Genomic DNA, 70909 nt, shown 5'->3' with positions numbered 1-70909 from the left:
TGATCAGACAGAAGGGAGTTTTCAGGGAATACTGTTAAGTCTTCAATTTCCATACCATAAGTCAGAACAAGATCTAAGATATGATTAAAGTGGTGGGTGGACTCATTTACATTTTGAGCAAAGCCAATTGAGTCTAATAATAGATTAAATGCAGTGTTGAGGCTGTCATTCTCAGCATCTGTGTGGATGTTAAAATCGCCCACTATAATTATCTTATCTGAGCTAAGCACTAAGTCAGACAAAAGGTCTGAAAATTCACAGAGAAACTCACAGTAACGACCAGGTGGACGATAGATAATAACAAATAAAACTGGTTTTTGGGACTTCCAATTTGGATGGGCAAGACAGAGTCAAGCTTTCAAATGAATTAAAGCTCTGTCTGGGTTTTTGATTAATTAATAAGCTGGAATGGAAGATTGCTGCTAATCCTCCGCCTCGGCCCATGCTACGAGCATTCTGGCAGATAGTGTGACTCGGGGGAGTTGACTCATTTAAACTAACATATTCATCCTGCTGTAACCAGGTTTCTGTAAGGCAGAATAAATCAATATGTTGATCAATTATTATATCATTTACTAACAGGGACTTAGAAGAGAGAGACCTAATGTTTAATAGACCATATTTAACTGTTTTAGCCTGTGGTGCAGTTGAAGGTGCTATGTTATTTTTTCTTTTTGAATTTTTATGCTTAAATAGATTTTTGCTGGTTATTGGTGGTCTGGGAGCAGGCACCGTCTCTACGGGGATGGGGTAATGAGGGGATGGCAGGGGGAGAGAAGCTGCAGAGAGGTGTGTAAGACTACAACTCTGCTTCCTGGTCCCAACCCTGGATAGTCACGGTTTGGAGGATTTAAGAAAATTGGCCAGATTTCTAGAAATGAGAGCTGCTCCATCCAAAGTGGGATGGATGCCGTCTCTCCTAACAAGACCAGGTTTTCCCCAGAAGCTTTGCCAATTATCTATGAAGCCCACCTCATTTTTTGGACACCACTCAGACAGCCAGCAATTCAAGGAGAACATGCGGCTAAACATGTCACTCCCGGTCCGATTGGGGAGGGGCCCAGAGAAAACTACAGAGTCCAACTTTGTTTTTGCAAAGTTACACACCGATTCAATGTTAATTTTAGTGACCTCCGATTGGCGTAACCGGGTGTCATTACTGCCGACGTGAATTACAATCTTACCAAATTTACGCTTAGCCTTAGCCAGCAGTTTCAAATTTCTTTCAATGTCGCCTGCTCTGGCCCCCGGAAGACAATTGACTATGGTTGCTGGTGTCGCTAACTTCACATTTCTCAAAACAGAGTCGCCAATAACCAGAGTTTGATCCTCGGCGGGTGTGTCGTCGAGTGGGGAAAAACAGTTAGAAATGTGAACGGGTTGGCGGTATACACGGGGCTTCTGTTTAGGACTACGCTTCCTCCTCACAGTCACCCAGTCGGCCTGCTTTCCCGGCTGCTCGGGATCTGCCAGAGGGAAACTAACGGCAGCTAAGCTACCTTGGTCCGAAACCGACTACAGGGGCCTGGCTAGCAGTTGGATTTTCCACTGTGCGGAGCCGAGTCTCCAATTCGCCCAGCCTGGCCTCCAAAGCTATGAATAAGCTACACTTATTACAAGTACCATTACTGCTAAAGGAGGCCGAGGAATAACTAAACATTTCACACCCAGAGCAGAAAAGTGCAGGAGAGACAGGAGAAGCCGCCGTGCTAAACCGGCTAAGAGCTAGTAGCTGCGCTAAGCTAGCGAATTCCTAAAAACACACAAAGTGAATAATGTGTAAATAATTTAGAGGTGATTCAGCAGAGGGAGTGCTTTAGTTAAGGCACGTGAAGATTACACTGTGAAACAAATCGTCATCTAGGTAACTAGATCAATCTAACTGCGCAGATTAAACAGCTAACAGATACAGCAAAACTCCGCTGTGCTCCAGAACAGGAAGTGATACAATACCGCAGTGAGAGCCAACCACCAGTAGAGGCAAGCAAGAGCTGTCAAAAGCTGTCAAAAAAAAGAAAAAAGAAAAAAAAGGGCTTGAAGGGCTCGGTCACAGGGCACATGACGATAGCTGAATGAAGGAAAAAAGTCACAAAGTCACAAATCATTGAGAAAAAGTGGACAAATGAGCCGGCACTTCTCCCATCACTGAAAAGCCTACGACTCCACAGCGCATAAAAGAATGAAACAAAATTGAAACTATCAAAAGAAAAATGAAGTGAACGGTGAACTTGTCACTTTAAACAAAATCAAAACGAAACATTCATGATGACGTGACTTGACAATGGGTATCAGACTGAGCGCCAGCCTGTGATCATTTCTGCAGCCAGCCTGTGCTGTCCACAGCACCTGCAACTGCGAGAACTGTCTTCACAACAACAACGTGTGCGCACATGCACATTCCAGCCACAAATGGTTGGAACGTGTGTAAATAGTTAAAATAGTTGATAAAACATTCTTGCCACTATTGTTTCTGTACGACAACATTGCTTTTCGTCCCACACATGGATGAGTCACATTCAGCTCGTCGGATCTTTAGTTATTGATCCTTTCAAATATCGTCAATGTTCGTGCAAGTTGTTGGACTTGGGAGGTTGGATGACATTGGACGACAGTCAAACAGAATTCTGATGGTACGGGAACTACGCAAACAATGAGGAACCATCAAGACAGAAAGCAAAACAAATTACAGACGAATCAAAGCCGTCGTTTGGATTCGTTCACATTTTTCAACAGTTTGAAATTTCTGACATAGCGCCAGCTGCAGGAACGAAGCTGGCTGACGGTTAAATGATGTCTCTGAAAGTCAATGTAAGTCCAGATTTCTTGTTTTGTTTTGGCTTTGGTGTCCTTTGTTAGTGCCGTGTGACCGAGGCTTTATTGATTTCAATTTTATTTAATGTGGAGATTTCACCATTCAGCTTCACCTCAAAATGTTACCCACCAGTGACCTCTCTTACAATAGGACAAACAAAAATGTCCCCAGGACAGGTTTTTTGAGCTGCTGCTGTTTTTTGTTTTGTTTTGTTTTTTTACTCCAATTCATTTAGTATTGATCCTCGTGTAGATTAGGCACCAGATTTGTATCAGATACCCTTTCCGATGCAAGTCTAGATGCACAAACTGGGGATCTTCTCATTTGGAGGCAAGTGTACGAGCGACTTGTACCACGGTGTTACGCAGGACAAGTGAAGCAAAACTGCCAATATTGAAGCCTGCTAGCAATTAGGCTATGAGCTTCTTTGGTGCTTTCAATAACTGTCTTCTTTTTGACAACTGCCTGAATAAAGGCAGCAACCTGAAGTTGTCACTTTGACTTTGCATTTGTTTTTCCCAAGATCTTTCATTTGATACACTAAAGACAAGTGAGTAATCAACAGATTCATTGACCACAAAGATAAATCATTTGGTGTAACCCAATTGGCTTATCCCCCCCCCCCCCCCCCCGCCACACACACACACACACACACACACACACACACACACACACACACACACACACACACACACACACACACACACACACACACACACACACACTTTAAGCAAACCATTAAAGCAGAACTGTATAAAGTAATAAGAGCTTTGATCAGAATTTTGTGAGAAACCCTCTTCAGCCAGACGTGATGCAGCGCCGTGTGGAACTGTGGGTAAATCTCTGCATCCGTCGCACCAAGAATCAAACCCACTCTGTGTATAAAGTGGGTTTGATTACAGCGAGTGAATTCACCACCACCTTTTATTTAAGCTCCAAAGTGCTGCACTTTGCCCGCTCCTTCCTGTCATCTATCAGGGAGACACCGGACTGAGATAATGTGGCAGATTAAATATGTATGGGTAAATTAGGGCTATCTCAAGTATTATATAATTTAAATTCAAATCGCTCCATCGCTCGGCACCGTCTCATTATGACGCTTGAGAAATTAGCAGATGAAAACACTGTCACACAGACCTGATTTTCAGGCTAATTTACCCCCCGCCACCTTTGACTTTGTCAGCAGTTTATTGCTGGAAATGAAAGAACAATTACCTATTGAGAGTTCTGTTCTGAGAATAAGATATCCACGGTTTGAAAGGTCACGTGTTCACTTTTCCAAAATGAAACAACTAAAAACAGTAACTGAGCTCCTTGTCTGAAGAACCTTGCTCTGTGAGGTAAGCACCAAAATGCACTACTTTAAATAACGTTAAAGTAGGAGAGCAGGTGGCTCTCAGGTGTAGCAGTTGGACCATCAACCCACAGGCCGAGGAGCAATTCCAGGTTTTGTGCTCGAGGTTTATGTCCTTGAACAAAACACGTCATCTGTATTATTAACTACCAGCAACATTTTCCTATGTAAAGAAGTTATTAACATAATGGCAGAGAATGAAGCAACGCTCCCTTTGTGTGTTTTCTTATCTGAGCTTTTCTGTCCCATATATATTCCTGGTCTGGCTACGCGTACATGTTTAACGCATAAGGCTCTGGACTGTGCATGCTGAGTGTGTCGGAGTCCCTCTCTGTGGAGTTTACTGCTCACCACCTAGCTGAATATTATCAAGATAGTGAAGAGCAGCAACTTTCCAGGAATTCCTGTAAAAACCACATTCAGACGCCAACAATGACACTGACCAAGTACACAGTCGAACTAAAACCAATATACTATATATGGTTTTTCCTCACATATAGAGCCTACTGGAGTCTGTTCTGGCATTTTCTGCTTGATGCAGAAGAGGTCTGGGGGGCTATTGAATATTTGCCTAAATCCTTAAAGGGGCACTACACATTTTACAAGATGGGAACACCTTAACAAAATGCTTCCCTCAAAAGGTCCAAACCCTCACCGTTCTTGCCAGTACACTGTACAGGAGGACGCAGGCAAGACGATGTGAAAAACTTGAGTATTTATATGGAAATCTATCTGATTGGCTAGTAAGAAGCACATGACAGATGCCATCTGTCAGAAACAGACTTGTTGCATATGTGAAGCAAAGCAGAGCATAAATATCAGTTTTAAAATAATCCCCCAGCAAGGAGCCATATGAAACCCAGACATTTGTTACTGAAACAATGTGATCAATCAAAAATGTGATCAGGCCAATTCCTATTGCTGCAATCAGATCGGGACATACCCAGCTGCAGCTCATTAAAAATAAATAAGTCAACAAAAATCATAAAAAGCTGCATAATGTAACTTGACTGGCTTCCTCTCTGTGACATCAGGATGGGACTTCCTGTCAGGTGGTTATTTGTTCATTGTGCAAAAGAATTTTCCCTCGATTATTATTTGAGTTACTCGAGGTGTCAGATTAACTGGTTTAACCATATTTCGCAACGAGGTTTTTGCTAAAGAGAAAAGAGTCATATTTTATCCAAAAGGTCACTTGATGTTACAGAAGTCTTTTAAGGCAGACCCCAGCGGCTTTCCTCGCTGAAGGTCAAACAGCCTCTGTAACAGCTTAATAATAATAATAAAGTCCACAAACAAATTACCGGCAAACAGGCCCGGTTCAGCTGGGTACAGCGCCGGCTCCTTAAGGTGAGGTATTAGCAAAGCTTATTTATTTTCATTTCCGTGGCTTTTATTTGCTCCTTTCCCCTGTGGTAAAGCAAAGGCTGATTTCTACCATGATTCCCCTCCTTAATTTTAATACCCTTTTTACTCATCATACAGACATGAGACACCCCCCCCACCCGCCGCCGCAATTCAAACCGCCTTCATCTCTGAAATAATGTAACTCTGGCTCACACAGGAACACGGGGCGACCACAGGGAGGACCGTAAACTAGCTTTCTTTTCCTTTTTTTATCCTCCTCTTGCAGTTAATTGGTGTACAGCCATGTGCATATATGATAACAGGATTTTTTTTCCTTCCTCCCTTCTGTACACATACATACACCTCCCCAACATGGAAAAAAGGGAGGTTAATTAATGTAAGGGGCTGCATGCTCACAGAGGCGCAGAGTTTACTACGCCGCCACCGCCACCCCTCCTCTTCTCCATCAACCCCCCCACATCCCCAGCCGCCTTAAGAGCCTTGATTCTTCACTAATGACCTAGTTCTTTTAATGAGCGGTATTAACCCCTGGCTACAGTCACCCAGGTCTTAATTGTCAAGCCAGGCTGAAACGCAAGGAGACGGGCCTTCGCCCATCAGCAGGTAGAGGAGGTACATTAGGAAGCCTCATCACCGGAGCCGCAGGAATAAATAATGAAAAATAAAGAGGTTGTCGAGGCAACTGGCGGCCACCATCATCAACCATCTTCCTCCCACCGACATCTTTCTTTTTACTGCTTCTGATCATGATAGCGATGATCACCTTCCACCTCGCGCTCCCCCCCTTCACCAGTTTCTCATTTTAGACTGCTTCTCCTGCTGTGACCAGAGTGGAAAGGACACACTGGGGAGAAAAAAATAAAATAAAATAATCAAAAAGTATCTGCTTAAGAAAAACCTGCAAACTCATTAGGACATGTTCTTGGAAGAGAGAGAGAAAAAAAAATGCAGGCCGAGTTCTTTCATTTACAGAAAATGTGATTAAAAATTCTCCTTTATGTTGCACCCAAGAGGTGTGTTTTAAAATTCAAACACTATTTACTATAAAGCACAATATAAAATAAATCTAATAACGAGATATAGAAATATAGACACCTAATTAGCATGAGGACGCTGGAAAGCCTCATGAAACACTAATGGTTTTAATGAAGAAAAATGGAGAAAAGTCCAAAATAGCACAAGCTTTGTTCAGATTCAGTCATAATACTGGAGACCACAGACACTGGTGCCAAAAATGGTGACACTTCAACTTAAGATATAAAACTACACCATTAACAAAACAAAACAAAAAAAACATTCTACATATTGGATGCATGAAAAATTTAATTCATGAAACTTTTATTAGTGGTGTAATAATTCAATCTGAACAAAAATGTTTCTCTGCGTGATGGATTATATTTTTCTATCACATTTTTTAAATTACAACCTTAAAAACTTAAAAGAAAAATTATCAATGAGTTCATTTGTGCTTTTGTCTAGTTTTCAAAGCCACACACCAAAGTTGTACCTTAAAAACAATTAAATCACCCAATTTCTCAGAATATAAATTCTTTAGAATTTTTGGCACAAGCTAAGGTGTTGTGGAAAAAATAGGTACTTCCAAAACAAACTTTTTTTTTTTAGAAAGATAAGTAACAGAAAGTGTGAATTCCATTAAGTTTATATTGTATGTTGTTTTACATTCAGTACCCATTTAAAACACAGTATACATACATGCACAAATATGTGTATGTCCTTGGTTCCACTCAAAGTATTTGTAGCTAAATCAAGCTACCAGGAGATGGTGCACCAACTATTAAAATGCTTTAAGTGCATTGGCCAATGCCATACTGAGTGCACATCTCTCGTTCCCTCCCTCTCATTCAGCCACTCATGATCTCTGATCCCTCGGATGGCACTGCATCAAGAACAGTCATTCATCCAGGGGCGTAGGTTTGCATATGGACCATAGGGACAAGTCACAACCATTATTTTGGGATGGCAAAATAGTCCCTACCAATATTTAGCATTTTTGTTTATATAACAAAATCATTCACTATTTTTTTTTGCGAACTCGATACTATAATTTTAGTCGTCACGTTTTGTGTTTTCGACGTGCCAGAGTGACAGGGTTACCCATGTTGCAATTTCATTGGCTCACGTTCTTCTCACATGGCCGTAAACAAAGTGCATCTCGTGGCAGGCAGTGCTTCATTTGTAAAGTGGGAGGTCCCGGAGCACAGAGGATGGGTGGCTCCAGTGCAGTGTTGCCAGATGTACGATAATTATCGTATTTGTACGATAGTTTTGCCCTCTGTACGATGTACGATCAATAATGGGAAAAAATCCAATATGTACGATAATTTCAGTTGGTTGCCCAAACACACATCTCTCTCTGACACCCAAGAATCATTTTGCAGGCGTTGCACTCAGGCGGCATCAAAGACACAACACACACAGCTTTGGCCGCCCGGGACAACGTCATTTGAAAGCCCGCCCCCTCTCATACAAAGTAATGAGTTCCATCCAATCTGTGCCGTGACAGGAAGATTCCCCAACCAACATCTTTTTTTTTTTTTTTAAACTTTATTTCAACAAATGCAACAACAAACGAACAAAACACAAGAGCAAAGAGATATACAAGAAAAATAAAAAAAGTTCAAGTTCCTTATGGAGGTGTCAACATTTTTTCTGTGTTCAACAAAATCTGCACAAGTGGCCATGGCATCGGATGACGACAGCGACCTCGAGGTTGAATTCGACTCTTTCTAGTCTGGTAATTAACACGTTTGTGTCCCTTCACAGAAAAAAAAAAATCTTTCTAGTAGTGCGTTCTAGTTTCCCCATTACTATAATTACTGTTTAAAAATGTGACATAAAATTCTTTGGAAATTAAAAAAAAAAAAAAAAACGCTAAAATAGCTACATTGTATGCGTTTTGTTTGTGTACGATCATTTCTCCCAAAATACGATAATTTTGAGGTTTTGGTACGATAGTTTCATATTTCATATCTGGCAACACTGCTCCGGTGCAGAAAAACAAGAAGGGCGGGGTGGAGGGCTTGCGAACAATGCTGTGCGCCACACTTAAAATAAACTGCACACCCACACACCTTCACAAATGACACTAACATCCTGCCTTTTCCTCAGAAATTACTACATTTATGTTTGCTGTCTGTCTCTGTACTTTTTTGTCACTTTTGCGCTCTTTTTCATACTTTTGCCTCGTTTCAAAAGTCACCGAACGCACTTTACCGTAATATATGCAACATATAGCATGCTGTTGGAAAGCACGGGTTTTTGGCTTGCTGTCAGTGTTAAATTTTTCAGAGTGAGGGCTTACATGAGAACTTACGGTAATGAGAATCAGCGGCGCATTAGTGTGAAACTTCCGTGTTTTTCCTCTGCGTTATGACATCACAGGCTTACGTTTACCGTAATACACCATATATATCATTGGAAATCCCTTTTTTTTTTTAAATTAGGTTGCCAGATACCTACAACTGCATTATTGATGAAGAGAATAAATTATACATCTTGGTTGCAAAAACTTTTTTTTTTTTTTTGTTAGCTCCACAAGTATTTTTTTGTTGTCTTGTTCTCTCAGGTGTAGGCCTATCGAATAGATTCGTGATTTTGGGTGCAATTTTGTTATTTAAGCTATTTGTTTGTTTGCCTACACGCTTAATATTGTAAATAAAGTGTTAAATTATTCAGCATTATGTCGTCATATGTTATGTATTATGCTGTACTTGTGCGTCTAATGGTATGAGTGGGTTAGGGGGTGGTGGGCAGGGGGGCCGGGGGGGTGGTATTGTCCCTACCAAAGCTGAGACCAAACCTACGCCCTTGCATTCATCAATAGCTGATATAACCACATGGGCAAGAATTACTTTGGCAGACCACTGGCAAGCACTATAGTACTGAGTTACATTCATAAATGTCACTTAAAACTTGACTGTGCAAAAAAGAAGCCTTATGTTAACCTTGTGCCCTCGTGCAGAAGTGGCATCGACTTCTCTGGGCTTACAGGCATCACACAGTGGCATCTTAGTTGGACCATTACACAGTGAAATGTTTATTGTGGTCAGATGAATCACTATTCAGTATTCCAGATCTTTTTTTTGTAAGAAATGAATGCCATGTGCTCCGGACGAAAGATGAAAAATACCATCCAGCCTGTTATCTACGATAACATGGGGTTGTGTCAGTGCCCTCAGCAAAAGGTATTTTACACTCTGGGCAGCATAGTGACTCAGTGGTTACCACTTTTGCCTCACATCAAGAAGGTCTGGGGTTTGATTTCACGCATGCCCTTTCTGTGTGAAGTTTGCATGTTCTCCCCCTGTCTGTGTGGGGGCACTCCGGTTTTCTTCCACTAACAAAATACATGACATGTCCCTGACCAAGGCAGTGTCTCTACATCTGGACTTGGTCCCTGGCATTGGACTGTGGCCACCCACTGTTCATCGTGGTTGGATTGTGCCCAACTATAATTAGGACATTTAAATGCAGAGGACAAATTTCGTTGTTTGTATTCATGCATGGACAACAACAATAAAGGTCTTCTTCTTCTTCTATGGCAGCATTAATGCACAAAAGTCCACTATGCTTTTACATGAACATGAGGTGCCTTCAGGATGACATTTCTCAGGGACGTTCATCCATTTTTCAACAAGACAATGCAAAACCACATTCTGCACACCTTACAAAGGCATGGCTGCTGAAGTAGAAGGTACGGGTACAAGACTGCAGTTCTTTCTGCAGTCCTGACGTGTCCCCAACAGAGAATGTGTAGAGAATATTGAAAAGATAAAGGCAGAAACACCGTACTTTGTAGACCTTAAGACAAAATAAGACCTGAAAAGCTTCATCACTTGGTGCCAAGCGACATGTTGTGAGAAGGACTACCAGCATTAAAAAGTGGTAAATGCTTCCATCACCCAACCTTTTTTGGAATGTGTTACAGGTCTGAAATGCAGGAATGTATGTGTGTTAACAAATGAAATGGAGATGGTCACACAAAGTATGAAATATACTGGGTTCATACTGTCTGAAATAAAACAGTGGGCAAAGTCAGGATCACTGCAGGTTTCCTATTTGCATTTTCCTATACTGTCTGAACTTTTTAGAATATGGAGCCTTCAAAAAAGGACTATGACCTTATGTGGTGCTGGGTTTCCATAGGTGGTGGCTTCTGTTATGTAAGATTTCTAGTACTGACTAAACACCGAACAAAAAGCTGCATCACTGAATGGAGGAGATTTAAGCAGTAAATAATTGGTGTGTCAAAAAAAGTTCAAGCATGTCATTTTTCTCCGATTTTGAGGCGTGGACGGCCCAATCCTGGAGTAATGGGGAGGAGATTAGCTAGAATATCTGCCCATGCTGACCAAATATGGGCGTTCGCTGCACCCTGGCACTCATCTTGTTAGGAAATGAGTCCATTTCCCATTAGGATGCTGCTGCTCTGCTGTTCCAGCTGGGAGTATTAGCAGCAATAAATCTCCCTGTCAATCTGCAGGAGGGTGGAGGCCCGTATGTGAGGACGAGCCTGCGGACTCGGCCAGCACTCTGGTTGCTGACGTGGCAGCCTGTCGGTCAGAGCAGAGGAAAGACCTTGACCTGAGCTGTCCAACCAGCAGCCAGCCCTGCAGCAATGGAACCAGTGTGACAAGGGCAGCGGGAAGGGCAGCTGGACCGACACACACAGCACACAGGGGAAGAAGAGTCACACGCACGCACACACATGCACAAGACCGAGAGACTAAAATGCCTGTCGGGCATCGTCGAAGAGGAAACAACATTTACACGCAAGAGGAAGAAAACATCAGCTTGGAGAAGTAAACTGGACCGAGCACCGTCCTGTCAGAAAATGTCTTCAAAAATCAGTCCTCGACTTTACAACAAAAACACACCATCCTCCTTCTTCGGTGAGTAGCGGTGCAAACATAAAGACAATTAGCGCACTCGTCCTCACCAGCTCATAAGAGGCATCTGAAATCTACTTCCCCGTCAGGTCTTTGTGATGTCCGGAAGGGAAGAAAGTTAAAAAAGAAAAAGCAAATGGACTAAAATATAGATATCAGGCCAGTTCATGATGGCATCACAAAAAGTGATTTAATCTATTAGTTCATGACATCATGAAAATTTAACATTACGTGACAGTATCACAAAATTATTTAATGACGGTATCACAACATTTGGGGGTTGTGGTTCGTGTTTTGGTTAAAAATAGTGAACTAAACCTGACTGTGCCACAAAAATGTGACTTATTTTGTGACATATCACAAAAATTTACTGAATGAACGATTTCCTGATCCAACAACCAGCCTCCACACAAGCTGGTAAAAATACAAACAAACAACCAATCAAGTGTTTTAAGGTCATTTATTTTTTTACACTCAAAGAAAACACCTGAAATTCAAATGTCAAATCTGTGCACAGTCATAAAAAAAGAAGGTCAAAGGTGCAGTTAAACATAAACACAGATGAATTACGCTGATAAATAATTTCATATTTTGCTCTTGTGTTGAGATTCTTAAAAGATAAAACATGTTAAACCTTTAAGAGACTCTCTGCTGCTTTCTGTATCATATTCTAAATAATAATTCAGCAAGGAAAAAAGAAAAAGAAAATCTTTGAGGGCTCAGCTCTTCAGAAGCAATGACACTGTACTTTTTGTGAGGTTTGTCTTCCAAAAGCAATAAACGAGAACATCCTGCCTGAATAGTGAGTCTAAGAACCTTCACGGTAAATTTAAGGAGGAAAGATCCGCGGATGCCTCAGGAGCCACCAAATGCCTTTCCTTAAGCCCTTGGCATTCGGCGGGGGAGTGAGGGGTGAGGCAACCGGGGGGGGGGGTCATTCCCCCCAGCACCCGTGCTTACTCCTCGCCACTCCCTTTTCATTTTTGTTTGAAGTAACGCAAGATAAAAATGCTGGAGCGCCGTCATTACTGCCATCACCACCGCTATCATCATCATCATCATCATCATGACCCCTCCAAGCCTCGCTGTAATATCGCCCGTCATTCCCCCTCCCACCCAATGTTGTCAGTGCAGGTTACAATCTGTAATCCTTGGCTGCCTCAGAATTAGAATGCCCTGTGAGTTTTATTTTTCGGCTCGTTTCTCCACTTTCTTCTTCTTCTGCTTTTCCCTTGTTGTTGCCCTGAAGGCTTTACCAATGCTCTACAGCACCAACGTTTATTCCTCCTAATCTCGGCCTCATCTCCAGGCTAGCAGTGACAGATGGTTATAGGAACACAATAGTATTAAGAGTTTGATTTTTTTCCCTTCCTCACCCTCTGCCTCCCCCCATTTTTTTCCATCCTTTGTAATACAAATAGCAATCCGACACAGAGGTCTGACTCCTGTGAAGGTAAACTGCGTTTGTCGGATAACCCCCCCCCCCCCGATGCTGTCGGCACTCTAAGGTAAGGTGCATTAACCTCACTGACTGTTATTAAAAAGATGTATTTCCCAGGTTTCCCGCGCTTCCTCCCTCAGTCTCTTCTTCTTCTCTGATAGATTCACAACACACACCGTGAACAAACAAACACACGGCCGCTGTCATAAATTCTCAACGCCCGCCACAGTCGCTCTAATTTCAATCCCACTGTCAGTGGTGTCAGACGAGCGCGGCGGGATGATGCATAGTGGTAAATAAACTGGGTGAAATTAGCTCCTCCTGTCATTCCCTACCTTTTACCCCCTCAAGGCATTCTGGGAAATTGACTGCACTCTAGATTTTGAGAATTAGCCCCTTAATGTTAGGCTGAAAAAAGGGGGTTGGGTTGGCCATGCCTTGGTGTCAGCAAGGCAGATTAATTACCAGTTCTTCACCTCATTTTGCATTTATATCATTTGCGGTGCATAATGGAGAAGAGAGTCGACTGAAGAGACGTGGGTCATATGTGAACTAATGACCTTTTTTCAGATACAAAAATCCTAATCAACAAATAAATTCCCTGATACAATCACATATAAAACTTGTACTTTAAAAAGTTCAAATTAGCAGTTCATTTTCATATAAACTGGTAGACCATGTGGATTTTTTTCTAACCATGTCCCAAACTGTTGTTGGCTCAGTACCACATGGGGAAAAAAGTCTATTTTTCCTTCATTTTAAAGAGGGAAATGTGTCCAAAGGCTGAGAAGTTCAGGGAGCCAATGTTTTGCTCCAGAACATTGGATAACCAGAATCTGTATCCTACTCTGGATCTGACTGGTCTTGAAGGAAGGCTGCCCCATGGTGACATTATTTTGTGTACAATTTCCAAGTCAGCCAAAGGAATTTCACCAGAGATGGAGGTCACAGTCAAAAGTAGCCACGGCTTTAAACAGTCAACAACTGTTGAAAGTAAATGAAATCTGGCTATGGATAAAGATCTTACTGATCTTGGAGGAAGTGAAAGTCAAAATCATCCCCTGTGTTTCGTAAAATTCTTCCAGTCATTTAGTGGCATTACATCAGAGTTTAAGACCAGTGTGTCACATTAACAAAAAAGAATGACTGAAAATAAATAAATTAATTAATAAATATAGAACCCAGATCCAGCTAATCTTGGAGGACAACTGAGCCAGGGTGACACCGAACCTTGTGTAAAACTTTCAAGCCCATCAAAGGCATTGACCGGAGGTAAAGGTCAGTATGTACAATGTGCCCCCCCCCCCCTCTCTATTAAAGTCAAAACTCATGAAAAATATCTCAAACCAAGATCTGCATCAAAATTTGGCTTATCTTGGAGGAAGCCTAAGACAAGGTGACCACTGTCCCAAATCCTCCAATCACTTTTTGCCATTACACCACAGACAAAAGTCAACATATCAAATGAAGAAAGAGTTTTTGAAAATGATTAAATTTAGTCCCACATCCACCTAATGTTGGAGGAGAACCAAGCCATGGTGACGTACAATCTCAGTTGCTGGCCAAGATTTATTTTTTTTTATTTTTATTTTTTTAAGGACCAGTGATACTCACTGACCCACCCAATCTCAAGGTGTGTTTGGCAGAAATGTGAGGCAGTCAGAAACAAGTGATGTGCTCATTATTTATGTAATCCTGCCACAGTTACTGCATTTGCAGTTAAAAAGCTTTTCACAGAACAATACACAAGTATTTTTCATATTAAAGAATACCAAAAGACTCGACTCACTCAATATATCTGGTTATAAGCAAAATGTACATATTCATTGTCAGAACTATTGTCAGAATCCCCCACGCCCCCCATCACCAGTGACAGAATTGCATCTGCACCCACTTTTGTCTTCAAAGTTTAAGTCCAGATACTCGGGGTGGAACGATACACCTCATGATTCGAGACATATCACAATACATAATTACATCAATGTTCCAACTAATTATTATAAAATTAATCTGTGTTAAACTTTAAAGAAACAAATATTCTAAAGTATAAATTGTTATTAATGGATGTCTCAGCTTCCCATTTGCATATTTCATAAATCATTTTGGATGCTTCTGCAAGTAACCTAATACTAACAAAAAATTAAATATGTTTTGATACAAGTTTTATGACAATTATAACTGTAATTATAACAATTCATTATTACACCTCTACCAGACATACAGATAAAGTATGACCTCACAAAGGAGACTGGGCCTTATGTGGCCTGAGGGGCATCAGTTAGTAACCCTTACTGATGCAGAACGGCAAGCTAACTGCCCTACAAACCATCACTCACATCATGTGAAACAAGTTAATTAGGAATTTTTAAGCAGCGCCAACAGTGAGTGAGCATTTCATGAAGGAGACAAAAGTCTGACTTTACTTTTTTACTCGTCAAAATTTGTGGAGCAGATGTCAGATTCTGACAAATGACTCCTTTTGTTGAAAACTGACTTGGGCTGCAGCAAGAGTCTTTAAGGTCATGCTGCTGTCAGGTGACCAACCCTAAGATTGAAAAAAAAAAAAAATAATTAGATGGTTAGCGCATTGTCAAATCAATATAATAACAACAACATTTACTCCACAGAAGATTGTTCATGACAGAGAATACCAGGATCAAAGGGCAGTGGAAGCACTGAAATGATTACTGCAGTCCAAATGAATGGTTATTTGGTCATATTTTTAATTGGCATTAATTTTTCTGGCCTGGCAGGGGTTGTAGTTAGCCTGGTGGACTTCCAGGTTTATAATACTGTAAGGGACACATCGAATCTTGTGAAAGACTTTCAGAATATTCAAAACAATGGCCAGAGATAGAGGATCGTATGTCAGTGACATTTCAATGGAGATCACGGTCACTGTGGAAAATCACAGCAATTTCTCAATGGAAACAAGTTTCTGTTTCTTGAAGAAACTACAGAATACAGATCGAGATCCAGAGAGGTACAAGCTGTGATAAAAACTTAACTTATGCAGAGTTAACCAAAGAACATACAGTGAGGAAAATACGTATTTGAACACACTGCGATTTTGCAAGTTCTCTCACTTAGAAATCATGGAGGGGTCTGGAATTTTCATCTTAGGTGCATGTCCACTGTGAGAGACAGAATCTTAAAAAAAAAAAAAAAAAAAAATCCAGAAATCACAATGTATGATTTTTTTAATAATTTATTTGTATGTTACTGCTGCAGTATTTGTATGTTCTGAGCTTTCTCAGAATCATCCTTACCCCACAAAGTGAGATCTTGCATGGAATCCCAGACCGAGGGAGATTGACAGTCACCTTGTGTTTCTTCCACTTTCTAATAAATAATCATAACAGTTGTTGTCTTCTACCAAGCTGCTTGCCTGTTGTCCTGTAGTCCATCCCAGCCTTGTGCAGGTCTACAGTTTTGTCCCTGGTGTCCTTAGACAGCTCTTTGGTCTTGGCTATGGTGGACAGGTTGGAGTGTGATTGAGTGTGTGAACAGGTGTCTTTTATACAGGAAACAAGTTCAAACAGGTGAATTAATACAGGTAAAGAGTGCAGAATAAGAGGGCTTCTTAAAGAAAAATTAACAGGTCTGTGTGATTAAAAAAAATCATACATTGTGATTTCCGGATTTCTTTTTTTTTTTTTAGATTATGTCTCTCACAGTGGACATGCACCTAAGATGAAAATTTCAGGCCCCTCCATGATTTCTAAGTGGGAGAACTTGAAAAATAGCAGGGTGTTCAAATACTTATTTTCCTCACTGTAAAATATATGTAGAAATCCAGTATCCACATATAATTTTGCATAACCCTCAAAACATTTTTTTAACCAGTTCTATAATCTGCAACAAAGAATTTCATAAAAATCCATTTATAACATTAGCATAAGTCGTGTTTGTCAGTGACGAACAAACTGAGGTGGAGAGGTCGCATCCAACATGAACTGCAACTGTAGTTTGTCTTTTTATGTAAATACTAGTTAATGTGTAAAACGTGACTAGAATATTGTGGGTCAAACTAATGTAACACATCTAAATCCAGTCACTAATTCAGTTTATTTTGTGTTCTCGGTCATCAGGCAGCCACAAACAGACTTCCTGACTCTGGCTTCATCGAGGTAAAAAGCTGACTCAGCTCGTAAACGAGGAAAGTTCGTTCCTTAACCACATCGTTACAGCTGAACAGCCTCCAGGTTTCACTTTGGGTGTCATTCAGGGTTCAACAGAGGCCGAGGCAGAGCTTTGTTTGGGCTCTGAGCACTGACAAATGAGCAAGCCGAGGATTCAAAACAGACTGAGTCCAGATTTAAATCAGAGTTCTGATCATGGTAAGTCACTCAAAATGCAAAAATCCTGTAAAGTGACGAGAAAAAGCTGCTCACAGCGTCGCAAACAAAGAGACAGAGACAGAAAGTCGTGCTTTTCAGACCGTGCAAATGCTTTTTCATGTTTTCGCACATTAAACACTCATTGATTTTCTACATTTTTAGTTCCAAACTGCTACACATCGTTATAAACATGCACCGATGGCTCAGAAACAAACAAATCTTATTTTTTTAATCTCCAGAATAAAAACCACATACACAAACCGCAGCATCGAGACTTGAGTCACCAAACAGGAAATGTCCTGCTGGCTGTAGCGGCTTCCTCACCGCCTCACCAGCAGCCTGTGACAGTCAACATGTTCACATGATGCATTTCATATGACAATACAAAACGTTTTGCGCTATATTTTGTGCATAGTTGCACAAATTTCCAAGTGCATGCACAAAGTTCGGTTTGCATGTTCAGAAATACGCCTTTGTATTTTTAGGTTTGGGTTAGGTTGAGGGATAGATTAACAAATTTTGCACAAGATATTTGTACAATTACGGTCCACACAAAGCGTGTTCCAACCTCTACACTGCAATTCATCACCTTCTGCAGGTCGGCAACATTTTCAACCAGCAACCACAAAAACCAGAGCACAATTTCAAGACTCTTTGACATCACTGATGCCTTTTAAAGGAATGCCAGGATGGTTTGCTGTGTTTTGTACTGTATTCAGACTCTGGTACAGATCAAACACACAGGAGAAGAGTAGACTTGGTCACCTTCCAAGTGTACCCTGATGCTGTTTGTGGTATGAAAGCAGCAAATCCAAAGCTTAGTTTTTGAGTAGATTCCACCAACACAGTTTTCTTTTTGTTGTTCCTTTGGGGTTTTCTGAGGCGGCGGCAGGGGGGGCATCTGGTCACCATTTTAATCATATTCCTATTACTAGATCTCAGTTATACACAGTGTTCTAGACAAATATACAATCACCAGCCACTTTATTAGGTACACCTTGCTAGTACGGGGTTGGTCCCCCTTTTGCCTCCAGAACTGCCTTAATTCTTTGTGGAATAGATTTAACAAGGTGTTGGAAGTTGCTGGGCAGAACATTTCATGATGCTTGTCTTCGGACCAACATGATACTATCAGCTATCAAGTTGTTCACCAATGAAGATGGCATTATACACCCTGAAGAAAACCATACATCCTGAGGCCAAAGGGTGTATGGTTTTCTGAAGGGTGTAAAAAGCCATATTCATTGGTAAAACAACTTGATAATGATTTTATCATATACCTATAAATGATAAATGTTGTATGGTTTTCTGAATGGTGTAAAAAGCCATATTCATTGGTAAAACAACTTGATAATGATTTTATCATATACCTATAAATGATAAATGTTGTATGGTTTTCTGAATGGTGTAAAAAGCCATATTCATTGGTGAACAACTTGATAACGATTTTATCATATACAGTGGTCCCTCGTTTATCGCGGGAGTTACATTCTAAAAATAACCCGCGATAGGCGAAATCCGTGAAGTAGTCAGCGTTATTTTTTATAATTATTATAGATGTTTTAAGACTGTAAAACCCCTCACTGCACACTTTATACACTTTTCTCAAACAGGCATTAACATTTTCTGACTTTTCTCTCCTGTGTAAACACTTAAAGTTCAAACCTTAGTAGAAAAAAAATAGAACGTTTTCCTATAAATAATTATAATGGCTTTTAGAACTAACAAATTTAATTTTAACAATCAACCTACAAGGTTGGATACGTAAGAAATTATGAATAGTGACTCAGCAGTATTTCACAGTTCCTCTGACCGCGCATCTTCGTTGTGCGCAGCTCCGCTGTCCGGATTGGCTGATTACTCGGGTGGTATGAAAAATATTACCAGTCAGCGAAAAAGGGTGTATTGCTATCTATTCTTTAGCGTTTTATCCAATCATATTGGCGTATCATTTATAGGTATATGATAAATACCTGATACAACTGAAGGTCTACATGTCTCCGCCTGGGGCAGACAGAGCGTCATGAAATATCCTGTTCTATGCTAATGCTGACACAAATGTCCACCACAAGGTCTTGTAATGGTGACTTTCTTGTTCAATGTTGGCATCTCTTTAATACAGCATCTGGTTTTCTAAGTCTGTCTCCTGTCAATATTTGAGTCTTAAGTTCGCTCCCCACATAAAATTACCGGGGTGGGGATCACAGGCAGAAAATCCGCAACAATCCAGGCAGATATGTTGATCCATACTGACATGATAGCATCATGCAGTTGCCCATTCAACCAGTCTGCTCATTCTCCCCTGTCCTCTGACATCAACAAGGCATTTTCATCCACAAAACTGCCGCTCACTGGATATCTTCTCTTTTTTTGGACCATTTTCTGTAAACCCTAGAGATGGTTGTGCATGAAAATTCCAGTAGATCAACAGTTTCTGCAATACTCAGACCAGCCCGTCTGGTACCAACAGCCATGCCACGTTCAAAGTCACTTACAGTGCCCTTCAAAAGTATTGGAACACTTGGTATTTCACACAATTTAATTTTTTTTTATGCCACGTTAAATACAAAAAACTGCAATAAATAAAATTTTCTAAAATTATCTTCCTTAAACTCAAATTGAAAGTAAATCTGTACAACGTGATATAAATTAATTAAAAATATAAAAGCCAAGATGATGGATTGCATAAGTAATGGAACGCTTTGGTATAATACCTGTAAATAATCAGTTTAATTACCAGTTTTCTTCAGACAAGTCAGGGGATGATACATGAACATTTCCAAGTCACTGAATATGTCTTGAACTTTATTTATATCAGTTATGAAGAAATACAAACAGTATGACACTCTGTGGTAAATCTGTGTGGAGTAGACAGTTTGCAAAAACTGAATGACTGCGCAAGAAGGAGAAGAGTGAGGAAAGCCACCAAGACACCAAGACTAACCCAGAAAAAGTTACAGGCTTCTGCGGCTGTGATTGGAGAAATTGTGCAAAGTGCAAGTTTTGCATTTTGCAACACCAGTTATACAGCTTCATGATGAAGTGGTACAGAGGAGGATTTTATTCAAAAGAAGACCTGATAGTTCAGCTACAATTTGCCAGAGTCTAGATGTGATCTGTTTTGGTCAAAAGGTAAGAGCATCATTTCAGATGCACAAGCACGCGAGTTGCCATCACATGAGGCGGACATGCCGAGCAGCAACTTTGTTTTACAGGATAAGAGCATTTTATGTTTCCATCTAAAGGTCTGAGCTTCTCCTGATCATCGCTTTGAAAGCAGAGGGAGGATGTTGGAGAGGCGGGTAGGAAGTGCAGAGGTTGCAGAGTCGGATGTGGTCCTGGCGGGACCGACTGAGGATTAACACAAGCGCTGTGCTTAGGACATATGGCATTTGTCATCTCCCACTGGGAGAGAGACTCTCCCTTGGTCGCACACCCCTCCCTCATCCAATCACTCCATGACACACACACACACACACTCTCTCTCCTGTCAGGACTTATAGGCTTGAAGTGCTTTAGTTGTTTACTGTGCATTAAACGCACCCCGTCCTCTAAACTTCTCAGTGTTAAGAGGAAAATGGCTCAGTCGAGGAGAAGCTGCTGATGCCGTGAAGCGCTCACCGATGGAGGCCAGACGTCTAACGAGGAGTTTGCTCATAATTCCACAGGACACTGGAGAGGAAGTGGCACATCGAACACACAACTCATCTCACACAGTTAACACCAAGTGATCTGATTGGTCTTGTTTTTAGAAGTACGTAAGAGTCCCTGTAGGCACGATGATGACCGACATGTAGGGCAGGTACAGCATCAATAAGGACAAGGTCACACTGTTTCAGACAGTTTCCTGGGAAACAACACAGTGACCCCAAATGACTGACTTGAATAAAATAATCAACCTTTGGCTGACCTTGAGGAAGGAATTCCAGAAGCGATCTACATATGTAGGTCAAGTGTGGTCCAAATCAGGTTGAAAAATCACATTCTTCGTCCATGACATTTGCCAAAATTAACCTTTAAGGCCAATTCTGTGACTGACATTAAAACTTATTTGGTAGAAATTGGTTAAAGGATCTTGGAAGAACAGGCCAACAAAAATTCTAATATGACCTTGACCTCAATGACTGACCTTTGGAAAATTTGATTTCGCCTGGCAATTTTTGGTGACAATCAGAATGGAAAAGTTGCCGGTTAATGTCAATGATCTCAACTTCAATAACTGACCTTCATCAAATCTGACCTTGCCTGGACCATTCCAGAACTCAACATACATACAGTGTGTCCAGACGTTTTTACTGGACACACTGTATGTTTGCCAGGTTTGGTGGATATTAAAGTAAAAAAATAAAAATAAATAAAAAAATAAAAATTTTGATCTCTGACCCCATGACGTTGCCCTTAGCCAACACAAACCCTTTAAAGTCACATCCAGGGTCAAGTTTATCCACATACCAAGTTTGTTGGAAAACGGTCAGGGACCTGAGAGGTGCAGGTCACCAAACAGGAGAAAAAAAGAAAAAAAACTGCTCCAATTATAATATGATTCTTGTGATTTAGACAGTTGGTGCAAGTGATTAGCATGCTTGGCTCCATAAGCGAAGGTTACGGGTTTGAGGCCACCCATGTCTATTCTTCTTGTACATCTGGAATTACTTCAGGAAGATCATGCTGTGTGAAACCTGTGGCAAATCCACATGCGGCTCTATAGTGGATTGACTGTGGTGAGCCAGAAATAAATGGAAGAAGCCAAAAGCCAAAGACAATAGAACTGTTTCTCCACAGGGTTATCAACTCTTCTTTGACCCGCGGTCAACGTCAACACAAACGTTTACTGAATTTAGGACATTAATTTTTGAGATACCCTGCTATATCATCCTTGATGTAAATTAGAAAGGTCTAAGGTGTTAAGTACTCCTTACAGATACTGTGTAATGATTTAGTACACTGAGCTCAGTATGATAGATCTTGGTGATGAAATTCACTGGACAGAATATAGCTACAGTACTACATCTGGAACAAATGACATGCAGAACTGGTTTCTTCTAAGTTTTTCTGAACTTGGATATGGACATAAATAAATCATACATTTAGTGACAAGCATTCAACAGTTAGTGATAAAGGGTGAATAATCGAATGTTTACAATAACACAGGTGGGGGGGGGATGCATCACATATAGTGGTACACATCATGTGGAGCACGTATGGAATTGTACTATTGACTGAAATGAGTATCGTGATACCATGAAAAGTCAACTCCTGCATAGAAGAAATAATGAACTCTTGCAGAAGATGATTTATAAAATATACAAGTAGGAAACAGATGACATCAATGATTTCAATTTATACTTAAGAATACTTTATTTCTTGAAAATTAAAGCATTTACTTGTGATTAATTGCAATATACCTTATTTTCTAGAGTATAGGTTGCAGGGGGAGGGGGCTATATTAGTTTGGGATGTCATGCAATTTGTATTCCAGTGTGACTTGTATACAAAAAATAAATAAAGCAAAAATCACAGATTCATAATTAAAAATAAAATATCAATAATAATAATAATAATAATAATAATAATAATAATAATGACTATTTATGGCATATTTGACTTTCATAGGAATCAAAGCAATAAAAGTTAAATAATCATAAAAGAATAAATGGCAATTAATAAAAAGTACACTGCAGCAACACACAAAAATCCCTAATTAAAGAGCTGACAATACAGAAAAAAGGTGCAACTTATATCCTGGAAAATATGGTAATTATTGTGGAAAATATTAAGAGTCACAAGCTTTTTTTCTTTGTTTTACTAATTTGTGACTGCGATATATTCCAGTACGGCTTATACACCAAAACAACCATGCATTTGTTGTTGTTATTACTTATAATAATAATAATAATAATAATAATAATAATAATAATAACTACTTACACGGCTTTCCCAGGAATCAATGCACAAAACAAAAGAACTCCAACAACAAAAATACACTACAACAATGCACAAAAATTGTAAAATAAAGAGCTGATACAAAAAAAATAAAAATAAAATAATCAAATGGACTCGCGGTTTTATTGTTGCCTTTCCAACACTATCGTCCACAATTTATATCCATCTGACTTTTTTTTCAGACTTTGTCAAACAACATCCATTATGTTGCCCATCACATTCATTTGTTCACCTTGATTATTTTGTTATTTGAAAGCCCCCTCGCAGGGAAACTGTTCTAAAAAGTGTGATCCACATACAGAACAATTGCCTGAGTTATAGTGCAAAGCAATTTGGTTTTTTTTCTCTCTTCAAGTGGAATTTTTGACATGTGTGACTTATTCAAGAAAGTATGGTAATTGTGCCTCATGATATGTATGGAATTGTATCATGATGTATACTGCATCGCATCGTTCCACCCCTAAAAACATGATATTAAGAGTTTTATTATTTTCACTCAACATTACGCCTGCTAAGTTTGCTCCAAATCCTGAAAATAAAGCATCTTCTTCTGATGCTGAAAAGCAAAGTGACGTTTTCCCCACAGAGTGGACGTTTCAACTGAACTGCAGTTTTCCACATAATTCAGCCAATTAGCAAAGTGGCATTGACGCCGTACAGCTGTGTGTGTGTTCTGGTAGAGCATGAATGCCATCATTCATCCTCATGTTCATGGGCAGGTACGCTGGTGTCATCCTCCATCTTCATAAACAGGTCTGTTATTATAACATGATGGAGTGCTGAGGGTTTTTTTTAAAATCCCACTACCTTTTTATGGGACACTGTAATATGTCGGAAATCAGAGCTTGTAATGCGGCAGTTGATGTTTATTGTGTGCCTCCCGCGTCTAGAGATGTTTGATAAACAGTATGTTGCAACAGCAGAAAAAAGGTGTTGCAGGATCTTATGGGAACTTGGTAAAATAATACCCCATTCAGCTGAGCTACCGTGTGAAAATGCCTCCCCACACTGACTCATATTTCACCGCCAGAACGAGCTGTTTGCCGTATGGGCCCGGTGATGAATTACACCAAAGCACATTCCTTATGGGAAATCTGGATGGTGCAGAAGAGAACGGGGAGCGAGCTCCAGCGACAAATTGCCTTCATTGCCAGTTAGTCCTTTCTTCTCTCCATGTTGTTGTTGAAGAAAGAAGGCTGGGGCTTTGATTTTGTTAGGTGGAAGTTATTTTGTCTTCCACGAGACATCTCTAAATACCCTTCAGGTACTGGAGTGTCTGGATGTGAGGCCTCCTGATCTGGAATTTTCTGATGCCCAGGGAGTGAACACAAGGCATCACAGTCGAAAAACAACAACAAAAAAGCCTCCCAGATGATGATTCCCCCCATCAGCTCTGTCGATACCTGTTAGCAGCAGCGAACAGGCAGCCATGGCCTGGAGGCCAGAGAAGCTGCCTGGTTGGTTGGACGGGTTCCAGTTTGAGTCCCGGGGAGTTTTTCTAAAAGGAAACAGTGCTCACTGACTGATCCCGAATGCTGGAGCGCCAGCGAGGGCCGAGGGCCACATGGATAACCAAAAATCTGCAGGATGAACTCTGTGCAGGGCTCAAGAGGACAGTACACAAGAGAGAGTGCAAGGTTCAATTGTCTTCCAAGGCTGCTGAAGTGTCCTTGTGCTATGCGCTAACCCTCCGTCAGCTCCAAATCTACGACGTTTATTTTGAATCTCGAACAAAAAGCAGCCGCGTATAAAAGCACATCAGGTTACTGAAACACGGGCTTGCTGCAAAATCCACTTATAGAACAGAAAAAAAAAAATGTATGTTTGAATGTCAAAAACCATATTTTGAAAACAACAGGACAGTAGAACATGTTGTCCAACCAGTTTTCTGGCAATTGGTGCTTTGTCTCCATCACACTTTACATAATACAACATGATATGAGATGTTGTGATGTGACATAAGCGGACTCAAAACCACTGCTCTTTCTGTTTTTAAATCTAGGAAATCCACTCGTTTGGAATGTGTCCACTGCACCACACTCCCACATACAGAATAATAACTAACGCACTGGTGGGAGGGGCCACCATGCCCATTCGCCTTGTACAGAATAATAGTAGTGCTATGTGACTAAAAAGATTAATCCAAGTTTTGAGTATATTTCTTATTGTTACATATGAGACAAGGTACCAGTAGATTCAGTAGATTCTCACAAATCCAACAAGACCAAGCATTCATGATATGCACACTCTTAAGGCTATGAAATTGGGCTATTAGTAAAAAAAAAAAGTAGAAAAGGGGGTGTTCACTATAATAGTAGCATCTGCTGTTGACGCTACAAACTCAAAACTATTATGTTCAAACTGCTTTTTTTTTTAGCCTCCCCCTCTAGCTGTCACCTTATCGTGGTGGGGGAGTTTGCGTACCCGGATGATCCTAGGAGCTATGTTGTCGGGGGCTTTGTGCCCCTTGTAGGGTCTCCCAAGGCAAACAGGTCCTAGGTGACGGGTCAGACTAAGGGCAGTTCAGAACCTCCATGACCAGTAAAAAAATCAAGGACCAAGATGTCGCCCGGTATGGCAGAGCCGGGGCCCCATCCTGGAGCCAGTCCTGGGTTTGGGGCTCGCGCGCAAGCGCCTGGTGGTCAGGCTTTAGCCCATGGGGCCCGGCCAGGCTCAGCCCAAAAGAGCGACGTGGACCCGCCCTCCTGTGGGTTCACCACCTGCAGAGGGGGCCATGGGGGTCGGGTGCAGAGAGGACTGGGTGGCGGTCGAGGGTAGGTGGCCCGGAGGCCCGGTCAATGCTCACAGCCCCTGGCTGTTGGGACGTGGAATGTCACCTCACTGGGGGGGAAGGAACCTGAGCTTGTGCGGGAGGTTGAGAGATACCGACTAGAGATAGTCGGGCTCACCTCCACTCACAGCTTGGGCTCTGGTACCCAACTCCTGGAGAGGGGCTGGACGCTTCATTTTTCTTGCGTTGCCACGGGGAGAGGCGGTGAGCTGGGGTCGCACTGCTTATTGCTCCCCAGCTCAGTCGCCATGTGTTGGAGTTTACGCCACTGAACGAGAGGGTTGCGTCCCTACGCCTTCAGGTCGGGGATAGGTCTCTCACCGTTGTCTTGGCCTACGGGCCGAGCGGCAGTGCAGAGTACCCGACCTTCTTGGAGTCCCTGGGAGGGGTACTAGATAGCGCTCCGACTGGGGACTCCATTGTTCTCCTGGGGGATTTCAACACCCACATGGGCGGCGATAGTGAGACCTAGAGTGGGGTGATCGGGAAGCACGGCCTCCCCAATCTGAACCTGAGTGGTGTTCAGTTGTTGGCCTTCTGTGCTAGTCACAGTTTGTCCATCACGAACACCATGTTCGAGCACAAGAGTGTCCATAAGTGCACGTGGCACCAGGACACCCTGAGCCGGAGGTCAATGATCGACTTTGTAGTCGTATCATCTGACCTTCGGCCACGTGTCTCGGACACTCGAGTGAAGAGAGGGGCAGAGCTGTCGACCGATCACCACCTGGTGGTGAGTTGGATCCGCTGGGAGGGGAGGAAGCCGGTCAGACCTGGCAGGCCCAAACGTATCGTGAGGGTCTGCTGGGAACAACTGGCAGAACCCTCTGTCAGCGAGGTCTTTAACTCCCACCTCCGGGAGAGCTTTTCCCAGGTCCCGGGGAAGGTTGGAGACATGGAGTCCGAGTGGACCATGTTCTCCACCTCCATTATTGATGCGGCTGCTCGTAGCTGTGGTCACAAGGTCTCTGGTGCCTGCCGCGGCGGTAATCCCCGAACCCGGTGGTGGACGCCGGAAGGGATGCTGTCAAGCTGAAGAAGGAGTCCTACTTATCTTTGTTGGTAGGTGGGACCCCGGAGGCAGCTGACAGATACAGGCAATCCAAGCGTGCCTCAGCCCGTGCTGTCGCAGAGGCAAAAACTCGGGTCTGGGAGGAGTTCGGGGAGGCCATGGAGGAGGACTATTGGTAGGTCTCGAAGAGATTCTGGCAAACCGTCCGACGCCTCAGGAGGTGGAAGCAGCTCTCCACCAGCACTGTTTACGGTGCGGGTGGGGAGCTCTTGACCCCGACTGGGGATGCTGTCGGGCGGTGGAAGGAATACTTCGAGGATCTCCTCAATCCCATCGTCACGTCTTCCGAAGAGGAAGCAGAGACTGGGGACTCAGAGGCGGACTCATCCATTACCCAGGCCGAAGTCACCGAGGTGGTTAGAAAGCTCCTCGGTGGCAAGGCTCCTGGGGTGGATGAAATCCGTCCTGAGTACCTTAAGTCTCTGGATGTTATGGAACTGTCTTGGCTGACACGCCTCTGCAACACCACGTGGCAATCCGGGACAGTGCCTCTGGATTGGCAGACCAGGGTGGTGGTCCCTCTGTTTAAGAAGGGGGACCGGAGGGTGTGTTCCAACTATAAGGGATCACACTCCTCAGCCTCCCCGGTAAGGTCTATTCCAGAGTACTGGAGAGGAGAATTCGACCGATGGTCGAACCTCGGATTCAGGAGGAGCAGTGTGGTTTTCGTCCTGGTCGCGGCACACTGGCCCATCTCTACACGCTCCATCGGGTGCTCGAGGGTTCATGGGAGTTTGCCCAACCAGTCCACATGTGTTTTGTGGATCTGGAGAAGGAGTTCGACCGTATCCCTCGGGGCACCCTGTGGGGGGTGCTCCGGGAGTAGGGGTCCGGGGTCCTTTGCTAAGGGCTATCCGGTCCCTGTACGACCGCAGCAGGAGCTTGGTTCGCAATGCCGGTAGTAAGTCAAACCTGTTTCCCGTGCACGTTGGCCTCCGCCAGGGCTGCCCTTTGTCACCGGTTCTGTTCATTATTTTTATGGACTGAATTTCTAGGCACAGCCAGGGTGTAGAGGGGGTCTGGTTTGGGAACCACAGAATCTCGTCTCTGCTGTTTGTGGATGATGTGGTTCTGTTGGCTTCGTCAAATCAGGACCTTCAGCGTGCACTGGGGCATTTTGCAGCCGAGTGTGAAGCGTCTGGGATGAAAATCAGCACCTCCAAATCCGAGGCCATGGTTCTCGACCGGAAAAAGGTGCTTTGCCGTATCGGACCGTCGTGGTGAAGAGAGAGCTGAGTAGGGGGGCAAAGCTCTCGATTTACCGATCAATCTACGTTCCGATCCTCACCTATGGTCATGAGATTTGGCTCATGACCGAAAGAACGAGATCGCGAGTACAAGCGGCCGAGATGAGTTTCCTCCGCAGGGTGGCTGGGCGCTCCCTTAGAGATAGGGTGAGGCCGCTGCTCCTCCATGTCAAAAGGAGTCAGTTGAGGTGGCTCGGGAATCTTTTCCGGATGCCCCCTGGACGCCTCGCTGTAGATGTGTTCCGGGCACGTCCCGTTGGGAGGAGGTCCCAGGGAAGACCCAGGACACGCTGGAGGGACTACATCTCTCGGCTGGCTTGGGAACGCCTTGGGGTTCCCCCGGAGGAGCTGGGGGAGGTGTGTGTGGATCGGGAGGTCTGGACGGCTTTGCTTGAGCTGCTGCCCCCGCGACCTGACTCAGGATAAAGCGGAAGAAAATGGATGGATGGATGGATGGATGGATGGATGGATGCTTTTTGAGCAATCCTGTGAATCACTAAACTAGTATTTAGTTGTATAACCACAGTTTTTCATGATTTCTTCACATCTGCAAGGCATTAATTTTGTTGGTTTGGAACCATGATTTTGCTCATTTACTAGTGTGCTTGGGGTCATTGTCTTGTTGAAACGCCCATTTCAAGGGCATGACCTCTTCAAGTATTCTGACATATCCAAACTGATCCATGATACCTGGTATGCGATATATAGGCCCAACACCATAGTAGGAGAAACATGCCCATATCATGATGCTTGCACCACCATGCTTCACTGTCTTCACTGTGAACTGTGGCTTGAATTCAGAGTTTGGGGGTCGTCTCACAAACTGTCTGCAGCCCTTGGACCCAAGAAGAACAATTTTACTCTCATCAGTCCACAAAATATTCCTCCATTTCTCTTTAGGCCAGTTGATGTTTTCTTTGGCAAATTGTAACCTCTTCTGCACATGTCTTTTATTTGAGGGACTTTGCGGGGGATTCTTGCAAATAAATTAGCTTCACACAGGCGTCTTCTAACTGTCACAGCACTTACAGGTAACTCCAGACCGTCTTTGATCATCTTGGAGCTGATCAATGGGTGAGCCTTTGCCATGCTGGTTATTCTTCTATCCATTTTGATGGTTGTTTTCCGTTTTCTTCCACGCGTCTCTGTTTTTTTTGTCCATTTTAAAGCATTGGAGATCATTGTAGATGAACAGCCTATAATTTTTTGCACCTGCGTATAAGTTTTCCCCTCTCCAATCAACTTTTTAATCAAACTATGCTGTTCTTCTGAACAATGTCTTGAACGTCCCATTTTCCTCAGGCTTTCAAAGAGTAAAGCATGTTCAACAGGTGCTGGCTTCATCCTTAAATAGGGGACACCTGAGTCACACCTGTTTGTTCCACAAAAATGATGAACTCACTGACTGAATGCCACACTACTATTATTGTGAACACCCCCTTTTCTACTTTTTTTTACTAATAGCCCAATTTCATAGCCTTAAGAGTGTGCATATCATGAATGCTTGGTCTTGTTGGATTTGTGAGAATCTACTGAATCTACTGGTACCTTGTTTCCCATGTAACAATAAGAAATATACTCAAAACCTGGATTAATCTTTTTAGTCACATAGCACTACTATTATTCTGAACACTACTGTATATCCAGCGGTAGTCATCATGCAGGTTTTTGACAAGTTGTGGGGCGAAGCTCAAATACAAAGATCTGATCTAAGTAGAACAAGCCGCTGAATGAGATCTAAAACAGTTTGCAGTAGACACCAGACCCACAGCATCCAGAAATATAACTGATAATTCTTCAAGTTGTTCAGCTTAACTCAGAGATACTGGATATAATGGCACAAAAAGCTCATCTGACAGCACATACACTTCAGCTGTTGAGGAATTTTGATGATGGAAATTGTTCGACTGTTCACACATTCCAACTGTCACTTTGGATTGAAAACACCAAGTTTTCAGTAACACTACGTTCCTGTTACCAACCGTACCTCAAACAGAACTTGTACTTTTCAGAAACGGAGAGTAACAAGGGCTTTGGTTTGGTACATTGGTATATGTCAATGGAGACTAAAGGCACCTTGACTTGCACAAAATTGGTCCCCGCACTGCTGCGCAATTCATTGTGCCAATGCATCCCGCTTTGTCCTGAGGGACCCCACGCTATATAAAATAATCATTTCATAGCTGATGATGTATTTGCTCTCAGAACTTGGCTGTTTCCACTTGCTGCTGCCAGTCTTTTTAAATGTGACTCCGCCCTGCTGGCATGTGTACCTACACCCAAAAAAGGAGTGACAATTTTTTTAAAGAAAGTTGTCAAAAGGTCATCTTATGAATTCTGTTCAACTATTTGTTTACTTTAATTGATTTAGGTGTATTTTGTGTTTTTAGAGGTTCTTTGTTCCTTTCTTCTACCACTATTTTAGTGTTTTTATCTGTTTTATTTGTTTTGATTTGAGGACCACAATGGGAATACGTTTGATTTTATACGTTATCCTCAGAATTCTATATGTACTGTTCAAATTGTTGTGTTTTTACATTTTGTTATTAAGTACATGCTGAATTTCAAATCAATCAATCAAAAACCACTTTAGATATTTTCAGGAATTGTTATTTTTCACTTTCTACTTGTGATACATGGAACCCTTTGCAACAAGACAGTCTGGACCAACGTCTCCATCCTTGTTGAGTCTTCCCTAATCCATCTGTTGACCTCCACTTTGCATTCATGTCAATGAGACCGTAAGATCTTACCAACTCGACTCTATTAAAAGTAAATCACCCCAAATCCAAACCCAACAGAGTCCCGAGGCATCAGATCAGGACTCCCAGCAGTCATAGGACGTGTATTCCATCCTATGACTGCTGGAAAAGACTCCAGCCCCACCCGTGACCCTTAACTGGAGTAAGTGGGTGTGGAAAATAAATGAATGAGTGAATAACCAAACTGCAAAAAAAAAAAGAAACAAATTATGAAAAATTAAGATAAAACAAAACTCACACACTTATTAAAAATCTGAAAGACTCCACTGTAGTCCTGATAAAAAAAAAGATTATTTTTAACATATTGCAACAGTTTGTTCACATCGGAATGTTCGCCATGTAGCGGCTTGCTCTGTGTTGTGATTTTGACTCCTCCCACTCGCTCCCCTCAGGACACAACCTGACGATCTCTAGCATGGGAGGCGGGCTCTCTGACCAGAAGACTAAACCCAGGGCTGTGGTCTTGTTGCCTGAAAGTCCTTTTAGCTGTCGAGGAGTGAGGTTTACTGACTACTATTGCACAGTGACTCCTGCTGGCCTCCATCACAACCACGAACATCGAGATTACAGACGCCTACAGTCGAAGGGGATTCAGTCGAAGAGGATTCCTCCATCAATGCCAAGTCACCTCTGAATGAATACAAAATTTACGAGCACGTTCGCGGGTGTAATCCCGTCTCAATTTGCTGGATTTGGGCACAGAGGGGGCAGCAGTAAGATTAGCACGTGGATTGCTAACAGAGTAGGTGGCCAACAAAAGCAGGATAAACATGAAAAGCGAGTGGCGGCGCCTGAGACGGCTCACGTAGGAGGCAGAATAGGTGGTCTCCGCTCTGCTGCCAGTCGTCAGATTTATTGGAACCCGCTGTTGGAGAGCTTTGTCTTTCATCAGACTGTCAAGCTGCACTGTGGAGAAAAAAACGTGAGGTTACTTCTGCTGATGGAGCACATTTTGTGTCAACAGTCTCTGGCAGATGAGCGCGATCCTTCCACCGTCTCGTACTCGGCTCAGGGCCGCAGCGGTGTGAGGCTTCTCTCTCTCCCTCTGTCTGTCTCTCTCGCTCTCCTTCCATCTTTTGTAATTCAGTAAACTGAAGTAATTACCACACAGGCATGCTCAATAATTACAAAACGCTCTGTCACGGTTATGTCGCTAATAGCATCTCTTGCTCTGCTGGCAGCGATAACACAGGTGAGACGAATTGCACAAAACACGTTCATAGTGTTTTGGTGAAGAAACGCCATTCCCATCAAAGCGAGCGGCGCTTGTGGAGGAAGATGCCGCACGCAATTTCGTTTAACTCACAGAGAACGCGCTTTCCCACTTTTGTGTTTATCCAGAAGTCTCATCACTCCTTCAGCAAATCAGCATGAAATTTGCTTAATTATCAGCTGCAAATCGACAAAATATTAGGTGTTGTTTGTTGTAATCCTATTTTGCTTAGTTTAATTTCCTCGACTCTTCTCCTGACGCCGTGTTTACTCGAGATTGGACATGGTGGCGTCCTGTAGATCGGGGCGATCCTGTGCAGCTTCTGCGAGAACGTACCACGTAATTAGCAAAACGCGGCCCTAATGCTCGTCTCCTTGAGAGTTTGACCCTATTTGTTTGTGCCGAGGTAATTTCATTACGCCGTGCGATTCCCAGGAGCGCCCGCAAGTTAACGCTAAATGCTCACCAGAGAGGGGATAAGTATTTGGCAAGGCATCAGCAAAGAGAAACGAGAAAGAGAGAGAGAGAGAGAGAGAGAGAGAGAGAGAGAGAGAGAGAGAGAGGCGCAGCTCAATAACACTTCTTTCATGTTGACAAATTCCATTAAACCGCAAAGGCTGCTGTTTGTGCTCAATTTTATTTATGACAATGCTTAGGCATGGAGGGGAGCAGCATTCATCACCCGAGCCACCTATGTGGCCCGACAGCGTGCGGCAGACGTCTGTGATTTGTGCACTCAGCATCACTCTCACGCCCACAGGTCTGTGGGAAAGTGACACCGGCATCACATATCAGCCATTAGACCTTCCTTTCTGGCTCCAAGTGCCGCACTCGCACCTCGCCGCCATGCAGGTGTAAACATGCAGAATGACAACACGAACACTGAATCATGAGCGCTGTCTTTCCTTTTCATACTGTCAAGCCTGTTCCTACCAACGGAGCTCCACACAGACACAATTACAAAATCCTCGTCCATAACAGACACACACAGTCTTCTTAGGCATTTCTCTCTTTCTTCAGTAATGTTACATTTTTGTCCGTTTAACTGCCCACAGACCTCAGCTGTGACAATGAAAGAAACAGACATGTAACTTCAACTACACCTGCTCCTAATTTCCATCATCCATCCAGCAGGTGGCTTGCTGATAACAGAAAACAAAGCTGCTTTTTGGACTGATCGAGTGAGTCCCCAGATTTTTAATGAGTTAGTCATCATTATTCAGCCGTGGAATTTGGAGACTAACAAGATGATAGAATTCATCGTGAAGTAAATCAGTCAGTAGCGGTGAACAATTTGTTACCACCGATGTAGTGTCCATTGTTGGACAGAACTGAAAAACATGAGGCCACTTCAGACTGATTCCAAAAGTAAGTCACTCATACATAGATGCCCATGTTCAAATGTCTAACTGCACACCAGAACTCAACATGTTTACAGACAGCCAGATTTACAATAAATAAATAAATAAAGGTCTTTGGTTCGATAGTCTCCACAGCTTGTTTTCACGTTCACGATAACTTTTCATAAGTCCTTAGGTGAAGCTATTTTAAGCTGTAAAGTCATAAATAATTAGGGGCATAGTCCCTTTGAGTGACGGCTAGTGTGCTGTTGAGTCCAGGGTCCCGCTAGCAAAGTCAGCTAGCCAAGTCCACTAACTGCTGTAGACTCAGCCGTGTTTGTCTTTTCTATATGTTTCATTACAAGTAACTGAAAGAATGTGGTTTGCTGTGTGGTTAATTACACTAACAGACCGCCTGTTATGGCATTTCTGTTGAAAGATATTTTTAGTATAATTTAATTTGTATGAATGTACTGTATAGCTGTAGCTGTTTGAGGTTAGCTTGGTGGTGCCACCATTATTGCACTGAGGCAGTGCAGTTTTTAATACCTGCACCCAATCTACCGGTTATGAAAACTAACACCCAGTCTGCAAAAAAAAAAAAAATACATTAAACACTTGAATCATGGTTAGGCTGTTAGCGTTAGCTTGTTTATTCACGGTGAGTTGTGGGGAGGCGTGTTCGGGCTCCATTTGCCCAGCCCAAGACAAGCTGGTCTTGCCCATGTTCTACCTCTTCACCCATTTATGGGTTGGCCAGAAGGTAGGCGACATTTGGATGCACCCCATTTGAGTTAGAAACCTGCCCTTCAGAAGACCTATAGGTGAATCATGGAGGGTTTGTCTATGGTTCTTTCCAAACCCTGCTTCTTTCAGACTTTCCCAGAGTATAGGTTCAGCTGAGACACACACTGGTCTTCATCGTCAGGGCTTGGACCATCTGTCATCTTCTTGCTGAGGTCCATCTCCCTGACTGACTTGGTCTTCTTGGTTTGAGTCCTTTATTGAATTAAAGTTTATGATCCATTTTGTTGCTACAGTAATGCTCATCTGTCAAAAGAGTTCCGAGACAAAAAGAGTCATACATCTGAGACAATGTGAAGCCCACTGAGATGTTTTGTGATGTTGGGGCTAAATTTAAAAAGCTGCAGCCGGAAGGACAGACAAATGCTGCTGACAAGAGAATATATTTGCAGACTGTGGAACTGTGAATGACGATTTTGGTCAGATCAATTGAGCAAGTTTGTTGCGGTTCACGATGTGCTGAGAAAGTTACAGACCTGGGTTTTGTGTGTGAAGGTCAGACTCCAGTTTAACTAAGTGGACCTGTGAAGGACTCTGACTCAGTGTGTTTGTGGTTTTTCTGAGTGTGTATAACTGGAGGGTGTGTGTGTGTTTGCAGATGGCTGTGTGATTTTTTTGCATGCAAGTTTTTTTGTGTGCAATAATGCAAGTGTCCTCCTGCACATGTGCGTTTGTGTGTTTTTGGGTGTTTAATAAGCGCACACAAAAGACTGAGGTTGGAAACATTCTGATGTCAACAGCAAAGGAAGAAATAGGAAACACATTTAAAATCACTGGCGCCAAAGACGACATTCAGGAGCCAGGCGAAAGAAAAAAGAAAAGAAAAATCACCACACGGAGCCTGGTATCGTGTGTGACAGGGTGCATCATGGGATAGGTCTTTATCCGCCACGCGCAAAGCAGCCGTCAGGAGAGGTACGGCCCATGTGAGGACAGAGTCGGCGCAGGTTGTACCTATTAAAGCAGCTTAGTAACTCAAGAAGAGGCAATTTAGGAGCGACTGAGGGGAAGGGAGGAGAAGGGAAGAAAGCAAAACTAATGCCTTAACTCCGAAGGCTCCCAAATGACAGCTTTGAGGATTGGCCTGGATGACAGAGCGGCTCGTCATCATAGAGGTGGTTTGAGCGCTGGTAATGAGAGGACTTTCTCCGTGCCAGGCTTTATCACTGACAGATTGCACCAAGGGAAGAAGAGGCCTCCTTTTGTCTCTTCAAAGTCACAGTTGGAATGAAAAAGGCAATCCTGGAATATTCAGAGGGAAATGTGATATTCTGGCAAGACAGAGATCCGAGTTTCTATAAAATTCAAAGCACTGCTTCGCTTGTTGTTGGTCTGAACGCACAGAAGGGGCATAATGGATGACAGAGGAAAATGTACCAACCTACTGCACTTTTTCCCCCCTCAGTTTTCAATCTTTTGCGGTTGGCAGGAGGGACAGAGCCCAGGAAACAGTATCCTATCACTTAAATGGTTAAGTATTTTATGAGTAAAATGCTTCCAAATGTCTCTCAGAAACCTTCCAGACCACACCAAAGACAAAATGAGGTAATATTACGTTTCTGAAAAGTCCCCAGTATGATACCCCGACTCTGCGGTAATTGCATCAGAAAAATTGTCTCTCTCTCTGTTACATGTCAGGCCATTTCACTTGGCAAAAACGGCACTCATTAAGACTGTGGGAGACAATATGTCTCAAATTTTTCCCAGCTGAAGGCTTGTATGTATGCATGCAGCGAAAAGCACCGCAGACAAGCAGTACCACCGAAAACATACACGTGTGACACTTACAACCAGCAGGGGGCACTGCAAATAACACAACCACCCACAAATACGACATTACACCAAAGTTTATCAATGAAGGTTCTGAGTCATCCAGGTCAGGAGATGATCAATCAATCAATCAATCAATTTTTTTTTTTTTTTTTTTTTTTTTTTTATATAGCGCCAAATCACAACAAACAGTTGCCCCAAGGCATGATGTTACGTTATGGATTTCTTAGTGCAGCCAAGACATTCATGACCTCTACAAAGACCACAGCATCATCTGCAAAAGAACCCAAGTCACTGGACTCAATGACCCTGACCCAACACCCAGTTCATGGAACCTCTGAACGCAGTAGAAGGTCAGAATAATACATCTCTGGCAAATGCAAGAATTCACCAAGTAGTAGTCAAAGCTGACTATGATGTCCAGCAATATATTGGGAATTCCACAAACCCTTGGGATGTCCCAGGGAGCAGCCTTACTTTGTGAAAATCAACACAGACTGCAAGAAAGCCCTGTCAATATTCACATTTGTATTCTGATGAATGTGCAAATGGACATCAAGGCTACGTACACAGAGGTGTGTGGAAAAGAGGCATCAATCCCCAAATTAATCACAATGTTCAGCGTTTTGCATGATAGCACACAACTGCGCGCGCATGTGTGTGTGTGTGTGTGTGTGATCACTGTAAAACAGTGCATGCATGAGATGGGAAAGTGTAAAAGAATTCCAGTCCATTTACCATTTAATGCTAACAAAGATCTGCCAATTCTCTCCACAGCATCTAGGAAAAAAACGACCCAGAATGCATTGCTTGGCCAAAATCCTTGCATTTTTTTTTCGTCTCCAGTCAGACAGATTTCCAGCCCCATTATTTACAATGCTTGATATCCATGATTTATTTTTATATTTTATTGTTGTTATTATTATTTATTCATGTCTTCATTTATTTTTTATGGGAAAGCTACACAAGATAATCAGATTTTGCAAGTGTGACCGTGAAGGCTTGGAGAAGAAGACACATTGAGTTAGCTATTAGCGTAAGCTATTAGCATTAGTTGTGGTGTGGACACAGACTTTAAAAGCAGTTAGCACTGCTAGCTGTTAGCGACATCCATGTTTACTGTCTTATTAACTGTGGCTGAACAAAGATAATGATGGCAGTCAGATGTTTAATGACCATCTTATGGAATTTTGAAATATGCAACATTACGAAGCCCTGTGATGCACGAAGCAGCATTGGGCGGCGCGACAATATTTTCCGTGATCAGCGAGATGCAGCTGATTCATTTATTATTTGTCACTTAGTTTGTCCAGTCTGGTTTACACATTTTGGATGTATTTGTAACGCTGGCAGCACCAGTTAGAGCACAACTGGAAAAACAGCCAAATGTAAATCTCTTCAAAATAAGGTGAATCATAACTATGTGGCCCTACAGTGGCCTGGATGTGACTATATGTGTGTTATTGTGTGTCGCTTGTCCAAGTGTACAGTGACATCAAAAGGCAGGTCTCATTTTCTTTCGTCCAGGTCTGCACCGACAACATTAGTGTACATAAAATACCCCCCCCCCCCCCCCCCAAAAAAAAACACCCAAGAATCATAATGGATCTGCCAATATCCCCGTGTCATACGTTCTATCCTGTGGGAATGACCATTTCATCCTACCAGAGTCTGGATGTTTGTAAGAAGTAAACATACAGATGCTTGCTTTGAAATGGATCCAGATTGATCGCACAAACTCAATCGGATGAAGTGAGCTGCCACTTTAAGTGTTCACCATTTCCATTCCGAGCAGTGAGCTTTTTGAACCACCATCATCCTTCTACCACGTTGGCTGATTATTGCAACTGGAGTAAGTGACACTAAAAACCTGCACTGGAACTATTCCTGACGTGCCGTGAACACATGCTAATTCACAAGTCAGTTTCAGGCCGGTTTACCAACTACTGACATGAGACCGACCACACAATAACCCCCACCCCCCCGCCCACCCCCACCCGTCTCCATGGCAGCCTCATCTACTGCAGATTAAAAAACGGCTATCATGAAACGAGTGTTCCCTGTAAGTAATCCCTCCTCTTTGAAAGGAGGCGTTCGGGGGGTGGTTGGAGAGAGAAGCAAAGAAAAATCTGCAGCAATGAGCCTTTTTTGCTTCTAGTTATGTCAGGCTGTATTTTAAACAGTGCTAATCATATACCTTTGTGGACACTTAATTAAAATTACAAAACCAATTTTAATCAGCGGTCCAATTAATATGCAAATGAATGCAAATGTAGTAAAACAAGGTGGTGATTAAGTTAAGGACACTCCATTTCATGTCTTCCTTAAGTGTGAAAACAAACTGTATACCCCCCCCCCCCCAAAAAAAAAAACCCATCTAAGACTGATGGATTGTGATGTTTATGGCAACATGCTGAGTTAGGAAAATATACTCTGAGGTTTTTAAAACAATTAAAGGATGATTGTATTCAGCGCTGGTATCTGTAATCCAGCTGCTCATAGTGCAGATGCGTCACTGATTTAAGATCAGGACAAAGTTATCCAGGGTGCAGCTGCAGGATTCCACCGTTACAGGGTCTGTTTGAAATTGACAGCAAAGGTTTCCAGGCTTGAGGTGAAAGTTGACAATTCTAAACGAGGAGAGGTTCAATTCTAATTAGGCCTTGGAGACACAGTGGTCATTCAGAGCACGATGTATCTGGAGGGGCCTGGGAGGAGCAGGAGGTGAGCAGGTAATAACGAATGTGAATCTGAGTGGATATTAAGTGACTGTAGGCAGAAAAAAGGAGAAAAATTAATTTACCCTGCAAGTGAAGCCTGCAGACGGTGGTGAGCACAGGTCACTAAAGTGTGTCACTGTGACAGGTCCTTAAGAAAAACAAATCTATCCCAAAATGTTTCCACATTAATCTGATACTTAGAAGAGTTTTAAACCAGTGAGGAAAGTTCAAATGAGGCCTTACAATGCATCCAGAAAGTATTCACAGTGCTTCAGTTTCTCCACATTTTGTTATGCTACAGCCTAATTTCAAAATTGAGTAAATTCATTTTTTCCCTAAAAATTCAACTCACAACACCCCATAATAACAAAATGGGAAAAAAATATTTTGAATTTTTTTTGCAAATTTATTAAAAATAAAAACTAAGAAATCACATGTACAGAAGTATTAACTCTTTGCTCAATAATTACAACCTCAAGTCTTCTTGAATATGATGCCACAAGCTTGGTGCACCTATCTTTGGGCAGTTTGGTCCATTCCTCTTTGCAGCACCTCTCGAGCTCCATCAGGTTGGATGGGGAGCGTCGGTGCACAGACATTTTCAGATCTCTTCAGAGATGTTCGATCAGATTCAGGTCTGGGCTCTGGCTGGTCCACTCAAGGACATTCACAGAGTTGTCCTGAAGACACTCCTTTGATATCTTGGCTGTGTGCTTAGGGTCATTGTCCTGCTTAAAGATGAACCGTCATCCCAGTCTGAGGTCAAGAGCGCTCTGGAGCAGCTTTTCATCCAGGATGTCTCTGTACACTGCTGCATTCATCTTTCCCTCAATCCTGACTAGTCTCCCAGTTCATGTTCATGCTGATGAAAAACATCCCCACAACATGATGCTGCCACCACCATGCTTCACTGTAGGGATGGTCCCTGGTTTCCTGCAAGCATGATGCCAAATAGTTCAGTCTTTATCTCATCAGACCAGAGAATTTTGTTTCTCCTGGTCTGAGAGTCCTTCAGGTGCCTTTTGTCAAACTCCAGGTGGGCTGCCATGTGCCTTTTACTAAGGAGTGGCTTCCGTCTGGACACTCTACCATACAGGCCTGATTGGTGAATTACTGCAGAGATGGTTGTCCTTCTGGAAGGTTCTTCTCTCTCCACAGAGGAATGCTGGAGCTCTGACAGAGTGACCATCGGGTTCTTGGTCACCTCCCTGACTAAGGTCCTTCTCCCCCGATCGCTCAGTTTAGATGGGTGGCCAACTCGGGGAAGAGTCCTGGTGGATCTGAACTTCTTGCATTTACAAATGATGGAGACCACTGTGCTCATTGGGATCTTCAAAGCAGTACAAATGTTTCTGTACCCTTCCCCAGATTTGTGCTTTGAGACAATCCTGTCTTGGAGGTCTACAGACAATTCCTTTGACTCCATGCTTGGTTTGTGCTCTGACATCCACTGTCAACTGTGAAACCTTTTATATAGACTGGTGTGTGTGTATTTCACATTGTCATTATGGGATATTGTGGGTAGAGTTTTGAGAAAAAAAATTATTTTATACATTTTGGAATTAGGCTGTAACATAAAATGTGGAAAAGCGTGAAGTGCTGTGAATACTTTCCAGGTGCAGTGCATACACCAAGAGCAATCAATAAATAGTCAACAGCTCTGATGACCTTTGTTGCGGAAGTGTCAACATGAGGCAACTGATCCCTGTGATTGTGAATTTACAGATCCGGTGTGCACAAGGATTTTATAACCTGCTGTCATTTGGGTACAAGATCGGCATTGTTAAAATAAAACCAGAACCTCTTTTCTTTATTAATAGATTTAGTAAAACAGTTCAGGGCTTGTTGCATTATGAATCTGTATTTATTGAAATATAAGTTGCTCCAAAAATAGACATGATTTCTACAGCTCAACCAATATGGATTTATTTAATTTTTCACTTTTGGGGGGGTGATACGATACTAAAAATACGCCAAACATTTCCTTAAACCCTTATGACATGAAATGTAATTGAGGTTTGATGGTTTACAGTTTAAGCATTAACTTTGTTATAAACTACAAATATAACCAATCAACCACCGCCCATCACGCTGCCATTACTTGGATTGGCAGCTTCCGTGCTGCATCACTCAGAATTTGCATAAAATAAACTTTTCACCTATTTTGGCCACACCTAGTTGATGGTATAGTGTCCACGTCTCTTATTACTGCAAAACGCCCACTGTCATGTTATGTTGAATGGCAGTTAGTCACTTTACATCTATCTCTTGCAGCTAATGTGATCAATGGACAAGGGGGGGGGGGGGGTCCCATAAATGCTTGACAGCAATGTAAACAATGACTCTGTAAATGTGGGGAGGGGCAATAATGGGACACTAATGGGCCTTTCACACTGAATCCGTCAGGCCAATCCGTCAACGCACAGGAATCCGTCAGATCCGTTGGATGCGTTTTCCGACGGATACGACGTATGACGTCAGACGCGTCGCTTTGGAAGAGGCCAAAAAAAAAAAAAAGGTGGGGGGCGGAGATTGCCACGTCACACTCTGGCTGTTTCCACAATCTGAAAAAGTTTAGCGAGCGCCATCTTGAATTTGTGTCGCCTGAACTACAAAAAAAGCTTTCAAAAACAGCAGTAGAACGATTCTCCCGATTCTCCCATCACCCTGCTGGGAGAAGCTTTTTTTTCACTCCCTCGGAGTGACCGCCGACCAAGGGAGGACCGACGACTTGGTGGGATATCGATCAAACTGCAACAGCGGGTCGACCCGCACGGAGAAGCCGGCCTTCAGGCATCATCACTGAGCAGAGCGAGGCAGGCAGCCGGGGTGATGGAGCAAACCCACTCAGTCCGAAATCTCCCACTTTTTGGATATATGCGAAGTCCCAGTTTCCCAACGAAGTTTAGTTCTGCAGCTTCATCGAGGTGAGAATAATGTAAAAATAAAACGTGACGTTTACTGAACTGCTTTGAAGGTTTAATGATCGGCTAACGTTAGCATAGCCTTTTAGCACAGTTGATCTGAGTGAACACTTTAATTTCTAAATGGTTCAGTCTTTTTATTTTTTACCAAATAAAGCTACAGCTTTTTTCAGACGCCACAAAAGCTCAACTTTAAATAACTTATTTTTTTGGGCGTTTTTTCCATTGTTTTTTTTTTTTCCTGTTTTTTCCCCTTTTTTAAATATATAAACCGTTTAGTGTTTCTTTATATTTAAAAAAATATTTTTATTTGTCCCAATCAGGAACATTTGCTGTGCAGACAACCAAACTTCCATTGATGAGCTGAACACCACGAAGTCCAGTCGAAAGAAAACATCTCTGCTTTTCAGCAACACCACCAGAGTTCAAAGCTGCAGAAGAGACCTTCATCTGGTCCTGAGAATCCAGCAGAACATCACCTACTTCTAAATAAAAGGCTCTTTGAACAGCAACAATTTTATTATTTTTTAAAAAGCCGTTTCATTTTCTATTTTAACAATAAATGAACAGATCATTAAAAATGTCCACGGGATCAAAGTCAAAAGACATTTGCACAGGTAGAAGCTCTCCACTTATTGTGCTCAAATTCATATTTTAGAAATGACTCTATCCTGATAGCAACATTAAAGGTAATTATATATTTTGGCGAAATTACAAGTTGAAATGACTATATATATATAAAAAAATCATCATGAGCTTTATGTCACAGAAATCCTACTTTACAATCACACTGCAGTCATTGTTATATTATTTCCTGTTGCATTTATAATAAACATTTGTATTTATTTACAGTGTCTGTTTTTCTGTTTAAAATGAGATATAAATAATCTACCAGACTTAAAAAAAAAAAGTACAAATTTCCATGTTATTTTGTCTAAAAATAAATGTCCGAGGTTCCTTATGTTAAACAAGAAATGAAATAATATGAAATAACAGGTGGTTTTAATTTACAGACAAAAGGTTTCTAAAGAACCATTTATTGATTTATTTAGCTATTTTAATTACAAGTGTTCTAAACTTTTTTAACAGTAATCAGAAATAATGAGGTAACAACAACAAAAAACATTTCGAAGGATTTTTCTTCAGAAAACTCCTCCATAAATGAGGAGTCCTGTGACACGTTTGTTTTGCACAGATCAGTGGTTTCTGCACCGTCCATTTTGTAGAGATCAGTGGTTTCTGCCACCTGTCTTCCGTGTTTTGGCCTGACGCGTCGTTCCTATTGGACAACACAAAGGTACGTCACAGCTCAGCAAGTCGGAAGTTGGATTGGATTGAACTTTGACTCCGTCAGCCTGCTGACAAGCGGCAATGCGCGCTCCCGTCAGATGCGTCGGTTTAGCTCGGCTTTTGACGCGACACATCTAAAACGCAACGTGTCTCATTGAAAATAATGCTTTTTAGACCGGTTTTTGACGCATTTGACGCATCTGACGGATTCAGTGTGAAAGGCCCATAATAGTGGACGACAACCACTAAGGCAGGTGTGATGGAGGCCAGCAGGAGTCACTGTGCATGTGGTAGTCAATACGCCTCACCCCACAATCAAAGTATACTCTGGCCACTCAGGCCAGAGCCCGGGTTATAGCCAACTAGTCAGAGCATCCTCCTCTCATGCCGGAGGTTGTGAGTTTGCGTCTCAAGGGGAGCAAGTGGGAGGAGTCAACAACACAACACAGTGCAGAGAAAGCCGCTACACTGGCAACCAGTACCAATCTCTGTGGTGCAGCCAGGTCAAATGTGAGGTGTGTCCTTCTCCAGCATGCAGAGACGTCAACACTGAGATACCAGCATCATACACAAAGAAACGCACCACATCACCAAAACAATGTAGCCGCTACTCCTTGAGAACACAAGTGATACTCCTCTTTAGTCTCCCTAAGCAACTGATTGTTGATCCAAAGTCATTTAAGGAGTATTCAAGGATCCTCCAAAGAGACATTTAAAGTCTGGATCCAGTGTTGATCTCGGACAATCTCAAACCCAAACACTCTGATGACTCACTCAGCTTCTCCAGTGCTGAAATGAAGATATCTAATGATTTCTCAGAGATCACAGCATCATCTGCAAAGTTGAAAGTTGAGTCAATAAACCACCTGCGCTGCTGGTTTCTACGACCCTCCTCAACACCCACTTCACATAGGCAGTACTCCAAGTAATGCTGACACGCAGATATTTTAAGCAACTAGTTACAAATCACTGGTTCCGTCAAAAAAAAAAAACAAGCAAATGATTAACATGAGTGAGACAAGCTAACTTGTAGTTTCTTGTGTAACTTTTGTCAGTGCTGGATTGTGAAGGCAGGTTTAACTTTTGCATTCATGCATTTTTATTTTCTTGCAGTTTTACGAGCATGTTAACGCATGTGGGTTTGGTGCATGTCTAATCTGCAAGTGTTCAGCACATGCGGTGGGCGAGATGTTAGAAACAGCTTGTGTCATCAAGTGTTAGCAACCTGTAATCCCATCTGAGCCGTGAGGATGTGCAGCCCCCTCTCAGCACGCCACCTCCCCGGGGCTCGCTATGCAACCTGCGCCCCGCTGATACCTCCTCTACAGGAGGTTTTCAGGTGACTTACACAAACATGCACACATCAGGGGAGGCAGTGCGGCAGCTGTTCATCAGGCAAAGCTTGTCCCTGAGCAGAGGAGGACGATCACAACAAACACAGGACACGAGCAGGTGGCTGTTTGGGGAACGTTTAGCCTGTGAGGCGGTTGTCAGCAAACCCGGATTTAACACCGAAAGTAGTTTTATTTTAAATACTTTGAATTTAACCTGGGAAATGCTTTGCTGTACTGAAAAGGACTGCGACTGAATTAACTGCTTGTCACATTACTTTGATACCTTAAACCAACAGGTTTTGTTAATTCTCTGAGGTGCAAATCTATGAGCTTGTTATGTTAGCCTGGGGGAAACAACCTGAAAAACCAAAAGAAATCATCAGTAAGGTACTAACTTTTTTTTTCCAGGAATATGTCATCTTACCTAAAGATGTGCAGTAAAAAAAAAACAAACAAAAAAAAAAACAGAAAAATTAGAACTTTAAATATGTTTTTTAAAGCACATTTAAAAAAAAATCATTGCTCACAATAGATGCGCTCCGTTCATGCTAATGCTAGTCATTTAGCATCGTGTGATGTGGTGCTAGTAAGTATTTATGCTAACATTAGCCACGAGATTTCATGCTAATATTAGCCAATTGTGTTTGTATTTATTGGAACTTCGGCTGGATTACAGTGGATTTATCTGTGGGGATTATGCTAGTTTTTATATACGGTCTCTTCTAAACAGGGAATCATTTAAATTTTGGTGATGTCTGGAATGGATCCACATAACTATTACTTTTTTTTTACAGGAGGAGAGAGGATACTTTGGTTCTTGTAGGACGTATGCTCAATAACGAATGCTGCTTTAATTTGCATTTACTGCACAAACCAGAGTTAATGCACGACTGGATCCCCGTCCCCCAGTCATGTGTCACGCAGCATCAAACACTCTTAGATTCTTTGGAAGTGTGCAAATCCATGACGTTGTGTAAGTATTGACCTTTTGTTTATTTCAGAGACATCTGAACTTTGAACTTGACCATAACCACTTACAGGAAAATGAGTTTCAAGTTTCCTGAGGTGGCTGAGACATAAGCAATACAGTACCCTTCCAGAAGTGGCTGCAGACAGTGGAGAAAGTGGAGCTGCATTGTAGAATGTAAATACATCATATTTTCCGGAGTATAAATCCTGTATTGTCAGCCCTTTTATTTGGGATTTTTAGGCACTACTGTAGTGTACATTTTACTACCAGAGTTTATTTTGTTTTGTGCGCTTTAATTCCTGGGAAAACTGGATATAAATAGTCAATATAATTATTATTATGAATAACAAACGTGTTTTTTTTGGTCTATAAGTCGCACCCGAGTATGAGTTGTAGGACCTCCCAAACAATTAGAAAAACGATCACTTATAATCCAGAAAATGCAGTAATAGCTTGCTTTCAATTCTACTCTACAGCGTATTTAATTTTATTTAACCAGGTTAGTCCCACTGAGACTGAGACCTCTTTTGAAAGGGAGACCTGGACAGTTTCCAGTCCACCTAACCTGCATGTTTTTAAATGTGGGAGGCAGCCGGAGCACCTGGAGGAAACCCACGCAAACACGGGGAGAACAAGCAAACTCCACACAGAAAGGCCACAGGTGGGAATCAAACCCATGAACTTCTTGCTGTGAGGCAACTGTGCTGCCAGGATGATGTAGTATGCAGGTAGTTTAGGAAATAACTGACATAAACGCACCACTGATAAAACTTAATTCTTTTATTCCAGTTAGCACCACACGCTCCAACAGCAGTTGTCTACTTGTCTTTCCTGTTTCTCCTTTGTGTTGAAAACCAGAGACTAAATAAGCGACTTTCAAGCTTTGCAATTTTCTGTTGCAAAATCTTTGTACTTGCATGAAGATGTGCATCTTTGTCCAGCGAGCACCGAACGCAAGATGCACAAGATAACGTCATCAACGAAACAAACCCTCATCTTCGTTGCTTTCAAACATTTCACGCAGCACCTCTTTAAACTCAACATTTTGCAGAGAGACGACGTCCAGACGTGTCTAATGAGACAACGCGCCTCCGCGAATAACAGCAAAGCAGAATCTGAGCTGATGATCCATTCAGCACAGACATCAAAAACACAACTCCCAGACAAAATTATCACCTGCATCGTGACACGGCGTGGTGAGAAAAACGCCGCACTACCAATCACAAACAGCAGATATGGAGCGTTTGTCAAGTGACAAGTGTTGAAAGGTATTTTTGAAAATGGAAAGTAAAAATTGCAACACATCTGAAAATTAGACGGCAGTGAAGTGTCTGTTTTTTCGTCTCAACAGCAGTAAATTACCTGACTGTCAATCTTCTTTTTGAGGTGCATTTCCTTTGTTTTTTTTTTAACACCTTCTGTTGAAGCAGAGGTCACAGGTTTGAGTCCCTCACAAAAACAATGAGCATGTGCTCAGCATGAAGCTACAAAACTCCATCACAGTTTTTGAAGGAAGTTCATATATGGGATTTTTAAAGTGATAAAATAATCAACTCAAGCCTCAGTCACTCAGCCACATGACAAATCCTCAACATTATGCCCACCAAATGCGCCTCCTACATCCTGATGACTTCATGAGCTGCACATTTTCGTCAGCCTGTTGCAGCCAGTTTTGCCGGTAAATGTCCTCAACTCCACCTGTTGCTGGGGTCATCACGCCCCAATTCACGTCCCTGTACGCCAAATAAATTGTTAAAGGAAAGTGTCAAGGTCAAAGCCTCACTTTGCAAGAGAATTAATCTTCAACACTTACAGTACTGTGCAAATGTTTTAGGCACATTTAATGCATCACAAAAAGCATTAAATTTGAAAACCTAAATATTCATAAATAAATTAAATGTGTGAATTTCAACTTCCCTGATAATTTATATAAAAACTGGATTTTACTTACATGTGATTTTTCAGTATATAAGTAGCACCTGAGTAGAATTTATAATATTAAATTGTGTTTTACAGTCATTTTAAAATTGCATGATCATTTGCAACTGTTTGTGAGGTATTCTACTGGCCAGTACACTTCAAATAAAATTATTATTATTAATGCTACTTTTATCATAACTATGGGTGCCTTTTGCATAGTACTCTAAATAAATACTAAAATATCCCAAGTGTGCTAACTAGCAGAAATAAATAAACGGCAACATGTTTAGAGAAAAATAAAATGCAGAAATGGCAATTAAAATAAATGAGTAAATTATAAATAAATAAATATGCATGTCAAAATAATACATAAATACACTAATTATATAAATACAGTGGGGGAAATAAGTATTTGATCCACTGCCAATTTTGTATGTTTTTCCACCTACAAAGAATGTAGAGGTCTGTATTTTTTATTGTAAGTTCACTTCAACTGTGAGAGACAATGTTAAAAAAAAAAAAAAAAATATTGTATGATTTTTTAAAAATAATTCATTTGCATTTTATTGCATGAAATAAGTATTTGATCCAACTACCAACCAGCAAGAATTCTGGCTCTCACAGACCTGTTAATTTTTCTTTAAGAAGCCCTCTTACTCTGCACTCTTTACCTGTATTAACTGCACCTGTTTGAACTTGTTACCTGTATAAAAGACACCTGTTCACACACTCAATCAATCAAACTCCAACCTGTCCACCATAGCCAAGACCAAAGAGCTGTCTAAGGACACCAGGGACAAAACTGTAGACCTGCACAATGCTGGGATGGACTACAGGACAACAGGCAAGCAGCTTCGTGGAAGACAACAACTGTTATGATTATTTATTAGAAAGTGGAAGAAACACAAGATGACTGTCAGTCTCCCTCGGTCTGGGATTCCATGCAAGATCTCACTTTGTGGGGTAAGAATGATTCTGAGAAATGCTTAGAACTACACAGGAGGACCTGGTCAATAACCTGAAGAGAGCTGGGACCACAGTCACAAAGATTACATTAGTAACACATGATGCTGTCATGGTTTAAAACCCCGCAAGGCAGCAAGGTCCCCCTGCTCAAGCCAGCACATGTCCAGGCCCGTTTGAAGTTCACCAGTGACCATCTGGATGATCCAGAGGAGGCATGGGAGAAGGTCATGTGGTCGGATGAGACCAGAATAGAGTTTTTTGGAATCAACTCCACTTACCATGTTTAGAGGATGAGAACAACCCCAAGAAAACCATCCCAACCGTGAAGCATGGGGGTGGAAACATCATACTCTGGGGGTGCTCTTCTGCAAAGAGGACAGGACGACTGCACCGTATTGAAGGGAGGATGGAAGCGGTCATGTATTGTGAGATTTTGGCAAACAGCCTCCTTCCCTCAGTAAGAGCATTGAAGATGGGTCATGGCTGGGTCTTCCAGCATGACAATGACCCCAAACACACAGCCGCAACTAAGGAGGGGCTCCGTAAGAAGCATTTCAAGGTCCTGGAGTGACCTGGCCAGTCTCCAGACCTGAACTCAATAGAAAATCTTTGGAGGGAGCTGAAACTCCAAACCTGAAAGATCTGGAGAAGATCTGTATGGAGGAGTGGACCAAAATCCCTGCTGCAGTGTGTGAAAACCTGGTGAAAATCTACAGGAAACATCTGACCTCTGTAAGGGCAGACAAATGTTTCTGTACCAATTGTTAAGCTCTGTTTTTCTAGGGGATCAAATACTCATTTTGTGCAATAAAATGCAAATTAATTATTTAAAAAAAATCATACAATGTGATATTCTGATTATTTTTGTTGTTTTTTTTAAGATTCTGTCTCTCACAGCTGAAGTGTCACTACGATAAAAATACAGACCTCTACATTCTTTGTAGGTGGAAAAACCTGCAAACATGACAGTGGATCAAATACTTATTTCCCCCACTGTGTATCTACATTTATCTTTTTGAATCCATCTTTAAATTTGTATCTTTGCAAACTTAATTATTCTTTTTACATCTTTTATTTATTTAAGGAGGCACTCTGAACATTTTGTTTGTACCGACACAAACACGATGTGTATCTTTGGGTGATTAAATTACGCACAGGGATGTTTGCTGTGTCGAGTCCCTTCACTGGAAAAGGAAGCCGCATGAAGGTGATACTAATGGTGGTCTGGCAGGTCGGCAGAGAAATCCACTCAATAGGCAATTTAAAAATGGAAGTAGAGGATTTGACTAAGCAATAAAAGTGTTGTGCTGCCAGACAGGGAGCACGGCGAAGCAGAAACGGGGAGGAAGGTGGACCAATTATCTTATTTATAAACCAACAGCAATTCCACTGATGACTCCATGTCAAATTTGATCAGAATGTGGGGTTTGGAGTTCCCCAACCAAGGAAAAAATCATTGATCTAATTCTCTTTATTGGTTATAATCATGAGTCCCCTCTTGGACTGCACTAATCAGAATCCCATTGATTTCCACTGGACTCAGAGTCGACTGTCTGCAGCATTCTAGTGATCACAGACGGAGAGTTCAGAGGACAGAGTTTACTCACATTTTGTAAATCACATGTCACACCTGTTTTATATCAAGCAGCTGCACCTTTATTGACACCTGTAGGACAGCAGGAGGAACTGCAGCTGTGCCAACAGACTTTTCCACAGCTGCACTGGCCTCAAGGTAGATGTAGCAAAGTGTTTATTAGAGCCCATACCTCTAACAAGAACTAAAATAACCCATTTCCCATCCCTGTTCGGGGATTCTGAGGCATTCCCAAGCCAGTTGGGTGATATAATCCCTCCAGAATGTCCTGGGTCTTACCCACAGTCACACACTGAGGTCACGCTTAGCCACCTCCTAGCTGGATGTGCCTGGAAGACCTCTCTGGGTGGACAAACAGTGGGTATCCCCACCAGAGACCCAAACCACCTCAGCTGGCTTCTTTCGATGCAAAGAAGCAGTGACTCCACTCTGAGATCCTCCACATATTCGAGCTTCTCTCCTCATCCCTGAGTGTAAGCCCAAAGTTCATGACAACAGGTGAAGATGGGATCATAAATGGACCAGTAATTAGAGAGCCTTCCCCGTCTGGTTCAGCTCTTTCATCACCACAATGGTCCAGCACTGCACCTGTAGGACCTCAGACATAACCCCAGCCACCCTATTGACCTCACAGTCCATCTTAACCCACACTCATTAACAAGACTCTAACATACTTTAACTCCTCCACTTGGGGCAATAACTCTCCCCTCACCCAGAGAGGACAATTCACCCTTTTCCAACAGGACCATGTCTCAGATTTGGAGTTGCTGATGCTCATCCCAGTTGCTTCGCACTCTGTCTCAAACCTGCTCAGTCCACATCAGAGGTCACTGTCTGAGAAGGCCAACAGAACCACACCATCCACAAAAAGCAGAGATGTAATTCTTAAGTCACTAAACTGGACAAGTCTCCGGTCCCCAACTTCACCTTGAAATCTTGTCCATGAAAATTGTGAGCAGGATTGATGACAAGGGGCAGCCCTGGCAGAGTCCAACAACTATCAGAAAGAGGTCTGATGAAGTGTCAAGAACAGGGACACAGCTCCCACTTTGGTTGTACAGAGACCGGATCGCGTGTTGCAGTGGACCCGGTACCTCATACTACAGCAGCACTTCCCATGAGACATCTCAGGGTACCAGGTCATAGGCCTTTTCTAAAAACAAATAAACACATACAGACTGGTTGGGCATAATGTCAAGTCCCCACCAATATTCATACAAGGATCAAATGCTTGTCCATCATTCCGTGACCCAGCTGGAACCTATATTGCTCCTCCTGAATCTGAGGTTCAGCTATCTGTTTCAGTCCCCTCTCTGGCACCCTCGCAAAGGCTTTCCTGAGGAGGCTGAGAAGTGTGTTCCCTCTGTAACGAACACACTCTACAGTCCCCTAATTTAAATACAACATCCTACACCCCCCAGTTTGCCAATCCAGAGGTACTGTCCTCAAATTCCATACAAAACTGTATAGGCATGTCAGAAACCTCCAGAGACTTCAGCATCTCAGTGTGAATCTCAGTGGGCAGTGGACAGAGGCATACGATCACAGAGACTTTCAGAACCCACATCTATACTCTGAACAATACTAAAATTGAATCTGTTCTCTCGATCAGACTGACCATTTCATTACAATTTGAGGCAATCGGCAGAAACAATAAGAATAAGATCAACTTTATTTATCCCAAAGGAAATTATAAAAGTTCAGCAATCCTACTCAAGGATGCTTATGTATGCATGCATCTACATGTGCACGGGCCATGACGTCTCAGAAGGCGTCCCCCTGACCTTATTTTCTTCTTAAATGTGCAGGCATTACAATGTCCAATGGGGGAGTAGCACGAGTACTTAATGCACAGAAAACCACAGATGAACAATAGAAAACCAAGGTCAACTAATGCCTCCAAATACTTGGTATGCGCTCAATGTCATTTACTACATAGTATCCAACCATTACTGCTGTATGTACAAGAGGTTACTGAGCAAATAGTCGGAACACAACTTGGACGTACTACGCCACTGCCATCTTACCTCTTTTATCCCAGATGTTTACAGATGACACATATATGTACGTATACCCAAGTACGCCACAAAGCAACGTTCTGCATGTTCTTTATTTTTATTGTAAGCTATTGTATATAGTAAGTTACCATGTTTTTTTTCTTTTTTGGGGATCTAACTGACATCCAGGTGAAGAGCTCCTGCTGTCGCACACTGAACGGTCCACCTTGCCTCCACTGTGCATGCGTCATTTCAGAGCTGAGCCACTCGTCTGAGACAGAGTCTCTTCATCCAAAGCAATCAAAGGGATTAATGTGATTATTAACCATCAGATAAGGTAAAACCTCTTAAATCATTCTAAAGTGAGTTTTAAAGCAGAAACCAGATGATACTCTGTGACGCTTTGAAATGACTGACGCGCAGTGAACGCATCAGCTAGCAGCTCATGTAGCCGTGGTGCTCTGATCGTTTCCTTCGTCTTTTCTGATGAAATAATGTTGAATTTATGTAGAAATGATTGTTGTACAAAAGCTTCACATATCTGTTGCTGAGACAGATGATGACTGGAGGCAGTATGACGCAAAAAACAAGGTGATAATCAGTGAACCGCAGCTAATGACGCATGCACAGTGAGGGCAGGACAGACCAAATTTTAGGGGGGAGCGTTCGGTTGGCGACACCGCTTAAGCGTGTGAATGTATTTGTGAAATGTCTATAAAAGTACATGTTTTATGGCTTTTAACCGCAAAAAGGCCAGAAATTTAGAAACCTGTCAGGTTGTTAGAATTTAAAGGAACCTTTGCATCACTACACTCATTATTCCATAAACTTGTACATGTAGCGATGCAGCGTTGTTTACATGTAGATTAAATTAAAAAACAGCCATAAACAAACAGGAAACAAATAAGGGTAGAATAAAACATCAAAGTGAATAAAGAGTTACCTCATTTTCAGAAACATGCAGCCAAGTGGGACTAGAACAGTGGAATGAAGTCAGTTATCAAACAGTCACTTATCAAATCACCTAGAAAACTGGTTTTGCTCTATTTGATGTGAGAACAGCACCTTATTTCTTTGTTAATGAATGAGTTAGTTTTATGATCCAGTGTGCCACTCTGTAATATCAACACATCACCATCATGATGAGCGCACTCACTTTTACAGGTGGAAGAAGATGCCGCGGCTGCCGTGAGTGCAGCTGGACTCAGCTGGAAAGGAGAGAACCCAAGACTCCTGTTCCACTGACAAACAGGTGATCATTACAGCACATTAAAATCCACATTACAGCTTTTAGTGCCTCCTCAGGAGTCAAATGTGGCGCCTCAGTCATCGGCAGGCTGACTAACTTGCTGCACCGTGGTGTAATGGCATTTCACGTGGAGCCCTGCCCACGGGCTGTGATTTGGGAATTGTACGCTCCCAGACGCATGTGATGTTACTGTACGTGGACAAACACAGATCAGCTTCATGTTCATTTCAAATACTAATGGAGTATTTATTGCAGACCGGGGGTATATGCAATGTTCCAGACTTCACATTGACCTTATTATGCAACTAAGATGGAAATACAAGTGACATTTGCTGAATGTGGTTTGATTCTGCTACAGGTTCAAGGTTGAAATAAAGATCAGTGTCCTCAGAAAATATGTGAAACTGTCATGAAACACTCGTTTCATGACAGTTTCTTGAGGGCCACATAACACAAAACATGAACCCCATTTAGGGTGATTCCAGTGTCCAAGTGTATGTATGTGGTTACACTGCTTGCGTTGACACTGAGGTTGGCAATCTGTTTCAAACCAGATTCAATCTGGATTGCTTTCTTGCCGGATCGTGTTCAGACCTGTCTTTCAAATTCTGCTCATCCTACACACGTGTTCATATTCAATCTGGCTCAAGCCAAAAGAGATGTGTCTGGAAGTCAGAGTGCGGGAGTGTGGGTGTGGACGTGGAAGGGCGGGTGTGTGGATCTGGAGCACGGGTTTGTGTAACAAACTGAAGGGAATGAACCCTTCAGATTTTCTTGGTGAGAAGGTGCCGCAGAGACAGAAGGTTATTTGCTGTTGCAGACACACTGCCAGCCAGAGTGAAGAGGACCCTGTTAATGCACAGATGTACAGTAGTGTTCAGAATAATAGTAGTAGTAGTAGTAGTAGTAGTTACATGGGAAACAAGGTACCAGTAGATTCAGTAGATTCTCACAAATCCAACAAGACCAAGCATTCATGATATGCACACTCTTAAGGCTATGAAATTGGGCGATTAGTAAAAAAAGTAGAAAAGGGGGTGTTCACAATAATAGTAGTGTGACATTCAGTCAGTGAGTTCGTCAATTTTGTGGAACAAACAGGTGTGAATCAGGTGTCCCCTATTTAAGGATGAAGCCAGCACCTGTTGAACATGCTTTTCTCTTTGAAAGACTGAGGAAAATGGGACGTTCAAGACATTGTTCAGAAGAACAGCATAGTTTGATTAAAAAGTTGATTGGAGAGGGGAAAACTTATACGCAGGTGCAAAAAATTATAGGCTGTTCATCTACAATGATCTCCAATGCTTTAAAATGGACAAAAAAAAAAAACCAGAGACGCGTGGAAGAAAACGGAAAACAACCATCAAAATGGATAGAAGAATAACCAGCATGGCAAAGGCTCACCCATTGATCAGCTCCAGGATGATCAAAGACAGTCTGGAGTTACCTGTAAGTGATGTGACAGAAGACGCCTGTGTGAAGCTAATTTATTTGCAAGAATCCCCTGCAAAGTCCCTCAAATAAAAGACGTGCAGAAGAGGTTACAATTTGCCAAAGAAAACATCAACTGGCCTAAAGAGAAATGGAGGAATATTTTGTGGACTGATGAGAGTAAAATTGTTGTTCTTGGGTCCAAGGGCCGCAGACAGTTTGTGAGACGACCCCCAAACTCTGAATTCAAGCCACAGTTCACAGTGAAGCATGGTGGTGTAAGCATCATGATATGGGCATGTTTCTCCTACTATGGTGTTGGGCCTATATATCGCATACCAGGTATCATGGATCAGTTTGGATATGTCAAAATACTTGAGGTCATGTTGCCTTATGCTGAAGAGGACATGCCCTTGAAATGGGTGTTTCAACAAGACAATGACCCCAAGCACACAAGCAAAATCTTGGTTCCAAACCAACAAAATTAACGCCTCGCAGATGTGAAGAAATCATGAAAAACTGTGGTTATACAACTAAATACTAGTTTAGTGATTCACAGGATTGCTAAAAAAGCAGTTTGAACATAACAGTTTTGAGTTTGTAGCGTCAACAGCAGATGCTACTATTATTGCGAACACCCCCTTTTCTACTTTTTTTTTTTACTAATAGCCCAATTTCATAGCTTTAAGAGTGTGCATATCATGAATGCTTGGTCTTGCTGGATTTGTGAGAATCTACTGAATCTACTGGTACCTTGTTTCAAATGTAACAATAAGAAATATACTCAAAACCTGGATTAATCTTTTTAGTCACATAGCACTACTATTATTCTGAACACTACTATAGTGACAAAGTTTGACATCAGAATCTGCAAAATGGCCAGATTATAGCCACATCTGCGTCAAGACCTTCCAAATCCCACTCAAATCCAGCTCAATCCACCTCTGTCTTAAATGGGCAGAGTAAAACACATGCAGTAAAATATAAATTATTACCTGTTAGTTTCAGTGGAATTCATTGCATTCTGAAGAAAAATAATTCACATAAAGCGTCCTGATTATCCAAAATGGCATCTAAAAATACTAATTCCTTGTTGTGACTGAAGCAAAGTCTCTCTGTGACACAGCTGCTCCGTCACATCTCCTCTCTCACACTGGGTCTCTCCCACAGGTGATGAAATTATTCCATCAGCCACAAAGAAATAAAATGAAATAATGTTAAAATTACTCAGTTTTGCCTCTGTGTGAAGCGGACGGTAACAGGCGGACTGGCTCTGTGGCTGGCATGAAGCTGGACTCTCTGATGATGGTGGCTGAGCAGAGAACGCTGGACAAACTGCTGCACATTATGGGCGATGCCAGTCACCGTCTGCACACCGTCATCAGCAAACAGAGGAGCCTCTTCAGCCACAGACTGCTCCTTCCCAAGTGCAGGACCAACAGACTGAAAAACTCCTTTGTCCCACAGGCCATCAGACTGTACAAATCCTCACTCAGGGGGAGGAGGAGTAACAGGAAGACAGAGGACAGGAAGGAGAGGAACGGGAGTAGCCAGTAAGCCAGTAGTTCTGGTATTTCAATTTGTATTTACTTTTTGCAAATTCTTACTTGTACTTTTGATACTCTGTGTGCTTCTTACCCTGTGTTCTACTGTCTAATACTGAGGGAACCTCAGTTTCCCTGAGGGAGTCTTCCCAAGGGATTAATAAAATTCTATCTAATCTCATCTACAACATCCTCTTGGTATCTTTTCACAAACCACTGAGATTGCAATGGTCACCGTGAAGTACGAAGCTGCACCTGAATTCCGCAGGAGAGCTGCCAAGACCGAAAGCACACAAATACAGACCGCGTTATGATGGCAACCTGTAGCGCTAACTAATTAAAAACCCCTCTCTCTCGGGAAATATGACAACAAACTGCTCAAAATTCAGCATATATGTCAAAAAAATGGTAGATCTCCGGTGAAATGTGACATCATCCGTTGTGCACAAACTCCACGTGAGACAACAACACACACAAGGGCCGCTGAAGCAGTTACGCAGAGAGGTATTTTCACATCCCCTCTGAGGATCGGGTGTGTTTTAAACCACACGACAGACTCCGTAACTCCGTCCTGTGTAAAGGGGCCTAAGCATGACGATGATTATACTGAGTATTTAGCTGTCACTGTCAGTCGGGTGGATGGCACACCAGTGTCAGTCATCACAGAGGTGAGAGTGCACCACAATTTGGATTACACTATGCAGTCAACATACTGATAAATCAGACCAATAACAGCACAATATTTAGAATAGCTTTTATTTCCATACACACAAATGCATTGTGAACACTGCAACATTCTATTCCTTCTCAAAACATGAAGAAAAATCAATCAAATTTGTTATTACTTTGCAGAAAGTGATGAAAAAAATAAGGCTGTTCAAAAAATAGCTGTCTGTATTTTTCTTTACAAACTCAAACATTTACTGTACAAACTGAAAACTGCTTAAAGATTTATGTTTCCTGTGAATTACTGAACTCATATTTAGTCGTATAAATGTTTCTGAGAAGTGCTTCACGTCTGTGTTGCATGGAGTCAACCAACTTCTGGCGCCTGTGAACAGGTTTTCCAGCACAGGACCATTGGACTACATTCTGCAATTCCTCTGGATTTCTTGGTTTTGCCTCAGAAACAGCATTTTTGATGTCACTCCACAGGTTTTCTATTGGATTAAGGTCCCAGGATTGGGCTGGCCGCTCCATAATGTTAATCTTGTTAGTCTGGAACCAAGATGCTGCTGACTTGCTGGTGTGTTTGGGGGTCACTCTCTCATTGAAACACCCACTTCAAGGGTATTTCCTCTTCGGTATAAGACAACATGACCTCTTCAAGTATTCTGATATATTCAAACTGATCCATGATCCCTGGTATGTGATAAATAGGCTCGACACCATATCATGATGTTCCACCAGGCTTCACTGTCTTCACAGTGGACAGTGACTTCAATTCAGTTTTTGGTTGTCTGACAAATGGGCCCTAAATCCAAAAAGGACAATCATGTTCACTCACTCATCTTCAACGGCTTATCCAGGACCAGGTCACAGAATCTTGCTTTCATCAATCCACAAAATGTTTCTCCATTTCTCTTTAGTGTTTTTCTGTCAAACTGTGACCTCTACAGCACACGTCATTCCCCGAACCAACAGTGGGACTTTGTGGGGTCTTCTTGTCCGTAGTTTGTCTTCACATAGGTGTCTTCTGATTGTTACAGTACTCACAGGTAACTTTAGACCTTCTCTGATCCCCCTGGAGCTGATCATTGTCTTTCTCATTCTGTCTATTCTTTGATCCATTTGAATGGTGGTTTTCTGTTTTCTTCCAAGTCTTTCTGGTTTTGGTTGATATTTTAAAGCATTTTAGATCATTTTATCTGAGCAGTCTATTATTTTCTGCACTTCTTTATGTTTTCTTCTCTCCAATCAACTTTTTAACCAAAGCACACTGTTCTTCTGAACAACAAATGTCTGGAACAACCCATTTTATTCAGATTTTTTGGAGATAAATACACTAAAATCAGCAAGTACAACATTTGCTGCCCTGGTCCTTAAATAAGGGCCACCTGTAAGGAAAATGCAGACACTGATATTTTTATGAACAGCCTCATATTCCTTTTTCTTCTGATTTGGAACAGAATGTGCAGCGTTCCCAGTGCATTTGTGTGGATTGAAATGAGAGCTATTTTAAGGATTTTGAACTTCACTCACTTTTTTAAACACTTTGCTATTATTTTGAACACAACTGTAGTTCGGATTCGCTCACCAGCCCTCAGAATGTTTGCAGTTCCCCACTGTCTGAAGCCATTCAGCTCTGATGGAATTATGCACGCTGACTTTATGTTGGTCTAATGTTAGCGGCGTAGCCCACGAGCTAATGTAAAATAGTTCACTGCTGGGAGACTTCTCGCATAACATCTCACTTCAGATTTATTTATTTTTATTTACAGTAACTAGGTTATCAGATCAGGAAATGTATATTTATTGAATCAAATTTTTCAAAATTAAAAGGAAAATGAAGTAGCCTACATTTCTGAACTGTGTGGAATCTACTTGGTAGTGAGTTGTGGATGCATGCGAACACACCAGACAGTCTTCACTGATTCAACACAGAAACAAATCACGGTGCTGCACGTCTTCGCTTGGCTAAATACAACATATTTCTCTGGTCCAAACACTTTATCTGAATTTTAAGCTACTTTCTTTTTTTAATTAGTGGCAAATGTCTGCAAAAACAAATATTTCTTCATACCCTAATTTCCTTTTTCTATACTTACCCAGACCTGGAAATTACTTAATCAAATTCTTTACTTTTCCATACTGTGTAGAAATGTTCCACAGGGATTTATTTGGGCAATGCAATTTAGTTTCAAGACTGGGTGCAAATTAAACTGATGTCTTTTTTGGAACACTTTATGCTCTGTTAGAACTGGATCACCTCCAGGTTGGAGGCCAACACCACCATCGTGACTAAGGCGAGTATCAGATCTCTAGTTTAATAAATGCTGACAAGCAGCACAAGTAATGGAACAAATGTGTTAAATGTAGAGGAACAAATTAACGTATTCTGACTAAATACACAGGCTTTAGCTGTGGAGTTCATGAAGGTGGATTTCTGATCTTGCCCCCGTGTGGTTGATGACAAGTCATGAATTTGTCATATCAGCAGTTTGAATAACCAACAATGAGTCATTGTTGTGTCATACTTGGTTCTTGCTGCAGTCCCTGCCCAAAAAGCCAAAACATACACCCTAAAAAGGTGCTAAAATTCAAGACTGCCTCACAGTCCTTAAAAAAACATGCAAACACTCTAATCTGAGACAGTTTTACACTCATTGCACGGTGAGAAAAGTGCAACAAGTATAAAACCGTATCAACATCACACAAGCCGAGCCCTCTCCGTTTGGCCGACGGGACCAGATTGAGGATCCACAGCAGCAGGACTTGTCCATAATAAATGAGTTTGTATTGTCTGTCAGGCCGCCTTCCTGCCAGCCCAGGTCACTGCTTATTAAATTACCCCTTGTCAATGTCCTAAATTCTGACTGATGGATGAGCACGGCAAATGAAGGCCTCCTGTGACATTAGTTCCTCCCTCCCTGCTTTGGCAGTGCGAGGGTGAACGTATTGAATTCAGTCTGGTGCCTTTGTTCCCAAATCTACCCTGGAGATACTTTGTTCATGTTTCTCAATTTTAACTTTACACTCTCCAAATGTGATCAATACATAACCATGTCTACAGACGTGTACTTGACTTTTCTGACATAGAGGCCCTAACTACTTTGGAATTTACTCAAACGATTCAGATCTGAAGGTCCTTAATCCCCTAGTTGCTCCTGGTGTGTAGTGGGCACCTTGTTTAGCAGCACCCTCACATCAGGGTGAATGTGAGGCATTAATGTAAAGCGCTTTGAGCGTCTGATGCACATGGAAAAGTGTTATATAAATGCAGTCCATTTACCATTTATCTGGTTCAGGAACCTGATTTGAAACCATCCCAAAGATTTTACTTTCAAGTTAAATGTCATTTGGATGCAAAAGACAGTAGGTAGGACTGTTTTCTCTCATTTAGTCATATTGCTGACAGAGTTTGCACGATAAACTGGCGGACAGGCTGGACAGTTCAAGATAATGATCGAAAATGTGAATCCAATTCAATTTATTTTCATTTATATAGCACCAAATCACAACAGAGTTGCCTCAAGGCGCTTCACACAGGTAAGGTCTAACCTTACCAACCCCCAGAGCAACAGTGGTAAGGAAAAACTCCCTCTAAGGAAGAAACCTCAAGCAGACCAGACTCAAAAGGGTGACCCTCTGCTTGAATGAATGAATGAATGGATTTATTCGGCACACACACAAATCCGAAAGAACAGAAACATACCAATAATATGAATGTTATATAAACTAGCCTGTGAGTCCGAAAGGGTGTGGGCAGAAGCAAAGCTTATCAACGCCCGCCCCTGCTAGAATGAGTCCAACAATTATAACAGTCATAACAACATATACACAAATTCACAACACACTACATATCAACACAGACATACACTTCAATATTCAATTACATTTCAATTCATGTATAAGTATGTTATGTATAAAGCGCCAAATCACAGCAAACTTGGCCCAAGTCACTCCATATTAACCCTGCCGACCCCCAGAGCAAGCACTAGGCAACTGTGGTGAGGAAAAACTCCCTCTTAGGAAGAAACCTCAAGCAGACCAGGCTCTAGGGGGTGACCCTCTGCTTGGGCCGTGCATATATACCTGTATACGTACATACATACACACACACATTATATACACTTAGACACACACATATACACACTCACATATATACCTATATACATACCCACTAACACATAAATAAATATACACTACATATATATACACATACATACATTTATACCTACACATACATATACATACCCCTACACATATACACATATATATATACACGCACACATATACATACACACATGTATACATATATACACATACATACTGCATGTACATATACATACATATTGACTGATTGATCATTTATTTTGAGTTTTACAAAATAAGCATTTCTTTGACATCTACATTTACCCACATTGGGTTGAAAAGAACAGGAGATACAAACATACACGCATACATACCCGCGCACTTAACCCGAAAAGGGGTGAGATGAAGACGAACTTATTTATTCCCACCCCCAAATACCCATAGGTTATTACGACTACCGAGTGTGACCAATATTCCTTTTTTATTACTATGTAATTGATATCATATATTAGTGATGAGTATGTATAATAATAATAATGATGATAAAAACAATTCCCACCATAATAGACAGTAATAATGACAATAATTATTGTCAATCAAAAATTTTTGTTTTTTTTTATTTCTATTATTATTATTACTATCATTTTTTTAAATTGCTATTGATATTGCTGGTGTCATTCCTTAAGCCATTTTCATATGTCAATAAATTCCCCACATTTACTCAGAAAATGACTATTTAAAAGGACTATTCTTGTGTGTGTCGATGGTAATTCTCTCTCTCTCTCTCTCTCTCTCTCTCTCTCTCTCTCTCTCTCTCTCTCTCTCTCTCTATATATATATATATATATACACACACACACACATCATACATGCGAACAAACATACACAAAATACACACATACATCACCTATACACACACACACACACATGTATACACATAATACATATACATATATACAATTATGCTACATTCATTTTATTTTATTAATTTAATTACCTTAACTTTATTAATTTATCATTATCATTATTATTATTATTTTCTTTTTTTTTCCCCTTCCCCTCCTTCCCCATTTGTCATGTGTGTGGTGCATTAAAAGATGCAAAGTATTTTGTAAACCTGCTGCCAGAGAGGGGTCGCCCCCTGACACAGGTCCACCCTTTGCTGAATGTCCTAGGCTCTGCATTAAAAGACAAGGTTTTGGAGTCTGCTGGCAGAAGGGGGAGACCTTTGAGCAACAGACCCCCACTTGCCGACCCTGATCTGGTGATAATGATGTAAGTGATGTAAGAGGGGGAAACAAGGAGGAAAGAAAAGGAAAAGTCTTTTTATGTATCAATAAACTTACATATGTACATATTTATCTAAATGTAAACATAAATATACATACATATTATACATACACACACACACACACACACACACATATATATATATATATATATATATATATATATATATATATATATATATATATATATATATATATATATATATATATATATATATATATATATATATATACACATATAAATAAACATAAATATACATACATATTATACATACACACACATACACACATACATACACACACGCATACACATATATATACGCATACATATATACATACATACATATACATGTTTCCCCCTCTCTCTAAGTTATTACCATCATCACCATACTTCTATTTGACTAGCATTTCAACTACAGGATCATGATGTAAAAAATAATACTTTTGACCATGGTTATGACACCGCCAATAACAGGTATTATGCAAATATATTAACATCTATTATATTAAACATATAGTAAGATTTTATTATCATTATTATCATTTTTTTTAATAATAGTTTACAATTATGGCTATGATATATATAATTAAATTGATGTACAGGATAATTCCAGTTATCCATCCAATTCCAATTATCATGCTTGGACCATGATACAAACAAATTACAGAATGATTCACGGACGAATATACAAGAATTGCTGTTGGTGCATAGGACAGGAGGGTCTCCAGCACAAATACCACTCCCATCTCTGGATGGAGCTGCACCTTAAACAGAGAGAAAAAAAACAGAATCAGGCATCAGAAAGACAAGAAATACTGTATAATTTGCCAGCATTAAACAACAAGAAAAACAGAAGAAATACTAAGGTGATCGCCGGCCGCTAGCCCTAAACTTCATTAAAAGACCCAGAATTTAGTTGAGGCTGCGGCCCGCTCCAATTACTAATAAAATGAATGAAAGTCCCTTCTGTGATGTCATCAGGTAGGCCATATGCAGAGAAAGTCCACAAACTGTCTTTTTAATGCAAATAATGCATTCTTTTTTTTTCACAATATCATTGGGTCTGACATGGTATTATTTCTAAAAATCCTAATTTAAAACTCACTGAGAGGAAATTTGAGAAGATGACAATGGAAGCAGTTACACAACTTGACAAGGGCTGGACTTGAAAACCTCCACAGGAACCACAAGGTTTTGTAGAAGCAGTTCTCCTTGTTCCTCAAAGCGCTGGTGTTCTACTGGTTGTGGGTTAGTACGCTGAAATGTTTTTGTGTCTCGACACGAATGAATCCACTGTTGACATCTGAGTGAGGTTGAGGAGGAAGGTAAATGGGAAAGCAACTCTTACAACTGGCAAAGTTTGGTGCCATTTGGGCTCAAAGGGTGACTAACCCAGCAGACCACCACTCATTTCCCCAAAGCAGAGCTCAGCTGGCAGCGTTAGGTGGTGAATCCTCCCAAACAGGCACACCACTTAGTATATGCTTCCATAGTTCAGTTGGACTCCCCACATCACGGTCTGATCGGTGCTCGATTTAGAACAGCCCTAGACAGACCTGGCACAACTTAGCATAACTGATCAAAACTGTCTACATCCTGGGTGACCTCCCCAACCCTTGTTATCTCAGGTTAACTTTTTTTCTGTACTCAGCATAAAAACTGTATGTAGAGTTGCTCTGAGCCAACACCCAGGCTGCCCAGAGCCAAACCACAGCAGCAGGGTCTCCATCCTAAATCCCCAATATTTTCAACATGTTTAAAGTGGCACAAATTTAACCAACTTTCCCTACTTGGATGATCCAGACGGAGGAGCAGCCCCCCAGCAGACTCACCGGCCAAGCTGCTGTCCAGGAGAATTCAGTGCTGAACTCAGCCAGGTGCAAGAAGAGCTTCTAGAAAGTCATTGTACTTCTGGCAGTGCATTCTTGTTCTGCACCTCACCAACAAGTGTCACGCCTCTAATGGTGAAATGACCAATTAAATAAGAGCAGAGAATCTAAACTCTTTGATAAAAATCCAGATCCTGAGGTGCTCGACCCAAGAAAAGTTAAAAGAAAGAGTGAATAAAGCGCTTCAAAATGCAGTCACAAAAAGGCTTCTTTTTTATTTTATTTTTTAAGTTGCACAGCCTTCATCAGCCGTGTGAATAGTCCAGACTTTTTTCCACTGTTAACACCACATTTGTGTCTCATGATAAGGTAAATGAAAGGATTTTTCAAAGAGAACTGGCCCTCCCTATGTAGTTTTTTCTTTTTTTTTTCTCCTTTTTTCTACAAAGACTGGACAAACTGGAGCAGTATGGAATAAGACCGCAGGCGTGCAGAATGATTGTCAGCCATGCAAATAATCGCTTACTTACACTCAGTGACTTTGCTTCGGATAAGGCAAATTACCATTTGAAAATGAGCTCCAAAACACTTTGGGCGAAAAGCTTGCATCATGATTCTCAGTTATATTATTGCGGGTACGTGCACTTGCACACCAACGCTGACAAACACGCAGCAACACGTTCGTGGCCGCAGCCTCTGAGCTGGCTGCAGGGACATCATGTGAACGCTCCGATCTGACGGAAGCTTCAACATCTGCATCCAACTCAAACTGTTCATCTAATCACGTGCTGCTTCTGCTTTGTTTTCCGTTTGCTGTCTTTTCTGCAAAACCTATTTTTCTTACAGTATTTCTGGAGTATTACATGGTGTGTGAATCACCAAATACTTTATTAACCTCCTGTTACTCACTGTGGGCTCATTTTTCACTGCACCTGCACGTTCTGCACCTCTTGGCAGAATCATGGCTTAAAGTAGGTGGAACTCAAAAAAGGCCATTGTATAGACATGCTATACATACTGTTCCTATGGCAGTTCAGCTGAGGATTTGAATTTGTTTTTCCACGTGACTGCTGGTCTGTCAGAGACCAGAGGTCTAGATGTCTTTGTTGGTGAGGAAATGTTTCCTGACCTTCACTTTGCGGACGATGCTGTGATCTTTCAGGGATCAATGCTTTTCCTGACTGCAGGAGCTGAGTGAGGAATGAGAGTGTCTGGGTTGGATTGTTGTGGCTTTTAATAACTTCCTGGACTCATCAGAAGCGGTTGAACTTGTTGAGACACTTTGGGTTTGAGAGACATCTGGGAAGAGCTTATGGAGTCATGACGCCACTGGACAGTGGAGATGCCGATACCTCTGCAGGAGTCTTAAGTGTCCTGGTGTTTCCTATCTTACTGTATGATTGTGAGACTCAAATGAAGGGGATCACTTGAACTGTGGACTTCTGGGATGACACTTTGGTGAGGTGTTGCATCTCCCTGGCCATGATCCAGCACACAGGTGCCTCAGTGTTGAGGATGCCAGCAAGGAGAAATGGCCAAGAACACGCCCATATTTCCCCTGGCTGCAGCAGAAAGATAATAGCGGATCAGTTGCCTACTGCGGTGTTGCCAGGCAGAAAACCCACTCAGGACCCAAGGCGATAACTGTGGTGAATGTGGTGACATTTTTCCTGATTGAAGCAGTCAGTCCAAAGATTATCAAATATTTCAAAAAAACCTACCATATATATCAGAATATATGTTGCAAGACCTCCCAAACTAATAATAATAATAATAATAATATACTCTGAAAAATGATTTTTCCATTTTTTGACAGTCCTTGGACATTTATATCGGATGCTTCCATCAGGAAAAATAAATAACTCAAAGCTAAAAAAGGGGATTTCATCACAATGTGACTTGTATACTGAAAATAATCAGCAAAGCACTAAACAAAATAAAGTATTAGAAAAAGAATAAATGGCAAAAATAAAAATATACCACAAAAATGCAAAAAACAACAACAACAAAACCAAAACAAAAATAAAGAGCTGATAATATAGTAAAAAGGAGCAACTGATCATCTAGAAAATAGGGTTTTACACTTTCTGGATGAGATAAATGATGTAAAATCTTTAAAAGAAAATCAGAAGGTTGCTGGGTTTCTTAACAAGAGAAACTGCAAAGAAATGTCTTTCTGCTGGTATGATGATGTAATATTGATCATGCGGTAGTACTACACGTGGTACTGTATACATTTCCAGTACATCACAGATCGTCTCGAACAAACCGTCCATCTGAGACAGCAGCCCACAAAACCGCTCCATCAGCTGACAGTTTATCTGAAACCGTTTAAAACAGAAACCAGCTTCTGCGACTCATGGGAATACCGAGCGGTCAACAAAGTGTCTTTATTTCCGTGTAAGACGAAGGCAGCGTTCAGGTGTTAGCAGCACAGTGACAGGAAATCACCAGGTCTTTTAAAAAGCCCCTTAAAGCCCATTTCCCATCTTATCCTTTTAGTTGCTGAGTCTCTGGATGAATTGGGAGCTGCTGTCAACATTATGAAGTTCCTGGCTGGGATTGAGAGGTAAGCAAACTTTAAGCTACAGTGCCAGTTTGATTAAATGCTCTGGATACAAACAGCAGGGGTTTCTGATCCTGTCACCATTATAAAGTTCCCTGGCTTATCGAGCACCTGTCATTGTGCTGCTCTCTTTCCGGTCTTCTTTAGCAAAAACCGATCCATGATGTCACCAGAAAAACATCTATTGTATGTCACTGTAATCACCTAAAAATATAGAGTAAATCAGGCGGGGTAATGTAAATGTGTTAAATGCTCAGTTGATGGCGAACGTTTTCCAAACTGTCACTTGATGATGCCACCTCCAAGTCAAATAAGCAACGGGTCTTTAAAAGTCACAAAGTGCTGCCATGTTTAACAGGGCTCAATGTATAAACAAAGACAGATTCAAACTGCAATTTGGAGCATTCAGATTTGGTGGAAAAACAGCAATATTTCTCCGGGAGCACGCCTTACTGCATATTAATTCTTATCGCCGACAATGAATAATCACTTTTCTTTTGAGGAAGAGTACAGCGGCACTTTGAGCTGTCATAATTAACACACTCGCTCAACAATGGGCACATTCTCAAAGAGACTTCTTATTAACACACTCAGAATGGCTAAAGTGCATATTAAAATAGGTATTTAGAGGAGAAGGGGATCAAAACCACCAATAAAAACCCAGTTTTATGGTTGGCATGTTTTATTGTATAAGCGTCAAATGGCAGGCGAGAGCCGGGGCCGTACTGTACGGCTGCCCTGAGGTCGCAGAGGCTTTGGCGTGACACTGCCATTACCCATAGGGCCCGTGCACACCTCATTAGCGACGGAGTATCCTTTGGACCCCCCATGGGCGAGATTCACTCCCTTGGTGGCTTAACAAGATAACATTTAAATCTGCAGCAATATGTAGAATCTCTGCCTGATGAACATTAATCAGCCACACACTCATTTCCAGGCTCTTTAATCTGCAGGTGGAGTTTTGAATAATTTGTGAAGATTTTATTGCTTTATGGATGAAAACAGGTAAGTTAGTGTGCAGATCACCCAACATGCCTCTGACTCTGATGAAGGTGTAATCTTGACATCGAAACGTTAGTCTCTTTATTGTGTTTTGCACAGACTTGTGTGTTGGGCAAGTGGTTCTCCTTTTCTACAAGTCTGTCCTGACCTGGTTGCACCAGATTTTTGTGCTTGGCAGAAGCGTGGAGAACTTTTCCCTTTTTTTGCTTGGATGCCCATGACTTTTTGCTTTAACTGTTTCCTCCCTGTCTCATCAATACTCCTTTTTATATGACTATGTGCAACACTAACGTGTCTGGAGCTGCTCCTATGTGCAAGAACTCAGAATGTCCAATACATCGCTCCTATGTGCAACATTATCAAATGTATTAGGTGCAATGTGTCAGTGTTTAATAATTTGGATATTTATCTTCTTTTTACTTTCTTCTTACGTGGTTAATTTCTTATGTCCTGCTCTCCGTGTCTACTTGTCTCTCCTTGTATGTGCAGCTGTAATATAAACAGTTTCCTTTGGGATTAATAAAGTCTTCTGATTCTGAAACGGACTGTAGGTGAGAGTGTATTTGTTTGTGTGTGTCAATCCTACGGTATAAACCGGGGGCCTGTCTAGGGTGTACGCTGCTTCTTGCTCAAGGACAACTTAGACAGACTCTAGCCAATCCCCCATGACCCTGAATTCAAATAGGTGCGTTTTGAAAACATAAAATCTGACATATCCATCAAAATCAATGTTATGACCTTAAAAATGATTTTTTTTTTGTTTATCTAAAAAGGTAGTCCTATTTTGTAGAAGACAATCACATGAAGGTGATTTTATGAGATTTAATTTGTACAGTTACATACCAAACATTAAGCACTTGGAGGATAACCAACTTTGTACCTGATGTGCTTGTAACAGACTCTGTATCTGGGTGGATGCAGATTTAATTGAATTTCACTACATGTCCTGAACAATACAAATACAGCTTTGAAAATTATGTCAAAAAAGTAAGTAATTATGAACTTAAGCAAACAATGATGTACATATATGGTGATATCATGCTGCTACCCAGTTTTTGAGTATAATAAATTGCATATGCAGTTGTGTGATCAGATATTTATATTTCATGTTTCACACTGTCAATAAATGGTAAATGGACTGCATTTATATAGCGCTTTTCCATCTGCAATTATGCCTCACATTCACCCCGATTTCAGGGTGCTGCTATACAAGGTGCTCACTACACACCGGGAGCAATAGGGGATTAAAGACCTTGCCCAAGGGCCCTTAATGATTTTCCAGTCAGGCTGGGATTTGAACTGAGGATCTTCGGGTCTCAAGCCCAATGCTTTAACCACTAGACCATCACCTCCCCATCATCCTCTCCTCAACACAATAGATGACGCCGGAGCCGCCGTCACCAATGTTCCAGTTCTTCAGCTGGATCACTCGAGTGAAGTCTGTACTGTAAAACTCTGTGAGCGCAGTGAAATAAGTTTAGGACGGAGATGTGACTGGACAATGTGAAGCAAGAACTTTTAGATGTATCATCTTTAGTGAATTTTGCACAAAAAAAAGCAGATACGGTCCTTCAAGTCACTTGGTGTTTAAATTTATTTTGAGTCCTTTCAGAATATGAAATTGAATGCAACACCCACCGGCTACTAATGTTAAAAGAGAAAAAAACCTTTCATCTTTTAAGTGTGTCCTTCCAACACGAGGCTGCTGGTTTGAGTCCGTTATTCAACGATGAGCCGTGAGTTCCAGTTGAATAGGCTGTTCCACAGCGTGCCTGTCAGGGGTGATTACAAGCTTAGCAAGAAAAATGAGATACTGGTTGACCTATTTCTGAACACTTTGTTTCACGCCGTCCCCTCCACCACCTCGCCTTCCTCTGTGACTTTTCTCCAACAGACTTTTCTGCTTATCTTTCTTTTTTTTTATTTTTCAGACACCGGTTCACTCAGCACAGAGGTCATGTCAGAGGCCACCTGGCTCTTCCACGTCAGCGAGCGTGAGCAACCTGGCAACAAAGGCCTCCGCTGTTAGGGATCGGTCGCTGGGTACCAAACCTTCACCTTCACCCCTCCCGTCCAGGCCTTCTCTGAAGCTCTGGGAAACCCCTGCAGCGACGCTTCAATGAGGGAGCTGTGAGTCCTCCAGTCTGTGCACCAACAGAGGTGGGACGCTGTCACCAGGCGAGTCACACTGGGAACTCATCAGTGAGAAAATCATCAGGAACAAAGGAGGCGACACACCTTTGCTTCGGCTCAGTGTCTCATAGACAAAGGTCAGAAGTGATGACACGGTAACCTTTGATGGTCGTCACTCTTCAGCACAGCCTCACTCGTGTCAGCAGATGATGAGCAGCTGCATTTGGCTGTCAGAGTTTGTTACTTTCACAAAGGACACAATGTTTTTGCCCACATCTGTTATCTTGGTGGTTTGTAGGTTCACTCAAGCTAATTAACCGATCTGCACGCAACTCTGTGCAAACCTCTGAGTAACACCTCAGGCTGAACACCCTACACTTTGGGAGAGATCTGCTCAAAGACAACCAGGCATGAAATAAAAATACATACATATATATATATATTTATACCATATTTTCCAGCGTATAAGTCACGCATATTTTAAAAAATGCCCCTTGAAGAGGCATTGTTCCAGTATACCCATGTGTACCAGCTTTGGTACCTACAACAGACTGGTGTCCCATCCAGGGGGAGCTGTAGACTCTCATCCGCTTCAAACTACAGAATCCAGGCCACCAAGGGGCCTGTACAGGACTTACTTCTACTCAAGTTCACAGGTACAGGTAAAAACAAATACTACTGAAAGATGCTGAAAATACAGAAAATGCAAACGTCAACACACGTATGTCGATTTGTTAATAGAACATCTAAATCATCATTTTTACAGCAATCATTTGAGTGATTTTGCACAGGGTTGCACTGGCTTTTCTTGTGTATTGTATGTATTTTACAACACAGGACCTACAAGTGGTTGGGATGAGGTTTAGTCACTCCAAATTTGAAGCAAGAACCCAGGACACACCGCCTGGTGGATTATCCAACAGTCACTACTATGAGTAAAATAGCAGTGACCGTTAAGGACTTTGTTTTGCAAGGGTCAAGGTCACTGGGGTCAAAGATCAAAATGTATTTTTTTTTCCTGTTTGTCCCTTGACTCGTACCAGGTCCTTTAGCCAATTTCCACAAAACATAATGTGAATGAGATACCACAATTACCCTCAAAGGGTTTGTTTCAGTGAAAGTCAAGGTCATCAAGGATAAAATTGTGATTTTTTTTTTTTTAATCCAATGTCAACCAAACTTTGCACACTCATAGGTGGGTTCTGGAATTGCCCAGTTAAGGTCAAATG

The 70909-nt window shown here is 41.7% G+C and overlaps 1 long non-coding RNA gene across 10 annotated transcripts; it reads right to left on the bottom strand.

Annotated features, from left to right (window-relative positions):
• Positions 1-29185: 29185 nt before the first annotated feature.
• Positions 29186-57881, bottom strand: LOC117520852. Of its 10 annotated transcripts, none has more exons than XR_004563796.1 (3): positions 57744-57881; positions 51669-51676; positions 29186-29211 (listed from the first exon to the last, which is right to left on the bottom strand). It is a non-coding gene; the product is annotated as an uncharacterized LOC117520852 (long non-coding RNA). The 10 variants fall into 10 exon arrangements; XR_004563780.1 differs by lacking the exon at positions 51669-51676 and adding an exon at positions 29726-29734 and having other exon boundaries at positions 29188-29214; XR_004563793.1 differs by having other exon boundaries at positions 29191-29214; positions 51669-51679.
• Between the last annotated feature and the right edge of the window lie 13028 nt (positions 57882-70909).

The sequence above is a fragment of the Thalassophryne amazonica genome, chromosome 1 (assembly GCF_902500255.1).
Source record: "Thalassophryne amazonica chromosome 1, fThaAma1.1, whole genome shotgun sequence".
In the NCBI taxonomy this organism is placed as follows: domain Eukaryota; kingdom Metazoa; phylum Chordata; class Actinopteri; order Batrachoidiformes; family Batrachoididae; genus Thalassophryne; species Thalassophryne amazonica.
The sequence above is the reverse complement of the archived record's forward strand: the minus strand, read 5'-3'. Positions and strand labels throughout refer to the sequence as shown.